A 72,089-nucleotide genomic window follows, 5' to 3' on the forward strand; every position below is an offset into this window, starting at 1 on the left:
CCCTTGCTTCTATAGCCAACAAAAGTGTTGTGTCCCCCTTGTAAAATGGGGGATGGGGTAGCTGTACACTTCTGATTTGGCATTACAGGCATAATGGCTAAAAGAGACTTTCAGCTGCTCTAGTACGTACAGTCCTCAGTGGCATGCCATTCTGCAGTGACGCCTGTGAGGACCAACCCCCATGCACACTGTGACACACACATGCTCCACCCAGCAGTCCTCTCTGAGTGACGGCCTCGCTGCTGCATGCCCCTTGACCTTCTGAGGATGGTATATATATAGTCACCCAGGTTATCACAGTTCTTCTGGCAGCCAACATGAAGGTCTTAGTTTTGATCTGGTGTTTCATCTCTCTACTGGCCCTATCCACAACAGGTAAAAAGTTTAACATTTTAAGTTTTGTTGTTGGGTTATTCCTAAATATGTTAGATTGTTCAAACATTGTATAATTTCAGCTGACATCTCAGAAAAGACCAAGAGATGTTTCAGTTCAGATGTTCCTTTTTTGATGTAACAGTTTTTGGTTTTTATGACTTCTGAATGCATGCAAATTGACCAAACGTACTGGTTCAGTGCCTAATCGATAGTTTAACTTAAATATATTTATCAAGCTGTTAAGACACATTTATCATTCTTGAATTCAAAATAATGATAACAGACCAGTCTTGTGATGAGGATTATAATAATACAGTGTTATTTTTGCAATGTGACAGTGCTTAGCCAGTTGTTAGCCCTCAGTGATCAGGTAGACTAGAATAAAATGTCTTTTAAAAAAAGCTGGGGTTTATATATACATATAGTTTTTAGGCAATCAACATTTTCTGTTCAATTTTATTTTATGGCTACAGATCCTTTTTGAAAGCAGTAGGTAGGGCTGAAATCTCTCACCCTGAAAGAGTGTATTGTGGTATGGTAGTGGCTTAAGTGCCTGCATTGTATGTCAGCTGCCTTGAGGCATGGCACCAGCTGATGGAAAGGCCTAGAGCTTGGCAAGCTGGAAGTCTAGAAACCGTAGTTGATCCGTCTGACAGATTGGCCTATTTGTGTTCCTTGTACTTTTCTCCATCACAGAACAATTAAAAAATGTGTGACCAGGTTTTTAATTGTGTAAGTTGTCTTATGGTTTTATAGCTAATAGTTCTGGCATTACTTTGAAGGCTTTCAGTTAAATACTTTTGTTATTTTAATTAAATACTCTTTTGATGTAAGATAAAGTACCAACTTAACCTCCGACAATTCTGAAGAGTTTGTCCGATTGGCCCAATTCAAAGTGGTAAATATTTCCTTCACACCAAATTGTAACACCTTTTTTTTTAGCTAAGCTACACATGGGCTTTTTTTGGTTGGTTCTGACAGGAGCCTTTACCCTTGTTCTGTCCTTGGGTTCCTCGCGCCCAGGCTCCCATCAGGTATCTAAGATTGGAAATTGTCCTGTAACTGGATACCGTCCACTATAGATCTCTGTCCTCTCACCCCATTTCCCCTCCCAATCCCTTTACCTCTCTTCTCCCTCCCTTACCCTTTTTCCCTACCTCCCACTCCCCAATTTACACACAACACAGCTGCTGTCACCCTGCACTGTCACAATCACAATTTATTCCCAGCAGCTGCCCATATAGGGCTTTATTTCAACACCTGTGCTTATAGATAACCTTATAAAATATAAGTTAATAATCATTATTTTTCTGGTGTCATATCCTGGTTTATATTATTGTTGTACTTCAATGAAACTTAACTGAGATACAGTATAAGACTACGATAAATCATACCATAAGATGTACAGATGGGAAACATAAGCTACCTGTTTGGTTATATATTTTTGTGTTAGGAGCCATTTCCTCCATATGAAAATAGTTTACTATGGCTACCATATTTCTACAAACCTAGAGACTGGCAACATCACATCTTTGTACTTTATACACTTAATTCTTTAAAGAGTTAAATTATTTAGAAGAGGAAAAAAATGAAACCCTGTAGTACTGTGAACACTTACAGCAGGTGCGAGAAAAAACTATTAAAAAAGAATGTGAGCAGATCATATCATACTTGTATTATTTGGTTTGCATCTGTCCTAATAAAATGTTATCATCTCTCATCTCATCTGATGGGACTAGTCAGGGTCACAGGATTCCACTCCATTTTCATTCTACCAAAGCTAAAGACACCAGTGACTGAAGAAAACCTGAAAGGAATGTAAGAAAGTAGGCCTCCAGTGAACTTCACATGATAACATTACTCTGGGTTGTTCTTTTGGTCCTATCTAATTTAAACGTGTTCCTTGTCTACTTATCACAAAAGAGTTGCTTTTCTGTGTGGTCTGCATTTACATTGTTGAGTCCTTGTCCTAGAGAACAACTTTGTATTAAGTACCCTTGACTCAGGGAAGATTTCAGTATCCCATCTACAAAATTATAATATAGTGAGTGGTTTAGTAAAACGGCTCACACCATCTTTTGGTATTGAATGCATGAAGTGCACAGGCTACACAGGGATAGCCCAGAAGATCATGCCCAGATTGCCAGAAATCATATATGTAAAAAGAGACAAGCTTTCATACTTTAAGGTCATCTTGCCAATTCCTACCCACTAGCTAACTCTCTCTCATCACATGACAGCTACCAGGTGGGGTGGGCCGAACACATGCTTCCTCTGAGACACATGAAGCCAACTGCTTTTCATGCAGAGTCACAGGGCAGCATAACACACTCAGGGGAAAGCACTATCTGCCTTCATCTGCATAAAGAGCTGACAGATGCCCACAACTGACTAGTGTCACTCTGATTGCCAGGGGAAAGACTCACCCAGAGAGGCCAATTTTGCACCCTTGGCTCCTGACCACAGATGGCTGGATTCAAACTCACGATCTCAAGATGATAGGGCAAATGCTTTTTTGTGCACCACTCAGGAGCTGAAATAGCATTAATTCTATCTAACCTCATTTCCTATTCCCAGTTTATACTAAGCCTGAAATCCTTTGGTGGAATTTCAACCTAGCTATGATTCTGGGAAGCTGATTTAAATTCACGTCACCTTGGCCACTTTCCTCTGTCTCTGACTTTGGTGCTGAACTTTTAAGGCTTAAGACCTAAGAGAAGGGGGTCAAATCCACCATACAAATTCAGAAGATCTGTTCTTTCTTAGTTTTATTTTTATGCTACAGACCGTTAACCCAGCATATTGAACATATATCAGTAGATTTAACTCCATCCTATTCACTTATTCTGTTTTCATAAATGTGGAAGCATATATACTGAAGGACGTATTGAGTGAATCTAGTTTGGTGTAAATGCATTGATGAGATTATGGATATCTGTAAGAGCTTGTTGATCTCCGGTCTACAAAAATCAGACCATTGGAAAAAAGACAGCAAATCTCCAGGCCCACTCATTTCATGGCTTGACCTATTGTATAGTTATTTCCATCTTGGAAGAAAGCAGCGCTTGAAATCTCTGCACCTGTTACTATCCACACCAACAATAGACATACACTACATCTTCCTCATATGTGGGCCTTCCCCAAAGTTGTTAGCACGCAACTGTCTAGAATGTCTTTGTGTGCTGTAGCATTAAGATTTCCCTTCATTGGAACAAAAGAGCTCAAACCTGTTTCAACATGGTAATGCCCTTATGCACAAAGCAAGGTGCATAAAGACATGGTTTGCCAAGGTTGATGTTGAAGAACTTGAGTGGCCCGTGCCCTAACCTCAACCCCACTGAACACCTTTGGGATGAATTGGAATGCTGACTGCACACCAAGCCTTCTCACTTGACATCAGTACATGACCTTGCTAATGCTCTTAGTTTGGAAAATGGCCATTTTCCAAAATCTAGTGGAAAGCCCAGAAGAGTGGAGGCTGTTATAATAGCAGAGGGGGATGAACTCTGGTTTTGGAATAGGCACATATTGGTATGATGATCAGGTGTCCACATATTTTTGGCCATATAATGTATATTCACCACCAGTGCCCATTCTATTTGTCTTACAATTAACTAATATGAATAAGAGTGTGGTGTCCATAAGCACTTTACAGGGGTTTACAGGGAAGATAAATTTAGTTATTGGAGGTTCAGCAGGAGTACTGAGTAATCTGAAGAATTATGTCAATATGGCATTGGTAATATTACTTAGCAACCCCTGGAAACGTCAATATATGTTCACAATGGTGCAGTGGTATCACTTTGTGTTCTCTGTCAGTGCATCCTTTTGCAAGGTGAGTGGGGTATTCCCATGTGCTTGTTTATTTGCTGAGTACCTGTAGCAAGGTTGTCAGCCAGTGACCCCAAAACTGTAGCCTATAAAATATCCCCACTATGTCACACTCATCCTATTATCATTCTTTTCAACCTACATGACCCAAGTGGCCTGTCGGTCCTCCACTATTTGGACATGGTAAGCCATTACAAGAGTTTCTCAACCGAGGATAAAAATGACTCAAAATTCTGACATTGTTCTCCATTGAGAATAAGAATCACTCAAGGTGCTTATACTGTTTTTTTTTAATTGCGGATAAGAATCACTCAAGCTCAATCACTCAATCAAGGTTTAGAAATGCTCAAGGGTCTGATGTTGCTCTATACTAAGGGTGAGAATCACTCAACCTCACCACAGAGCACGTGGGCTGATGGTTCAATCTGTGAACTCTGGTGGAAAATGGACCTCCATGCACTGTTTCTCAAATGTCTGTGATTGACACTCCTCTTAGTGATGCTCAAGAGGTAGCCATAGCATGTGTTGAATGTCATTAATGGAAGAAGGCACCTGCATTCAAGTATACTTACTCAATCAGTCAGTATATGCAACCTATCTTTAGACAGAGGAGCCCCTTTATGGTGTTCCCCAAAGCACACAAACAGCTGGTCAGTAACCTGCCAGCTGGCAATCACTTCTACATAGAACTTGAGAGCCCTCACTGGGCACAGGGCTGGGCACATTCTCATGTGCAAGAGCTGGTTGATAGGTTTGTTAGTATACTTCAGCATCGGTATCTTTGTCAGAACTGCTTGTTGGGCCACAGCGCGACATGTTTGAATGCTGATCCACAATGTAGACAAGCCATGTTGACCAATAATGCATCTAATTTGCCGTCTCATCTTGCTATAACTGAACCACCTCCTTGTAAATATGCCAATCCCTGAGCACAGGCTTGCTGTGAGACAGCACATATGCTGTCTGATTGCATCTGCCTGATAGGTACACAGCTGTTAAAGACACAAGGATTGTATCCACCCACTTCCAGAGTGCCCACCTTAACACTGTTTGTGATTTTGTGCCCCCTTGATGGGTGGCATAAAAAAAGCACTAAGGTGTTGTTGGACCATATGAGTATGTACAACCCACCTTAGAGGTTCTGAAAAATGCTGCAACACTATCCATATAGCTTTCATTTCAGAGACTTTGATTTGCTGATGGTGAGCTGTGTTTTTGCACCTTCCTTTCACTTTCATGTTTTTCCACACAACCTGGTTTGCTGGGAGGCATCTGTCATTTTAATGTCCTTTTTGCAAGAAGAACACCTAAGGACAAGAAAAAAGAGTTGTGCTGAAACAATACCTCAGGGAGTACAAATGCCCTTGACACTACTACTGACACTTGCCTTTGCGATATGGCTGACAGTGAACACTGAACGGATTGAGGAGCAGCATTCCAAGTTTCACTACTGGGGTTATACTGTCAGATGTAGAAAGTCTGCATATGGGTAGTGTGTGGCCACTCACAATTTCTTGACTGCATCTATAATCAAGACAGCTCTGTCTTCTATAAAAAAGACTCCTAAGTCATGCCAGTAGAGCTTTGCCTAGATAGGGGAGTATACACAGATCCTGGCACTGCAGGGGCTCTAGGGCAATACATTTTGTCAATATTTTGTATGCTAAACAAAGTCAAGGGGAAAGAGTATACACTGGTATGTCACTACATTTATGTGGAAGCAGATGAATCACCTGCGTGCCTTTTAGGAAGACATTTAGATGTCTTGGTTCCAGAATGGGGTGGATTCCACCTCCTTTTCTGGAATCAGAAAATATCCCATCGAGGCACTCTATTAGTACTACACTTCCACAGTCAGTATAACCCGTTGGCTTTGGTCTCAAACCTCTGTTTGTCAGTGATTGAAACTGTAAATGATGGCGTGTGGACAGTGTGCTTGGTGTGTTCAACCACTGCATTGGTCTTGCTCCAATGCTTTGAAGAGGGGAAACCTGCTCTGGTCACAAACCATTTGAGATCATGTCCATCTTCCAACTTCATTGGGGCCTTATAAAATGAAAAGACTAAGATGACAGTCCAACAATTCAGACCTTTTTGACTTGCTACACACTGACAGTTGCTACTTGCTGACATGAACAGTAAGCCACTTTTCTGTTTTAACAACACTGTGAAAGAATGCTTCAACCATGGTGAGAGTGGTCAGATACTAGAATTACTGTCACCCAATGAGCAGATTTAACAAAAACATGATTGAGCGATATACTCAACATCTTTAAATCAACTCCTTGACAAGATGAGAATGGGAAAGCAGATAAGCATGATGTAGCACATGGGATTACAGTCTTTGCTATTGGTCCTCAGCAAGAAAAGAAACATGTGGAGTACCCCACTAGCTGTGAAGAAAACTGCCCTAGCAGTCTTTATTAGAAGGAAGTAGAAATTATTTTGTGAGACCAGTATCCCCAACAACATGAGCAAAAATAACTTTAGCTTTTGGTGAATTCTGTGGGTTAAGAGAAAGCATAAGACAGCCATCCCTAATCCTGTAAACAGCAATTGAATATACACTCACCACTGACTTTAATAGGAACACCTGTACACCTGCTCATTTATCCAGTTATCCAATCAGCCAATCATCTGGCAGCAGCACAATGCAAAAACAAGCAGATACAGGTCAAGAGCTTCAGTTAATGTTCACCTCAAACATCAGAATAGGAAAATGTGATCTCTGTGACTTCAACCGTGGCAGGTTGTTGGTGCCAGATGGGCTGTTTGAGTATTTCAGAAACTGCTGATCTCCTGGGATTTTCACACACAACAGTCCCTGGAGCTGACACAGAATGATGCAAAAAACAAAAAACACTGAGTTAGTATCAGTTCTGTGGGTGGAAACCCCTTGTTGAGAGGTCAGAGGAAAATGACCAGATTCGAGCTGCCAGGAAGGATATAGTCACTCATATGACCAATGTTTACAACCATGTTGAGCAGAAAAGCATTTCAGCATGCCCAATCATTAAACTTTGAGGTGGATGGGCTACAACAGCAGAAGACCACATCAGGTTCCACTCCTGTGCACAGGCTCACACGAACTGGACAGTTGAAGTTAAAAAAAATTTACCTGGTCTTTTCCCAGTCTTCAGCTATCCAGTTTCGGTGTGTCCCTGCCCATGATAGCCCCAGATACTTGTTCTTGGCTGACAGGAGTGGAAACCGATGTGGTCTTCTGCTGTTGTAGCTCATCCACCTCAAGGTTTGTTGTGTTGTATGTTCTGAGATGCTGACTTCCTGTCATTCTCCTCTGATCTCTCTCATCAACAAGGTGTTTTAGCCTGGAGACCCACTGCATACAGAAACTCTAGAGACTGTTGTATGTGAAAATCCAAGGAGATCAGCAGTTTTTTAAATATTCAAACCAGCCCATTTGGCACCAACAAACATGCCATTGCATTTAAATAATAAACAACAGCAAAGAATGCATCAAACTCCACTGCAATACACAGTGATTCACGTTACAAATTACATTTTCAGCTTCAATGCTTCTTTGCTACATTGCTAATTATGAAAATAAATAAATCAGTGCAATAAATGTGCAAAATAATAAATCTGTGTATCGTATCATATACTATTTAAGGATGTGCAAATTCTTAAAATGCTCTCAGGTGACAGCAGACTTGGCTCAAATTGTTAATTCTGGAACTAAGCCGCACAGCACGGAAGCTCATGTCTGCAACAGAGCCCTCCTTATAGCCCTGACTAGTCCCCACAGTGGTGACTAGTGAAGATACTGCAACCTCTACTACAATATACTGTATGAATATTAATTGACTTCCCTTGAATCTGTGTGGTTTTGTGGAAGAATTAGTTCTTAAAATTCTTCTTTTTATAGTTATCCTCCATCATTGTTATCCTCCATCTTTCCTTCCCAGTAGACTGAAATTATGATGAATTGTCGAGTTGGATTGACGTAATAGTCGCAAAAATTCTGATCTGTCTGTTCATAGGTCACATTACTACATATCGGATTTCAGTACCACATATGAAATCGGAATTGAAAACGTCAGATTCAATGTGTTTTTTCTGTTCACACGGCCTTTCAAGTAACAAATCTGTGTCACATTTGGGCCACATTTGCCTGCTGTGTGAACATAGCCATTGTTGGTGCATTGGTGTGTATTTATCCAATACATCAAGCACTACAGCTGCTCTATGATGCATTCCAACATGATTGAGCTGCTGCCACAGCCGTGTTTTTCCAAAGCTTGGGTTGCTATGCAACAAGCTCATTGAATGTCTGCAGTCCCAGCAATAGATGCCTTCTGTTTCCTTTGGCGTGTGCAAGAAATCCCTAATCTCTATTTTTTGTGATAGTGGGCTTATGTAACCATAATAAAGTCCAATGAAACTGATGCAAGCCTTCCCCTAGCAACAAATAGCACTGGTGGGTGATTCTTTAGTGCACTTGGCTGTAATGCTTTACACTTTATTGGCCCCAGCCATTTTTGAGATCTGTTATCATTACACTGTTAAGGCACTAGTTACTTACAACTGTTTACAGATAATAAACTAAGTTTTTATTTTTTTTTGTTCTGTTGGTTGATAAAAGCATCTGTAAAGCCTTATGACACCAGGCAGCTAATCCTCTGCCTAGTCCATTTTTGTCCATGCTCCTGCATGGGTGAAAAAGGCAATCCAAAAAAAAAATCAAACAGAAAATTGGCAGCTTTCCAGTGGCTCGGTTCAGTTCAGCTCAGCTCAGTTCCACTGTCCCTCACACACACGATCACACACAAACATTGGCCCCGCTCACTGAGAGAGAGTGGAAGAGAAAGAAAAATAACACGTTAAATAAGTATGTACAAATGAGAGACAGGTGTGCCATGTTAATTTGCTCACTCCCCCACACTCCCGCTGCAGACTCCTGGAAAACCACAATACTGACTGCACTGCCTTACGCAGGTGATGGAGGAGAGGAAGTCAGCCACTACCGTCTGCACCCTCGGCCTGTAAACTACAGACAAGTTAAAGGGCTGTAATGCCAGATACCGACAAATGATCTGCACACTGGCATCCTTCATGCGGTGGAGCCACTGCAGGGGGGCAGGGTCTGAACAGGGGCGCCCCAATAAGTAGTATCGATATGTGAGGACTGCCCATTCAATGGCTAAACACTCCTTTACCAAAGTGCTGTAATTTGACTCCCACATGGAAATTTTCTGATGTACAGCACTGGGCAGTCCTTTTCTCCACCACTTGGGACAGAACGACCCCCAGCCCTCTGTCTGACATGTCAGGCTGCAACATAAAAAGGGTAAAACAGCTAGGGGCATGAAGGAAAGGGGCCCCACAGAAAGCTGCTTTAGCCCTCACAAAGGCCTGCTGGTACTGCTCCGACAACTGGACCAGATCTGGTGCCCCCTTTGTAATGAGATCAGTCAGCGGGCTGGTGAGGTCTAGATAATTAGGCTTAAACCTGCAAAAATATCCTGCCAGCCCCAGGAACTGTCTTACCTCCTTTTTGGTCTTGGGTCTCGGGTAGGCAGCAATCACAGCAGTCTTACTTTGGGGATACACCTGCTCATGACCCAAGTGGAAGCCCAGATAACGTACCTCCACCCATCCAATTGCACACTTCGCCAGGTTCACCATTAGACCAGCCTGGCTCAAAGACTTTAGGACCACCCTCACATGCTGCACATGATGCTCCCAGCCATTATTAAAGACTATTATATCGTCTAAATATGCAGCGACATATGCACTTTGGGGCAGAAACACCCAATCCATCAGTCTCTAAAATGTGGCTGGTGCCCCGAAAAGCCCAAACAGAAGTGTGACGTATTGGTGTGACCAGGCAGGGGGAGAAGACACGCCCAAAAATTCAGATTGCAATTTGGCAACCAGTGCCCTATGAGATGGTGAGAGATGGTTTCCAACCAGGAGTGGAAGCTGTCTTTGGACAATCCGGTCCCAACTCATCTCTCTCTGCCACTGGCTTTTTCCAGAGCAACAGGAACTGCCTCCTTCCATTTGTTTAAGAGGTTAAAGTGTTATATCATCCCTGCACTTCCCCTGTCTTTGTGCACAACCTTGGAAATTGGAAAACCCTATGGAGGCCTGGGGAACCTCCTGGACTGCAAATAATAGGGCTTTCAACCATTTGTCTCAATTTCGGCTATCTTGGTGCACAAAATTACGAATCATGGCCTTAAGTGTATGATTAAACCACTCCACTAACTCATCCAATTGCAGATGATAAATGCTAGTGCAGATCGCTTTAATCCCCAATAATGTGTAGAGTTCACATAGTGTATGTGACATAAATGATGTACCTTGGTCAGTCAGGATCTCTTTCAGGATCCCAATTCAGGATATTAGTCAAAACAGTGCCTCTGCTACACTCTTTGCTGAGATCATCCTCAGAGGCACAGATTCAGGACATCATGTTGCAAAGTCCACCAAACTAATATGAAGTGATTTCCTCATGCTGACTGGTCTAATGGCCCAATGAGATCCATGTCAATTTTGTCAAAATGGATCTCAGTAAGTGGGAGAGGGCACAATGGCATGTTTGGGATGGCCGGCAGATTCACCAGCTAACATTTGTGGCAAGAAACACCCTACTGATGAAACTCACTGCGAATGCCTGGCCAATAAAAAGAAGGCATTAGCCAGACTAGTGTTTTCTCTAACCGTCAATCACTGCCACCTGACTGAACATACTAGGGGGCTCGAGGTGAAGGGGCACTGTGTCTAGCCCCCGCCTGTTCATGGTCACCTGAATTATTGCCAGGACCCATCCAGTTTTATGTCAGCGGCGACCTACTGAAACCCTGGCCCAGGGCCATTTCTTGTTATATGCGATACTAGCTGTCACTTAGAGCCCCTGGCGGCCCGACAAATTTTCTGCTCATATCTAGGGCCAAAAAATGCTAAAAGGAAAAAGCAGAAGAGGAGAGATGGACCCAAAACAATTAGTTAACTGGTTTTAGTCAATTTGTCTGCTTTCTTCACTTGTTGATGTAATTTAAAAGGGATAAAGTTAGTGACTAACTACAGTTAACTATCTAGTATCTACAGTAAGAATTGTTAGGGTAATGAACATTAAATTGCTAGCTAATTACTATTAGCTATAACAACAGCAGCCTGTTGACTTTAAAGATAATTACCACTCAGGTGGTCAATCACCTACAGTTCTTTTCAGAATTCTAGCAACTCAATCATAGCCAATGAAGAAATGATTTTCCTTATTTCAAAACTATGCTAAGTAGCCTGTTGGCCATTGTCAGGAATGAGGCTAGTGTTGGATGCAAACACAGGTTTTATTGATGAACACAAAACAGCAAAGAGCAAATCCAAAAACTTTCAAAAACATACAAAAAAAGTCAGGCGACTGGCAAACAGACTGAACCGAAGGGCAAAATGAGTAATGAAAGTACACAAAAATGAACAATACAAATTAGCAAAACAGCGATAGAGGTCAATACAGACCTGTATAGCAATGAGAAACTGAAGGCTTAGAGTCACTGCTAGTGTTAAGCAAGAAGCTAGACATTCCACTCAGTGTGATCTCTGTGACTTTCATCATGGCATGGATGCTGGGACCAGAAGGGCTGGTTTGAGTATTTGATTAACTGTTGATCTGGGAATTTCATACAACATACAACAGTCTCTAGAGTTTACACAAAATGGTGCAAAAAAACAAGAAACATTGAGTGACAGTTCTCTGGATGGAAACCCCTTGTTGATAGGAGAGGTCAGAGAAAAATGGCCAGATTGGTTCAAACTGCCAGGAAGGATATAGTAACTCAATCACTCTTTACAACTGTGGTGAGCAGAAAAGCATCTCAGCATGCATAGATACAACAGGAGAAGACTACATTGGGTTCTACTCTTGTCAGCCAAGAACAGGAATCTGAGGCCATCATGGACACAGAGTCACCCAAACTGGACAGTTAAAGATTAGAAAAAAAAATCACCTGGTCTTTTTCCAGTCTTCAACTGTCCAGTTTCTTTGAGTCTGTGCACAAATAGCCTCAGATTCTTGTTCTTGGCTGAAGGAGTGGAACCCGATGTAGTATTTTGCTGTTACAGAAGCGGGAGCTGAATGGTTAAGGCTCTGGGTTACTGATCAGAAGGTTGGGGGTTCAAACCCCACCACTATTAAGCTGCTGCTGTTGGGACCTTGAGCATGGCCCTTAACCACATCTGCTCCAGGGGTGCTGCATCATGGCTGACCCTGTGCTCTGCTTCCTAGCAAGGTGGGATCTGTGTAAAACTATGTTTCATTGGCTCTGCACAATGACAATAAAGTTGACTCTTATCTTATATCCCATCCACCTCAAGATTTGATGTGTTATGCATTCTGAGATGTTTTCTGCTCACCATGGTTGTAAAGAGTGCTTATTTGAGTTACTATAGACTTTGTCGGCTCAGACCAGTCTGGTCGTTCTCCTTTGATCTCTCTAATCAACAAGGTATTTCAGCCTGCAGACCCACTGCACACAGGATGTTTTGTTTTTTGCACCATTCTGTGTAAACTCTAGAGACTGTTGTGTGTTAAAATCCCAGGAGATCAGCAGTTTCTGAAATACTCAAACCAGCCCATCTGGAACCAGCAACCATGCTACATTTAAAGTCACTGAGATCACATTTTTTCTCATTCTGATGTTTGATGTGAGCTGCATTCATGCATGTCGGCAATCCCTACCAGCACTCTTGAGGGAAAGGCTTGTATGGGAGGGGAGCTGCCAAACTCTGGGAAGCTGCAGGCAGTGGCAGTCTCGTCTTCTTTGGCACAGTGTCCCTGAGTTAGTGCACGTGGACATGCTCGATGAAATTCTCTGGTTGGGCAGGGTTCAGTTGCAGCCAGCATTTGCAAGAGTCCAGAAGTTGCTGGGCATATGTGAACAGATGATCTCCCTCCTCTAACGGCATGGACCTGCTTGAACACAGCCTTCCTCATGGCATTGTAGTCAAGCTGGCACTCAGTTGGCACACTATGGGCAGTCAGCTGGGTTTCCCCCATCAGGAGGGCCTGAATGCACTGCCCTCACTCTCTTCTCAGCCATCTATATGTCAAGACGGTACACTCAAACATCTCCAGGTACACCTCAGCATCATCCTGGGGTGTCATCTTGGCGAGAGAGAAGGGTGCTGAAGGGGATGCCCATGGGAGAGGAGGAGAGGGAGGAGGTTAGCAGGCTTTGAATGGCAGCTTCTGTATGGCAGCTTGGCCGGCAGCTTGCTCGTCCACCACTCTGGTCAGAATCTCCTGCTGCTGCAGACTCACGAGAGACTGATGCTGTCATGCATCTGTGATAGCGACTGGACCACCTGGGCAAAAGGACTGGAATCCATTTCTGTGTGACAATGTTCTCTGAGTGGCTTTCTCCTGGTTTTTGGCACCAGTGTGACACTATGCTGCTCAAGGATACAGTGGACTCAGGGTGAGATGACTGGGGAGTGTTTATTTTGTTTTGTCCGTGCCCCTACCACAAGCCAAACCACAAAAAAAAAAAAAAAAAAAAAAAAAAAAAAAAAAAAAAACAGAAAATCAGCAACTTTCCAGTGGCTCTGTTCAGTTCAGTTCAGCTCTGCTGTCACACACTGAAAATCGTCTGCTTTCCAATAGCCTGGTTCAGTTCAGTTCAGCTCAGCTCAGCTCCACTGTCACTTACACACACAACCACACACATCAGCACCGTTCATGGAATGAGAGAGGGAGAGAAAGAGAAACATCATGTTAAATAAGCATTTACAAATGAGAGACAGGTGTGCTACATTAATTTGCACACTGTCCCACAGTCCCGCTGCAGACTCCCTCTAAACCACACCCCCACCACAATCCTAATTGTTTCAATTCTACCTGGCAGCACTAGGTACAATTTTTTTTTCAATTCTCTGGTAATATTAAACACTTACTGCATGTAGGGCAGTACTAAGCTGGTCAGCTAGCAAAGCAAATTTCAAGATGGTTGACAGTGTGTGTTCAATTGTAACAGTGTTGCCTATACAAGTATTTAAGATACTTGAAAAAAAAAGACAAATATAACAAAAAAAAAACAAAAAAAGACAAATATAACAACCCACTTGCTCTGTTATTTGGGTGGTGGACGATAGCAGTGACACTGACACTGCATTGGCATGTAAGTGTGAGTGATGCTGGTATAAGTTAGTGATGTGTCATTTAGCTCTTTTAACTATCTGAGAAACATCTAAACTGTTTATTAGTGTGAATATTGAGAGGTGTGTTTGACTCTCACCTGTGTTTAAGGCAGTATGAGAGGGAGCAGCCACTGCACTGCTGCTTGTTGACGATGCTTGTTGACGATGTATACTCAGTGTATTCAGGGAGGCAATCAGTTTTAAATGGAATTCAATATCCTTAATGAATTATAGCTACAGTACAATATGTACTGTACAATAACATGTACAATAGTACAGTATGCACAATAACATTAATGCAGGGATTGTATTTGTCAATGCACCATTAACAGTCATTTACATTTATTTTATAAAATTCAATGCGAAGTAATGGATTTTTGCCATTTTTTGCCAGTGTAGAGTAAGACGTCATGAAGCATGATGCAACAACAGTTTAGCGGTTGGAAAATGACCACTGGTGACAGGCCAAAATCACTTGTTCCCCCAAGATTTTTTGTCACTAGTACTGTATCTAGAGGCCAATTTAGGATGTGGTCTTTTATTCTTTCTCCTTCCTGGTGATCTCCATAGTTGGTGGTGATGGACATTCCCATGGAGAAGTCCAGCTCTTACCTGTACATACTACCTGTTTTGCTGCTGAATCTGTATGTCAGATTACATCTGTCAGATTTGATGCACCACCTGTGGAGGATCAGAGACAAATCCTCTTTTGTTCACATTGGAAAATATTATGAAAAAATGTGTCTGGATAAATGCTGAGAGGGGCATAGTTGTTTGCACTGAAACAGATGCAAGGAACTTGAATTGGTAATCCCTTTTTACACAGTCCAATACAGATTACTTTCAGCATCCAAATGGATGGATGTGTGTTGTGTTTGCAAGCTGATTTTCAAAGTGGTTTACTGCCCAGTGAATTGTAAGCAGATTGATGCATCATAGGCTTTTTCCTCCACAGATATCACTCATGAAGCATATACCACAGAATGAAATATCTGTTGATATTGCTGCAATAAGCCTTAGAAAAGAACATTGTCTATGGCTGGAGTTTCCACCAGTAAGTGAGGTTAGAGTCTGAAAGCAGGAGCTCCACTTTTTTTTTCTCCACATTTTTGCTGGCAGGAAGATTTATGGATACTTCCACTTTGCGTGGGTCAGGAACTCTATCTATTCGGAGATGGTGTTAACACCTGTATGTCACCTTTTGAGTTTAATGTACTGAATGTTTTCAGCGAATTGTAAGGCAGCACTACAGAAGACATTTTGGAAAATCACATGCAGTGAGGTCCTTAACTTTTAGGAGGGTCAAGGAGTTTAAAGACATCTGGCAAACTGCAATTTTGGGATAAGATCACAATTTTCTGACAGGCTAGAGTTTTTTTCACCAAGGCTAACACTCCCTAATCATGCTCTATGCTAACAAAAACTCAGTGGGGCTCTATGCAGTCCACTCAAGTTCTTCCACACCAACCTTGGCAAACCATGTCCTCATGGACCTCGCTTTGTGCACAGGGGCACTGTCAAGCTGGAATAGTTCCAGTGAAGGGAAATCCTAATGCAAAAACATACAAAGTCATCCTTTATATTTATATGCTTCCAACTTTGTGGCACCAGATAATAACACTAATAATAATAATAAGCTGTAATGGTCCAGTGTCCACTTTTGGCCATATAGTGTACTTGATGCAAGAAGAATTATTTATCATTGTTCAGTCATTGCCAAAACTGTCAAGAAAGCTATAGCCTATGAATTTTAACACAGTAATACATAAATACTATATGTAGGATATTTTATTTATTTTCATCTTTTAACCCGTTTGATTTGGAATTATATTTCCAACATTATCTCTCACGGCCAAAGATCTGCTACATAGATGGTGTAGAGAACCTTATTAAGCCACTGGGAAATTGGTTAAATTAGTTCATCTCTACTTGTGTTGCTTTATTTTATTTTGAAATAAATGTACCATATTGTTGATTTGGCTACTCCTATAGTTTCAGCTATCTCTCTGATAGGTCTCTTTTGTTTTTTCAGTCTAAAGATGGCCTCCTTCACTTGCATCGACACCTCTCTGGACTGCATTTTGAGAGTTCCAATGAATAGCTACCAAATTCAAATTCAGTGCTTGAAATCAACTCCAGACCTTATATCTCCTTAATTTGTCATGAATTAATTAGGAAACAGGCCACACCTGGCCATGAAACTGCTCAATTGTCAAATTACTTTTGAGCCTATGAAAATGGAGAGACTAAGTAAAAAATGACTGTAATTCCTAAATGGTCAATGCAATATTTTTTGTTAAACCCCTTGAATTAAAGCTGAAAGTCTACATTCCAATCTCATCTTGATTGCTTCATTTCAGATCCATTGTGGTGGTGTACAGAGGCAAAATTATGAAAATTGTGTCACTGTTCATGGACCTGACTGTATGTCTTGTATTATAGTATAGTATTTGTGTAGTATTTTCACTATAATTTGTGAAACTATATAAAATGGGATTTAAAAGCACACATAATGTACATATTAATTAAGTTATTGTTTTAGGATAAAGATTGTCTCTATGTACTATGCCTCTATGTATGGAAATGTGACCACTTACCCTCCCAAACAAAGATAGCACCGTCCTCCAAACGTGGAAGTGTGAATTGGGAGGACAGTTACCCCCATATTTAGCCCTGTCCATAATACCAGTGTGAAACTTGATTCCAGACAAATTGTACAGTGAACATAAGCCCTCCATGTTCATAGTCACATACAGACATTCTTAACAGGCTGATGGGTCTTCAATGCTGGATATATTTAGAGCTGGGGGAAGGCAGTGGATCGGCTGCTATTATCTTCATCCACTCTACAGCCCAGTGATTTGGGAGAGAAGCTGTCCCAGAGGCTTTGGGGCTGTTATGAAACTAGGGAGTCCCACTCTTTCACATCCACATCAGTCCACTGAATAGTTCAACCATGGCTACTTTGTCCCACTGATTGGTTTTATTTTTGGGTTTGTGGGGGCTAAATATAAGTTTTGTTCAAAGTCAAGGGAGCAGTATTATGTGTTGTCCAGACCAGGCATTATTAATTTTGCTAAATTAAAAAAACAGTGAATCATGGTGCATACTGAAATTCTTTGACTGATATGCCCTGGGACTTGGTTTATGTGACTGGAAGAAAATGTATAGCTTCCTAGATACAGATCCTCTGTGCTATTCTAATGTATTTGTGTCCTCAGCAGAGGAGGAGGTTTTGGATTCTGTACTGAGAGACAGATCTCACATCGATGAGACGTTAAGATTGGCAGCAGAGGAGAATGCAGGAAACTACGCAGGTGAGTAGAAGGCTCCTGGGTTGCATATTAGTGGCTGCTTTCAACATATAGACGCTTAAACTCTTACTGCAAACTCAGTATGTTGAATGATGGTGCCAGTAGGAATGAAGTTATATTATTAATTAAATAATCCACATTCCTAGATTGGTATACAGAAGGCATGCAGTGCATGACTATTGAGAAAAATGTAAGGCACCACTCCGTTTCACAATTATGAAATACTCAAAAATGAAATAGGTTACTTCCTATTCATGGCCAATCCTCAATCTCTCCTTAATGTAAGTAATTGCTCTGTTTTCTATCTGTTGTCTTTTTTTTATTTCCTCTAGCTGCTTTGCAGAAACTGAGAATGATCTACCACAATTCCATCAGGCCTATGGAACATGCCTACAAATACAATGAGCTCAGACAACATGAAATCTCAGGTACATCACTTGCCTGGTATCTGGCCTCACCTCTGTCCACTGTGTGCAGTCCAATCTAATCAGGCTTCTAGGAAGGTGAATGAAATTAGTGTATTCTCTAAAAAACACCCAAACTACAATGTAATTGCTATATTGAGTTTTCATCCATTTCAATGCCATCCTCCCAATCAGTTTTAACACCTGGCTTTCAAATTCAGTAGGAAGTCTAAGTTTTACATGGCTTTGGAAGAAATTGATGAACATGCTCTTTTAGTTCAGCTAACATAGATGTGAAATTGGTTTTAAAGTGACACATTAAGCTGCATCTTAGTTGATCTCCAAACACTGTGGCTTGTCCACTGATTTTCTTTTCCTACTAACCTTACTAGTGTTAGTAAACAAATGAAATCTTTGTACTAGGATAATGAGATAAAGCTTGCCCCTGCTTGGTTCAGTGTGGTTCCTAACCTGTGAAACTGACCATAATACAGAATAACAATGTAGTAATATTAAAGTTTGAGGAACACTTTTCATTTGCTGAGGAGTTGCTTTGCATAGTCAACAGTCAAGGTTTTCAAATAAATACACTTATCTTATTCCATCTTCCAAATACTGCCAAGCCTGCTAATCAAAGGTTACACACAGGTTGGCTGGGGAGTTCATATGAACCAGCTTGAGAACCGTAAGGATTGAGAACAGAGAACAAAGTTTTATTTTTTTATTATTTTTTTGAGAGGATATCACTGCCTGTGACTAAACTGTTCAAATAATTCCACAGGTAAAACATTTACATACTTGACCATTTTGTTAACCATGAGAGCAACCTACAGAATCTCTCTCCTCTATTGCATCACCTTGAGATAATCCATCTGTGATTCATGATCAATGCATCTGCATTCTCCTTAAATTCATTATATATTCTTCTCCCCCCTGCTCAACAGGAAAGGTTTCCTTCTTTCTTTCTTTCTTTCTTTCTTTCTTTCTTTCTTTCTTTCTATTTCTGCCTCTTTATTTTTTCTTCCCTCACTTTTTCTAACTCTCCTGTTAATCCATGTTAATTGCATTTTCACTGCACTGCACTTGACTCTTCCTATGTTGCTCTCTTTGTCCTCTTGCTCACCTCCCCTACTTCCACTAAACAGCTTATCCAGGACGCACCCTGGGGGATTCAGCCACAGGTGGGTATGATGGGGCGTTCTGCTGCATGGCCCCTGCCTGAGCGTCTGAGCCCAGCTAGAAGCGGCTAATTCATCCTGTATAAATTCTATAGTCATAATCATGACACTTTGCTAGGTCTTCCGGGTACCAAAGTGTGAACACATAGCATTTGGTCATTCATTGTAAGGTGCAAAGATTTGCATCACTGGGTTTCAAGAGTCCTCTCAAACATGTTTCATAAATAGTGTAACTGATGCTGGTTTGAAGAAACTGTCCTTTTCCATGTGTAATTAAATATTTTTGTCATTTGAGTAGTTTAAGTAGGAATTTATGAATGTAGGAATGTAAAACTGCTTGATGTAGGATATGGGGGTTATGCCCTCTCGAGGTTAATGTGATGGTTGCGTTTTTCATGTAGCACACATTCAGTAGACTAAATACTAAAAACCACAAACTAAATAGGGTACCTAAACAGCACTGAAAACAATTTTGTTCTGACATACTATCAAGTAAATTTTAATACTCTTTAGTATACACTAACCTACAGAACAAGTTTACAGGCACTCTGCAGGGCTCAGTGTGCTTCTGAGAGTGATGGTAACTAGCTAACTGATGAGGTTGCGTGTAATTAGCTAGCTAACATTAGCTAGCTAGCTCAAATACAAAATCTTATTAAAATTTTCTATGGTATAATGCTCTGTGTTAATTTGTCTCTGGCTATAGTTCATTTGTGCATGGAGATGTAGGATGTATCAGGGTTGGCATATGACATGTATATTTGAAAAATTTGTGCCTATCTGAACCACAGAGTTCTCACTGTGAATTACTGTTAATTACAAATACAGGATTGTTAGGCCGACTCACACCAGCTCAGGATCATAATTTTTTTCCTCCCCTGACTTAATAATGATTTTTTAAATTATTTTTAACAAAGGTCCTATGCTAATTGACTATTTAAATGACTGACTTGATTTATTAAAACTTATTTAATAAGATGCTAATTCAATGCTTTATTCAATTAATATTTAATTAGTGATTTATTATTCATTTAATAATGTACTCATTTATTAAATAATTTAGACTTATTTCTTAGTAGAAAAGTACAAATAGGCTTGTCTTTTCATGTTCATTGTAGTAAGGGGCTATATATGTATGATATGTAGCCAGTTCTCTAAGGCTTGAAAAGGAGGATCTGAATACTTAACAAGAGACTAGCACCACTGCACACCACAACCACCACATCTTTTCGTCCAGTGCCCATGATCCCTTTCTAAATTCTAGTATTTCTAATTGTAATATTATTATTTATATATTATTTTATTTGAATTGGGCCATATTGAGATTTAAGCATGTGTGTGAGAAATTAATATCAGACAGTTGCGCACATGGAGTAGGGTTTTCCGAAAACAAAGGTATGTCTCAGTGACATGCAATTTGACCAATTTTGTAAAAGATTACCCATTATTCTTGAGTGATATCAACTTGAGCGAGGAGCAGTAAGTCCAGTGCAATTTTCTGACAATCAGCAATCACAATATGTCACAATATGTATAACTGTATAACTCTGGTAATTAAAAAACACTCAAAAATTTTGAATGCCATTCTAGGGTAATATTAAACTTCTAGATATTTAGTTAGATATATACATATGTACTTAATTAATCATTTTTGTTTTGCACATGGGGGAGACACCATCTTAATCAGAGACAATGCTTATCTCAAAGACCAACATTTATGTAGCAAGTTGATTAATGCAATAAAATTAGGAACTCCACCTAAGCCTACTTAAAGTGAGCTGGAAAAACTCCTGTACTGAGAGCTCCACACAAGAAAAATCTGGCAACCTTGGAGGCATGAAATGCATGCATCTCTTGGACTGCCCAGAAACTTAAGCATCTGAGTAAGCAGAGTCTGAATATTGTTAAAAGCAACATACAAATAGAATCATACAACAGTTAGTTCCGGTCCACTAATTTGATTGGTTGAGCGGAGTTCCAAGAGTGCTTACGTTTAGTATAACTGTACTGGGATGTTTCACTGTTTGTATCACTCAGCTCATCTGTGTTCGCCACATAAATTTCCACTTACTAGTTTGAAATTATTCCTATAGTATTGTTAGTGACATCATCATTGGACATGGCAAACGATAACTTTTCAGGAATACAATCTTCCCCCACATAATATTGACGTAACTCTAAATACAGCCAACAACTTTCTTAGGGATGAATACCGTAAGTATTTCTCTTATCTTAATGGGTTCAGTAGTGGATTTATAATTTTGTTTTATGCAGTCGTATTTTATGATACAAAAGGGAATTAATGACAAAATACTATACAATGTGTTGTTGGATATTAAAGTCTAACTATAGCTTGTAACAGAAAAAACGCTTATGTTGTCTGTCTGGCTGTACTGATGCTTTGCTAATGTAGTGTGTTTGGAGTGTTGTATTAGTGGCTAGAGATTAATTCCATCTAAACCTAGCAGGCGAAGAAAGCAGAGGACGTACAAATGTTTACTGCTGTTTCTATACTTTTGATAAATACCACTGCAAATGCATTGAGGCAAGCACTGCATGAGGGTCTGTGTGTTATTTGTGGCCCTGTGTATATTGCCTGATTTGTCTGCATATGAGTTGCCATATCTTTCAGTGTGGGGGTTAGTTGTCAATAAAGACTCAATAAACACCTAGATGGTATATAACTGCAGTATTTCCTCTGACACTATATTTTTTAAAAGAATGACTAGTTAATGACCTTTTAAAATATTTAAAGGATTATAAAAAGTATATGTATTCTTAACACAAGATGAGTGAATTTGAGCTGAAGAGGTCCAGAGGTACATGGACCTCAGGTCTTTTGGATTTTTTAAATCCACCTCTGTCACACTGCAGATGGAGAAATCACCTCCAAACCCATGGTCCTGTTCCTTGGCCCCTGGAGTGTGGGAAAATCCTCTATGATAAACTATTTGCTGGGGCTTCAAGACACTCCTTATCAGTTATACACAGGTAGGTTCCTATCAATATTTGTATGATTATACTAATATTACTAACAGAGGCAAGTCAAGCATTATCCCAGCCATTGTTAGTCATTTATCTTAGCATAATTTCAGTTATATTAGGGAAAAAACTCTAGCACAGCCTGCGCACATGCTGTACTGGTGATGTCATGCCTGCTTCTAGGGTTTTCCCCTTATGGTGAATATGCTGACAGTAAGAATATACCACACCACTTGAATTCAGGTTCTTTATTGTTATGACCTGCTGACGTAGTCAGCTTCGAACATTTTCTTCCAAACCAAATATGACATATACACATAATACACAGACACATAATTCTTAGGTTACATGATGGTTACACAATAATCCTTAATATTGAAAACCTCAGGAATGTCTTCATACTCTGCAAGGGTGTGGACTAGTTCTTGAGCTAATTTATTCTAGAGGTGAAAGAACCCTGTAGCTAGTGACATTATTCGTGACAGTCCAGGAACCAAGCTACTATCTCCTGGGCAGTCTAGACAAAGCTCCTGCTTATCTCTCATTACATTCCATATCTTTTTATTTTTCTACAGGAGCTGAGCCCACTACATCTGAGTTCACTGTGATCATGCACGGTGAAAAAGTCCGGTCTGTAGAGGGCATTGTAATGGCTGCTGACAGCTCTCGCTCCTTCTCTCCCCTGGAGAAATTTGGCCAGAATTTTCTGGAGAAGCTGATTGGCGTTGAGATGCCTCACAAGCTCCTGGAGCGTGTCACATTTGTGGATACACCAGGAATCATTGAGAACCGCAAACAGCAGGAGAGAGGTAAAGTCATAACGAGTAGTCACAAGGCCTTACGATGAAGCAACGGGCAATCAAAGCCTATGTCTTACACCACATAGTTCCCAAAGCACATGATATGACTACAGTGGACCATATATTATGTATAAATATTTTCTTTTAGCATATTTCATAGTTACAAAATAAAATAAAAAAAAAAAAAAAAACAGAGAAATTTTGGCAGCACGGGGGAGTAGCTCCAAGATCTCGGGTTCAATACTGTGCTCAGGTGATTGCCTGTGTGGAGTTTTGCATGATCTCCCCATGTCGGCATGGGTTTTCTCCAGTTTTCTCCCACTTCTCGAAAACATGACGGTAGGTTGATTGGCTAAGATAAATTGCCCATAGATGTCAATGTGTGTGCAATGTGCTCTGCAATCAACTGGCATATCAACTGGTGTATTCCCGCCTCACGCCCAGTGTTTCTGGGGTAGGCCCCGCGACCCTGACAAGGATAAATTTGTTACTGATAGTGAGTAAGGTTGAAAATGAATTAAAACTTTTTTAATGAAGGAAAGTGGAACCCGAAGTCTTGTGAAGTTTTGTAACTTAAATACCAAACAGAGCCTTACAAATTTTTCAAGTTTTTCTAGTGTAACAACTGTAATATGTTTATGTAAGTGTTTTTAAAAATTGTAAGCATTTTAGCAGCTACATACTTTATCAGTTGCTCTTTTTTTTTCAAGAAACCAAAAGTATGAGTCTGCTTCTTTATGTCTTGTGCTGTAAGGATGTAACTAATTTCAATATCACAGGTGAAAAATAAGCCCCTTTAGTGACATTATCCCATGTTGATCAAAAATTGTGACTGGAAGGATTAAGTAAGCCATTCAAGACCAGTTGTATTCTATAGAATTATATTTCTGTATAATTTTAACATTTCCACACAACCTTCTCCACAGGGTATCCCTTTAATGATGTGTGCCAGTGGTTCATTGACCGTGCTGACCTAATCTTTGTGGTATTTGACCCCACCAAGTTGGACGTTGGCCTTGAGCTAGAGATGCTCTTCAGACAACTGAAAGGTCGAGAGTCACAGATACGCATCATCCTCAACAAGGCTGACAGCCTGGCCACTCAGGATCTCATGCGTGTGTATGGTGCCTTGTTCTGGAGCCTTGCACCCCTTATCAATGTGACTGAGCCCCCACGTGTGTACGTCAGCTCCTTCTGGCCTTATGACTATGCTCCTGACACCAGCCGTGAGCTCTTCAAGCGTGAGGAAATTTCTCTCCTGGAAGACTTAAACCAGGTAATTGAGAATCGCCTAGAGAATAAGATTGCCTTTATTCGCCAACATGGCATCCGTGTACGCATCCATGCCCTGCTGGTGGATCGCTATGTGCAAACATTCAAGGAAAAGATGAGCTTCTTCAGTGATCCTGAATTGGTGTTCAAGGAAATTGTGGATGACCCAGATAAGTTCTATATCTTCAAGTCTATCCTGGCCAAGACCAACGTCAGCAAGTTCGACCTGCCCAACCGCGATGCATACCGCGACTTCTTCGGAATCAACCCAGTAAATAGTTTCAAGCAGCTCTCTGCTCAGTGCTCTTATATAGGTGGCTGCCTGCTGGATAAGATTGAAAGGGCAATTACCACTGATTTGCCAGGACTCCTGAGCAGCATCCACTCCAATAAGAACCCTACCCTGTCCTCCTGTGAAGCCACTGGCTGTGGAGAGAAGCCCAAGAATCGCTATCGACGAAACTGAGAGAGGAAAGCAAGGAATGAGTAAACAAAAGAAAAATGGGCAATATTGGTAGCACAGGAGCAGCGGAAACAAAATCCTACTCCTGCCACAGGTCCGTCTCAGACGTTGAGGAGACATGCCATGAGAGAATTATTTTTAGCATAATTTTTTTAATTGGGAAAAAAGAGCCAGGGATGGGGATATTTTGATAAAACCTACTGTTTTGTGAATTACATTAATGAACTGTTATCAGTTCGGAAAGGAAAATTTGTAATCCTGGTGGAAAATTATAGGTGATATACAAATACATATTATATATATATATATATATATATATATATATATATATATATATATATATATATATATATATATGTATATATATATATATGACTGTTACATTCAGTATAAGCTGCATTGACTATGAGTAAGATTGAAAAAAATCACAATCTTGTTGGCAGGTTTGTATGAAATCTACAGTTTTTGTAAAGAAAGTGCCTATAAAAAGAAAATGAGCACACCAGCTCTTGGTAACAACATTCTGTTTTTTCATAGGTGTTGATTTTATTTGTAGACTTGTGACTAGACTGGTATCTTTCTCCTGTCATATTCTATTTTGGGAAAATCACTGTGCTGCATGTTTAGTTACAGAAGACTTTAAAGGGGCACATATTCGTACATTTTTACTTAATCTCTTCAAGCACATTTTCATAGTGAAGTATAACTGCTTATAATTCTATTTCCACATGAATGGAACGTGTCTTCTGAAATTGTCACTTGAATGTCATATTAGTAGGCTTTTTTTTTGTTTCTATACATTTCAGGCATTTTTGGAGAGAAACCTCTTTCTTAAATGCTTAACTGGCTTTAGAATATTATTTGCCCGTGTGTTTTAACTGTGTAGCTGATGTTTATTGGGAAGTGAATAAAAAGTGCAGTACCATGTGAATTTCCAAGTGGCAAAAGAAATAAAAGTGTTTGTGATTGTAAAACTGCCTGTTTATTTGGCATCCCCAGAGACAAAGTGTTTATACCAAAGTCTCACTGGTTCTTCAGTGGATAGCTTTACTTGTATACTGTAGATTTAAAGCAAAAAACTCTGCAATCATACTGCAATCATAACAGACCCAGATAATCATAATGAACATCCTTTCAACAGACTTAGTACTGTATGACTTTATAGCATACAGTTATAGAAGAGTATCAGCTTATAACTGATACTATCAGGTGTCACCCAGAAGAGGATGGGTTAATTTTTAGGCCTGGTTCCTGAAGGTTTCTTCCTCATGTAATCTCAGGGAGTTTTTTTTCTTGCCACTGTCACCTCTGACTTGGTCAAAAGGGACCTAAATCTATATCTGGATTTCTGTAAAGCTCCTTTTATTTATTTTTTTTTTGTTTTATTTTTAAAAAATCTATAATTAAAAAGGGCTATATGAATTAAACGGAAATTAATCTAATTGAATTGAACTGGATTGGATTGAAGTTAATTGAATGAATCTAATCCAAAACTTGCATGTATATTCTATATACTACTGTTAGTCCTGTACTCTTACTGTTAGTCTTGTACTCAAGCAGGAATAGGATGCACTGAAGTGGGTCCTGCTGTGCTATGTGCGATGCTCTGTAACTCCGTAGCTTTTCTGTGTACATGGAATACAAAAATAATGTATTTTTTTTCAGACAATGATTTTGTAATTAAAGTGGTTTTTTTTCAGAAATTATGTTTAAGAACATAATTTTTATATGTATTATTATTATGTTTAAGAACATAATTTCTTATCTTTGAGAAATGTACAGTCGGGTCCATAAGTATTTGGACAGTTACAAAATTTTCATAATTTTGCCTCTGTAAACCACTACAATGGATTTGAAATGAAGCAATCAATATGTGATTGACTTTCAGCTTTAATTCAAGGGGTTTAACAAAAATTACTGCGTTGTCACCCAGATAAGGATGGGTTCCCTTTTGAGTCTGGTTCCTCTCATGGTTTCTTTCTCATATCGTCATACCGTCGCCTCTGGCTTGCTCATTAGGGATAAATTCATACATTTACAATTTATATCCTGAATGTATTTATTTCTGTAAAGCTGCTTTGTGACAATGTCCACTGTTAAAAGCGCTATACAAAAAAATGTATTGAATTGATCTCTCAATATGCTGTGTCGATGCAAGTGAAGGAGGACATCATTAGGCTGAAAAAACTAAACTGACCTATCAGAGAGATAGCAGAAAATTTAGGAGTGGCCAAATCAGTGATTGGTATATTCTTAAAAAGTTTCTTAAGGCAAAGAAATAGAATGTTCTTAAATAGCCGAGTCAGTCACCTCACCTCAACCCAATCGAGGATGCTTTTCACTTACTGAAGACAAAACTGAAGGCAGAAAGACCCAGAAACAAGCAGCAACTGAGTAGTAAGGCCTGGCAAAGCATCTCAGGGAAGGAAACTTAGCATTTGGTGATGTCCATGGGTTCCAGACATCAGGTAGTCATAGACTGCAAAGTATTTGCATCCAAGTATTAAAAATAATCCTTATATTTATAATTATATTAGTTTGTCGAGTTACTTTTGATCCTCTGAAAATGGAGGAACTATGTAAAAAATGTCAAATTAAAAAAATGTCAAATGTCAAATCAATGTCAAATCAAAAATACTGATTGCTTCTTTTCAAATCCATTGTGGTGGTGTACAGAGACAAAATCAGGAAAATTGCGTCTTTGTCCAAATACATATGGACCCAGCTGTATTTAAGCAGAGACTTTTGGAAATTCATTTAAAGGCAGAGGGATGTTAACTGACAGATGAGAAAATGAGAACAATGGAATTAAGCCCATTCTTTTCTCTATTCCTTGTTGTGGTCCTTTTCTCTTTGTTTTGGGAAGTGCTGGGTACAAGAAAGATGACAGGTCAAAAAAAAATGTAAATAATTTCTGAAGCATCCACTGGAAAGGATAACGCTTTCATTTTTAACCAGCAGCTTCTAACAGTCTACAGTAGCCTAATAGTCTGATGATAGATAAAATGTACTGCTACTACTGCCACTACCACTACTATTATTACTACTACTACTACTATTACCACCACTACTAATAATAATAATAAATAGTATTTTTAATTTATAAGTTTCAGAATACCTAAAAACACTGCATAGATACATCACAGAACATACAACCATGTAGCAAAAGTAATAGTAATACAATTTTAATCTTAATTTTAATATATAAACTAAATATATAAACTAATTTTAGTATATAAACTAAAAACTGATGTGGAGTTGTTATGGTTTACAGCACCTACAGTGCTGCACTTGGAGTTTGTTCGAAGAGAAAACCAATGTAAAACAAAATAAAGCCACAGATTTTTGCATGGGGCGCATTAAAGAAGATGATCATTCATTGCTTATTCTTCTCTGTGTTACTGTTGTTCCTGTTGTTTTCAGGTCATCCTGCAACTGTTTTCAAGTGACTGCTGGCTAATGCTTAGTGAAATCTTGTGCACCTGCCCCTCACCTTCACCATGACTGCTACTTGTTGTGTGAAATATCCCCAACCAATTTCAATGTCTTTTATAATGACACCAGGTGCAATTTGCCCAAGAACATTTTTTGAAGCGTTTATATCTAGAATTTGATTTTTTAATTGTAACTTTTATATACTGTATACAGTCCCCTCTGAAAGTACTGGAATGGCAAGGCCAGTTCTTTTGTTTTTGCTATACATTGAAGACATTTGGGTTTGAGATCAAAAGATGAATATGAATAGCAAAAGATGAATTTCAGTTTTTATTTCCTGTTATTTACATCTAGATGGGTTAAACAACTTAGAACATGGCACCTTTTGTTTGAACCCACCCATTTTTGAAGTGATCAAAAATATTGGAACATGTCACTGACAGGTGGTTGTTGTTGCCCAGGTGTGCCCTGTTAGATAGCTCTGAATGTCTACTCCTGGCTTGAGCCCTGGATTTTGTCTGTGAAAACTGTATTTGTTGTTAACAAGATTAACTGAAGATTAACATGAAGACCCAAGATGAGAGACTGTCTATGGGAGAAACGCAAACCATTTTAAAGCTGTACCTAAAGGTGTACTTACAACCAGACATCGAACAGGTCAGCAGAATTATAGAGGCCATACCACAAGATGCAAACCTCTCATCAGCAGTAAGAAACAGAAGGCAACTGGCAAAGAAATACAGAGATGAGCCATGAAAATTCTGGAACTAGAATTAACCTCTACCAAAGTGATGGAAAGGCCAAGGTGTGGAGAAAGAAAGGATCTGCTCATGATACAAAACATATGAGCTCATCGGTCAAGCACGGTGGCAGTAGTGTTATGCCTTGGGCTTGCATGGCTGCTTCTGGAATGGGCTCACTAATCTTTACTGTTGATGTAATTCATAATGGTAGCAGCAGAATGAATTCAGAAGTCTACAGAAAAATTCTGTCTGCAAATTTACAGAGAAATGCATCCGATCTAATTGGATGGCAGCAAGACAGTGACCCAAAACACACTGCCAACGCAACAAAGGACAAAGGACAATGTGGAAGGTTTTAGACTGGCCAAATCAATTACCAGACCTTAACCCAAATGAGCATACATTTCACTTCGCAAAACAAATAACAACTGAAAGAAGCTGTGGTACAAGCCTGGAATGCAACAGTTTGGTGATATCAGTGGGTCGCCTGCTTCACGCAGTTATTGCAAGCAAGGGATATGCAACCAACTATTAAGTATTTACTTTGACTATCTGTTCCGATACTTTTGCTCACCTAAAAATTGGGTGGTCTGCCAAAGGTGCTACGTTCTAAGTTGTTTAACCCATCTAGATGTAATCAGGAAAATTAAAGCTGAAATTCTGATCTATCATCTCATACTCTTCTTTTGATCTCAAACTCAAATGAAACTCAAAAACAAATTGGCCTTGCTGTTCCAATACATTCTGAGGGGATTGTATTTACAATTTATGGAAGTCTCCAGTGCAGACGCTTTTTAAAAGTCAGGGTTTTCCAAAAGATTATTTCCTGTTATTGGTTACATTACATCCTCTGTACACCACCACAGTGGATTTGAAATTATGCAATCAAGATGTGATTGGAGTGTAGACTTTCAGATTTAATTCAAGGGGTTTAACAAAAATATTGCATTAACCGTTTAGGAATTACAGCCATTTTTTTTATAGAGTCCCTCCATTTTCACAGGCTCAAAAGTAATTGGACAAACTAAAATAATCATAAATATTAGGATTATTTTTAATACTTGGATGCTAATCCCTTTCAGGCTATGACTGCCTGAAGTCTGTAAACCATGGACATCACCAAATGCTGAGTTCCCTCCCTTCAGATGCTTTGTAAGGCCTTTACTGTAGTCGCCTTCAGTTGCTGTTTGTGGGTCTTTCTGCCTTCAGATTTGTCTTCATTAAGTGAAAACCATTCTCAATTGGGTTGAGGTGAGGTGACTGACTTGCCATTTACAAACATTCCATTTCTTTCCTTGAGAAGCTCTTGGGTTGCTTTCATGGTACGTTTTAGGTCATTATCTATCTGTACTGTGAAGTGCTGTTTTGCAGCATTTGACTGAATCTGAGTAGAAAGTATAGCTCTATACACTTCAGAATTCATCCTGCTACTTCTATCAACAGTCACATCATCAATAAACAACAGTGACCCAGTTCCATGCCATAACACTGTCTCCACATGTATGAGAAATGATGTGGTATGCTTTGGATCATGAGCCCTTCCTTTCCTTCTCCATACTCTTCTCTTCCCATCATTCTGGTACAGGTTAATCTTGCATCAGAACTGGTTAGGCTTTTTTTTTAGAGTTTTTTTTAGTAAGTCTAATCTCCCCTTTCTGTTATTGAGTGTTAACAATGGTTTGCATGTTGAGGTAAACCATCTGTATTTACATTCATGAAGGTGTCCCTTAATTGTAGACTTTGACAATGATACACCTACCTCTTTGAGAGAGTTTTTGACTTGGCTACATGTTGTGAAGGGGTTTTTCTTCACCAAGGAAAGAATTCTATGATCATCCACTTTGGTTGTCCTCTCTGGCCTTCCAGGCCTTTTGGTGTTGCTGAACTCGTCAGTGTATTCCTTATTTTTAGAAATGTACCAAATTGTTGATTTGGCCACTCCTAAAGTTTCTACTATCTCTCTGATAGGCCTGTTTTTTTTTCAGCCTAATGATTGTCTCCTTCACTTGAATCAACACCTGTTTGGACCGCATATTGAGAGTTACTATGAATAGCTACCAAATGCAAATTCAACACTTGGAATCAACTCCAGGCCTTTTTTTATTGCCTTAATTTGTCATGAAATAAGGAGGAAACAGGCCACACCTGGCCATGAAACAGCTTCTTAGTCCAATTACTCTTGAGCCTGTGAATATGGAAGGTCTATGTAAAAAATGGCTGCAATTCCTAAATAGTTAATGCAATATTTTTGTTAAAACCCTTGAATTAAAGCTGAAAGGCCACATTCCAATCACATCTTGATTGCGTCATTTCAAATCCATTGTGGTGGTGTACAGAGGAAAAATTACGAAAATTGTGTCACTGTCCAAATACTTATGGACCTGACTATACAGTTGTTCCCTCTTTTTTCCTCTCTCTTGAAGTTAGTTAGGCAAAAACCAACAGCTTATTGTGTTACTGAAATTATTATGTCTCTCGAAGATTCATGTCTCATAGATATTTCACAAAAAGAGCAATGTGTTGTTCATTAATACATTAAAACATTTAATTGTTGGCAAATCACTGCAGCGTAAGAGGACATACAAACTCAAACACTACTCAGTTTTATGTTTATTATTATTATTATTATTATTATTATTATTATTATTATTATTATTATTAGTTATTTAAAAAAAAAAAATTATTACATGGGGGCATTGCGGCTCAGTGGTTAGTACGGTTACCTCACACCTCTAGAGTTGGGGGTTCGATTCCCACCGCTGTCCTGTGTGCGTGGAATTTGCATGTTCTCCCCATGCATTGGGGGTTTCCTCCCCAGACTAAAGAAATGCGTTGTAGGCTGATTGGCAGCTATAAATTGTCTGGAGTGAGTGATTGTGTGTGTGATTGTGTCCTGTGGTGGGTTGGCACCCCATCCAGGGTTTCCCCTGCCTTGTGCACCAAGTCCCCTGGGATAGGCTCCAGGCTCCCTATGTAGGATAAGCAGTACAAAAAATGGTATAATGCTAGTATGACAAACATACCATAATAACAATGGTACAGCCATGGCTTTGAAACTGCAATCCAGTGATGGCTTGTCCACAGAGGCAGGTGGGGCAGAGCACCATATATTTCAGCAGTTCAACAAATGTTAATATTCATAAAGTACTCATTCACAAATCAATATATTTTGAATTCTACTGAAATGCTAATTGCCTCTTTTGAGCGACCAATGATTTTAAAAATGTTGCTATTTGACAGATATAAGCAGATGTTCCAATGATTGCGAGATGTAGTGCAGTCATGGGGTAGCATGCTTACTGCCCCATTGAGCTCCACAGTGCTCCATAGAGGTCAAAATTCAAACAGCAACAAGCGGTAATAGGGGACCACTGGGGCAGAAATCGTGCTGCCACATGCTTGGGGGAGGAGCAGAAGACTGGATAGTTACAGGGCTACCAGGTAGTATAAAAATACGCTGCAGCAAGCAGGATCTTGATTATAGCAAATAATGGTAATGTCCATGCATCAGAAATATGTGCTCACCACAGTGACTTTGTCTCCCATGCAAAGGATGAGAAAAAACATGCCTCCCTTTTTCAATTTCAAAAACTTTTTGGGATAGTTTCAGGTCTTTTGTGTGGTTTTTGAGATGTATTTGGGCTGGAAATTTTAACGAAACCTGGCAAACCTGGTTAATTATATTAGCTCTTCTGTGTGCACCTCACACACAGCGACAGTGATGATGGGACACATCTACTGTATCAAATAGAGTTGAACAAAGGTAAATGCATTCAAAACAAGCTGCTAGACTGCATGCTACATGACTGTATGTTGTCAACTCTCAACTGCTTATAATAGGGTTACTCTGCTGCTGCAATCTGCAGAAATGTTTGGAAGCAAACAGCCCTGGGTAAAAGCTTACTTTATACAATTTATTTTAATTTTTTTTCTTTTACAGTATTAACATAATTGCATCTTCTAAATTTTCTGCAACTGTAGTGAAATATATTTACTGTCATCCAATTATTACATTACAAACTAATTTTTAGAAATTTATAGATCTGAGGATCAGTGTAGTATCAAAATTTTTACACTAACAAGTAAGAAAAATATCAAACAACCTGTATCTCCAAATATGAACACAAAATACTCATTCATTACTCATTCATTCATTTTTAGTACCTGCTTTATCCTGCTTAGTGTTGAAGTGGATCCAGTGTGATTTTGGAGAGAATGTAGGGGCAAACTTTTTCCCAGATGTGCACCAAGCAACAGTAAAATAGCAATAGCAAGGCAAAAGTCTAATACGACCACTACTTAATAATAAGCAGCTCTCTTTTTTTTTTTTTTTTTTTTAACCAACTAAAGTGACCTCTATTGGCTCATAAGATTGAGGTTCTTAAATTCACAGGTCAAAGTTCAGCTGTTTGCTTGTCATCCTGCCTTGCAATATAACAGAATAAGATGTTGGACAATGGTCAATGGCCAAACTGTTTGGAAATGGAATGTTCACATCACCATGCAAACCCACAACAATAAAAACATAACTTATGAGAGCTCAAAAGATGTGTGTGGACAATATCCACCCTGGCAGCCTCTTTTCACCCTTCTAATATCTCATAGATTGTACAAACAATTGCTATCCACACAGCACACCACCAAAGAAGCTTCTTTCTGGAAGCCATTCGATTACTGAACTGTTGAACTCTTACACACCACCTTGTACACACCTACTGGCTTGCACCCCAGTAGCATGCACCTTAATTACAAGTACACTTGCACATCTCATTTCACTATTGCAAATTCCTGTCCTTAAAAAATCAGTTGCACTGTTGTCATTGACATTTTGCTGCTGTTATTGTTATTACTGTACCATTTTCACTGCTGTTTTGCTTCTGTTTTTGTTAAATGTTTAGTACATATGTTGTTATTTATTGTTGAATGTTGCTGTTGTTGAATGCATGGCTGCTTGCTGGAAGCTCTCTTGTAGAACATTGTTTTGTTCTATGTTCAAGACCAAGACCAAGACCAAGTCAAATTCCTGTATGTAAATCATACTGACAATTAAAGAGATTCTATTCTTGAGGAGGAAGGGGCTTAATGGACAGCATGGTGGTGCAGTGCGTAACATTGCTGCCTCATAGCTCCAGAGTCCTGGGTTCAATCCTGAGTTTTGATTACTGCCCATACAGAGTTTTGCATGTTCTCCCCATGTTCACATGGGGTATCCAGTTTCCTCCCATTGTCCAAAAACACACAGCTTAGAGGATTAATTACACTAAAATTATTCACTCCAGACAATGTGTGTGCACGTGGTGCCCTGCCTCTCCTGCCTTGCACACAGTGGCTACATTTACATGCACATCAATATTCTGATATGAATTTGGCAATATTCTAGTTAGTATTGAGTCATGTAAACGCCAAAATCTAATTGCCCGATTCTTTCTGCTCGCTGGACCTGCCTGATCCATCCTGATGCCCTCCTTTTGGTTGGAATTCTCATCACTTGGAAGTCACTCACTGCAGCTGAGGATGGCCCCACATGGACAGCCTAAAGATACATGAGATTACTGTGGATGGTACCACTTAAAAACCATGAAGATGGCTTTGGACTGCAATTGCCACAAACAGTTTTGCACTCAAGTCTCCATCAGTGAACAGTGGGTAATTAAAACAAAAAGCCTTCATGTGAAAACTGTAATGAATTCCCTGGTTACACAATTGCACTATTTGACCATGTAGTACACAGTTATAAAGGGATTTATTTATAATCGCTCTATCCATTGTCACCCAGATGAGGATGGTTTCCCTTTTGAGTCCTCTCAAGGTTTCTTCCTCATATCATCTAAGGGAGTTTTTCCTTGCCACCGTCCCCTCTGGCTTGCTCATTAGGGATAAATTCATACACTTAAAATTTACATCTTGAATGTATTTATTTCTGTAAAACTGCTTTGTTACAATGTCCATTGTTAAAAGCGGTATACAAATAAAATTGAATTGAATTGAATAAAAACAATATTCTGATTCCCCAAATTCCCATTCCCACCCCTGGAATATGCCTGTTTTAATCATTTTAATTTGTTGCATGTAAACACCTTATTTAGAAAATCCACTGAAAGGAGATATAGCGCATGCTCAGTCCGCAAGGAATTATGGGTGCTAACAGATGCTTAGCTGTAGGCTAGGTATTTAGGAATGGCAACTCAGGCTTACTAACAACAACCATGTATACAGGAATATTCAGAAACCTGTATGAATCTAAACATCATATCTCAATCCATATTTGATGTGCATGTAAACGTAGCCAGTGCTACTGGGATAGGCTCCTGATCCACCGCAACCCTGACCAGGAAAGTGGTTACTGAAGATGATGAATAAATGAATGACTGGATTAATTAATTGAATGAATGAAGGGATAACCTTCATTTCTAATGGAGGATTAGAAACCTAGTATTTTTCTCATATCCCTTTTTTCACTGAGAAAGTGCCAGTGCTGGTGCTGGAGCTACTTCAGTTGACATTGAACTACCACACCTTCCACATTTCCACCAGTTTAAGAGCTGAACATTACTTAATTAGATAGATATTTAAAAATAACATATATAATATGTATAAAAATAACATATACAGTATAATTAACATATAAAAATAATAATGGTTTTTATCAGCACTTCAGAAATAAAGCTATTATTGGCATTATTCAAAGTCACAAAGAAAAAATATTTCATTACAGACAATGATTACATGCAAGGCAACATTATCAATTTGCCAGTGTATTCTGAACATGTATGAACACTAAGAAGTCTTACACACATTAACGAAAGCTGTCTCAAGAAATTTAGCCATTGGTTTTCACAAAGCAGTCTCTGAAAAGTCTTTAACTGTGGTAGCTCTGGCTACAACTGAAGCTGTTACTTATGTGTGAGCTGCTATAAACTTCAAGGATGATCTGTGTGTGTCTGAGTATGTAAACATCCACATTTTTCCATGGTATTTATGAGCTAGCCACTGGCAAAAGCCACTTTTTCTTGTTACTATCTTGCTGACACCAGAGTCTAAGCAGTCTATCCCAACAAAAGAAGTCTGTGTGTGCTGGGAATTAATTAATGAGCCATCCATGCCATGTCCTATTTTGCGCTGAAGGATTATGAGCATTTTACCTACACTGTGCTGGGGTTTTACAGCATTTCAATGCAAAATAGATAATTAAACAAATGCTTCCTATATTTGTATTTTTCATTAAAATATGCTAATTATGGTGATGTCTCACAGCTCCAGGATCCCCAATTCAATCCTGAGTTCTTGTTACTGTCTGTGTGGAGTTTCACAATGTCGATTTCCTCTGGGTTCTCCAGTTTTCCTCCCACTGTCCAAAAACATGCAGCTAGGTGGATTGGTTATGCTAAAATTGCCCATTGGGGTGAATGAGTGTGTGAATGTTTGTGTGCAGGGTGCCCTGTGATTGACTGTAATTCTCCCACCTTGCACCCAGTGATTCATGATATCAATATCAGTTTTACTGAAGTAGTTTTTCAGGTTAATGAATTTGGATAACAATACAATATGCCTGACCCATGGCAACTTTCATTTATTATTTATTATTCTATCAGCCATCATAAATAGTGTATAAATAGATAGATGTGTCCTCCAAGATGAAAACTGTGATCTTTGAGGAGGACCTCTACTTCTTTTATGGGTGTCAAAAGGTAGAAACACACTTATTTATAACATTTGTTCATTTATATTCAACAGGTACTTTAATCCTGGGTCAGGATTGCAATAGCAATGTTGTTTTTCTTACACTCAGGGCCTTTTCTGACCATTTTGGGGCCCGCTTATATCTCTTGTAGGTATTAGCAGCCCTGCTTGCATCCAAAACCCATATCTGTTTACACCTGGCATTTTGAATCCAATGACCACTTGTGATCAGACTTCATACATCATTTCCATTGGAAGAAGGGTGTCACACTCATTTATTACATCAGTCTTCTGCTGCATTTGCTTTCAGGTAGAAATGTCCCTTGAAGCCTATATAATGTACCTGTACATGCTGTTTCAAAAATTTTGATCGTGTCTGCTAACAAAACTTATAAATGAATGGGAGATGAGTCCTTGGCCAAATGGACATAAGGCATCTCGTTTCACTGGTGTTCCAGAAACCTGGCAAACCTGGTGGTGGCATCACCACCACCTCCCTTAGCATAGAGGTAGAGAACTATACCATTCAGCACAATTTCCAAAGAGTCTCGCAATGTTTACATATTTTCTGCAGTTGATTAGATGGTCTTGGATGCATCAAGGAGCTTTTGTGGTCAGAGTACAAATGTTATGTGGTCATATGTGTCCAGGCCCAGATTAAGACCACACAGGGCCCTGAGGCTATGTTAGCACCAAGGGCCCCCATAAGCAATCATGGTACCCTATGTTATTCAAAACACTAAATTTTAGGCACACACACACAGGTAGATGTATTATTAAAATATAGGCTACAGGACATCAACCAAGTTTGGATGTCTGCTTGAATTTTTATTTTTGCTCCTGGGTAGTAAGTGTTATTTCCTAATTGCTTATACGGTAAATATAGAAAATGGCTATTATTCCCCTTAAACTTAGCTTTTGTGATCAGGACATTTTGAAATTTACCTATTTTCATTCATAAAATGGGCAAAATTATTTCTTTATGTTCACATAAAGTCAGAAAAAACAGGTAAATTTCAAAATCTGTTGTATTTTTCTGTCTTTATGTGAATGAAAAGACACAAATTAACCCGTTATAATAAAAAAAATAGCACTGAAAAGTGTTCAGGAAAATAGATCTGGAATGTTCTGGAAAATGGGTAAATTTCAAAATATGTTAGAAGACATTCCAGATGTCCCAGATGTCCAGGACATTCACAGTGCACAGTGAAGGGGAGGTTGAGGTTGGGGTTTTGCAGGACAGGAGAGCAGTTCAGCACCTGTTTCAGGGTCTCGAAGCCTTTTCAGCCTCCTGACTCCAGCGTACCCGGTCCGGCTGGCCTTTCCTAGTGAGGTTTGAAAGGGAAGAGGCAATCAAGGACAAAATGGGCATAAATGTCCTGTAATATCCGGCCATCCCGAAGAAGGGACATACCTGTTTTTTTGTGGTCGGTGGTGGGTAGTCCCTGACGGCTTCCACCTTTTCTCTTGCGGCATCAGGAGCCCTCTGCCGATGCAATGTCCCAGGTACTGTGCCTCTACTAGGAATAAGGAATTTTAAGGAATAAGGAATTCCTATTTACTAGGAATAAGAGCACAGTAGAAACACGCACACAATCATTATATAGTAGCGATGACTTCATGAATTTTTTCAATGGTAAGATTGAAAATATCAGGCTAGAAATTCAGACTATTAATTTAAAACCGGACAGTTCTGTAACTAACCCTGTAGATGATAATATGATAATATTAGATAAACAACTACAACGCTTTACTCCCCTTGAAGAGACTGAACTAATTTCACTAATTTCATCATCAAAATCATCAACCTGTATGCTAGATCCTTTACCTACTTGTTTCCTCAAACAGATAATTCCTGAAACAATCAAAACTCTTTTAAAGATAATCAATTCTTCCCTTAGCATTGGCTATGTACCTAAATCTTTTAAATTAGCAGTTATCAAGCCCCTGATTAAAAAACCCGACCTTGTCAGCTGTCTAACTATAGACCAATATCAAACCTCCCCTTTATTTCCAAGGTCCTAGAAAAGGTTGTAGCACAGCAGCTATGCTCATACTTACATAGGAATAACATTCAAGAAAAGTATCAGTCAGGATTTAGGCCTCATCATAGCACAGAGACAGCACTGGTAAAAGTTGTAAATGACTTACTACTGGCCTCTGATCAGGGTTGTGTCTCCTTGCTGGTGCTGCTTGACGTTAGTGCAGCTTTTGATACCATTGATCATGCTATTCTCCTCAATAGACTAGAAAATGTAGTAGGCAATAAGGGAACAGCCCTTTCCTGGCTCAGGTCTTATTTGACTGATCGTTATCAGTTTGTAAACGTAAATGGTGACTTCTCTTCTCATACTAAGGTAAAATTTGGTGTCCCGCAAGGCTCTATCTTAGGCCCACTGCTCTTTTCTCTATATATGCTACCTCTGGGTAAAATTATCCGTAAGCATGGTATTAGCTTCCACTGTTACGCTGATGACACACAGTTGTATGTTTCAGCAAAGCCAGATGACAGACACCAGCTTAATAAAGTTGAGGAATGCGTAAAAGACATTAGAAACTGGATGCTTATTAACTTTGTCTTACTTAATTCTGACAAGACAGAAGTACTTGTACTAGGACAACATGCAGCTAGAAGTAAGCTTTCTGATTACATAATAACCCTGGATGACCTTTCTGTTTCATCGTGTGCAGCAGTAAAAGACCTTGGTGTGATTCTTTTGAACTTTTGAAGCTCATGTAGATAATATAACTAGGATTGCTTTCTTTCATCTCAGAAATATTGCTAAAATAAGAAATATATTGTCACTACACGATGCAGAAAAATTAGTTCATGCTTTTGTTACCTCTAGGCTGGATTATTGTAATGCCTTACTGTCTGGATGTTCCAGTAGATGCATAAACAAGCTCCAGTTAGTCCAGAATGCAGCAGCGAGAGTCCTTACTAGAACGAGAAGATATGACCACATCACCCCTATCTTATCCACACTGCATTGGCTCCCAATCAAATTTCATATTGATTATAAAATACTACTCTTGACCTATAAAGCACTAAATGGTCTCGCGCCACAGTACCTGAGCGAACTTTTGGTCTTTTATGATCCGTCACACCTACTCAGATCAAAAGGTGCTATTTGTTGGTACCTCGAATAATGCGGGCTACAGCTGGGGGTAGAGCTTTCTCTTACAAAGCCCCACAGTTATGGAACAGCCTTCCACTTAGTGTTCGGGGCTCAGACACAGTCTCAGTGTTTAAGTCAAGGCTGAAAACATATATGTTTAGTCAAGCCTTTTGTGAATAGTTTTTTTCTTAGATACAGGGGCAGGTCTGGAGGGTTTCACAGGCATAGAGTGTTGTGGTGAACTGGGATGTTTGGATGCTGTCGCCCCCCCACTCTCACACGTTCACTCAGGTTTGTCAACGGTGGAGTGGCCTGCTGCCTTATGTCCCAGGGTGCCCTCATGTCTGTGTTAGCTTCTGGCTCTCCCTTTTAGTTATGCTGTCATAGCTAGTCTTGCTGGAGTCCTTGCTTGCACTCTGCATGCAAAGTACATCATGCTTAACCATTAGAGGACAAAAGCTCACCTAACAATCTACTTCTTTCTCTCGATCTCTCTCTCTCCCTCACTCTCTGTCGAGATACACATGCTACTTCTGAGATGCAAGTGATGCCAGTGATCCTGACCCCTTCTGCTCCTCCTCGCTGCCTGACCCATCCTGATGCCCTACTTCTGGTTGGAGTTCTCATCGGTTGAGATCGCTTGCTGCTGCTGGGGGTGGCCCCATATGGATTGCCTGAAGAACTGTTTGGATTGCTGGGGATGGCACCACCTGGGGGCTGTGGAGATGGCATGGGGATCACATATGGGGAGCTATACTGTAATGGCTTGGGACTGCGATTGCTGTAGTTGCCACAAGCAGCTTCGTACTCAGGACTCCATCAGTGGACAGTGGATAGATTTTAACCAGCCGGACTTCTTGCAAAAACTGTGATGAATTTATTGGTTGCACAATTGCACTATTTGTCCATATAGTACACAATAATAGAAGGGATTTATTTATAATCGCACTATCCGTTGCACCCAGATGAGGATGGGTTCCCTTTTGAGCCTGGTTCCTCTCAAGGTTTCTTCCTCATATCATCTCGGGGAGTTTTTCCTTGCCACCGTTGCCACTGGCTTGCTCATTAGGGATAAATTCACAGTGATAAATTCAAATATTTACAATATATTTTTGTGAATCCATTTATTTCTGTAAAGCTGCTTTGTGACAATGTCCATTGCTAAAAGCGATATACAAATAAAATTGAATTGAATTGCCAGTGGCCACCAGAGGTGGAGAATGTGGTCATGGCTTCCAAGCTCAGGGCCACCTGCCAGTACCCTTTAGTAAGGTCCAGGGTGGATATGAACCGGGCCCTCCTCAGCCGCTCCACCAGATGGTTGACCCTAGGGAAGGGTAGCTGTCGAACTCAGATACCTGGTTGAGCTGCCGGAAGTCGTTGCACAGGCGGATACTTCCGCCGAGCTTGGGCACCATGACTATGGGGCTGGATCAGGGGCTGGTGGACTCTTCGGTGATGCTGTACCGAAGCTTCTGGCTGACTTCCTCCTGGATTGCCTTACGGAGGGCCTCTGGGATGTGGTAGGGCTGCTGTCTGACCACAACTCCCGGTGGGGATTTGATGTTGTGGTGGACCAGATGCGTTAGGCCTGGGGTGGAGGAGAAGATGTCAGCAAACTGGTCCACCAGCTCTGACAACTCCTAGCTTTGCGCCTGGGTGAGCTCCTCTCCTCGGTGGACAATGCATGCTACGAAGGATCTGTGGGGAGACTAGCAAATGCAGACACTGCCGGGGGAGGTTCAATCCATACCTTTAGGAGGTTAATGTGATATAGTGTTTGCAAGCTTACCTGGCTGTTGCAGGTGGTAGTTGACGGGATCTACCCTTTCAAGGACCATGTACGGGCCTTGCCAGCAGGCCAGGAACTTGCAGGAGGCATTGGGAGGTTGGAGGAGGACCTGGTCTCCAGGCTGAAACTCCTGGGGCTGGGCTGGACAATTATAGGCCCTCCTCTGCTCTTGATGGGCAGCCTCCGTGTGCTCCCAGACGATGGGCATCACTCAACTCAACTCAACTCAACTTTTATTTATAAACCACTTTCAAAACCATTAAAATGGACCAAAGTGCTGTCCCTAGATAATACTAAAATTAAAAATACTAATACTAATACTAAAAATAAAAATACTAAAATTCACGAAAACATAAATTAACAATAAGACATAACATCAAGAAAAGCATACAGCCAATCCTTCACAATTCTCCGACCTAATCAAACACCGAAAGCTTGATAAAATAAGTAGGTCTTCAAGTCCTTTTTAAAAATGTCCATTCTTTATGAAGATTTTATGGATAATGGTAACACATTCCAGAGTGCAGGAGCCGCAACAGAAAAAGCGCGGTCTCCACTATGCTTCAACCGAGATCGTGGGACAGTTAGGAGCATAGTTTGAGAGGAACGCAGATGACGTTGAGACTGGTAAGAGATTAACATGTCCTTTGTATACTCAGGAGCCTGATTGTGCAATGCTTTATAGACAAACATTAACACCTTGTATTGTATCCTGTATTTTACAGGTAACCAATGAAGAGATATCAATACAGGCATTATATGATCTCGTTTTCTGGTGTTTGTCAGAATTTTTGCAGCAGCATTTTGGACGTACTGAAGATGAGCAACCAGGGATTCACTTATGCCTAGATAAAGAGCATTACAATAATCCAACCGTGTGGAAATAAAAGCATGCAAAACAGTCTCCAAGTCCTTGTTTGAAAGGATAGGTTTCAGTTTAGACAATTTTCTTAACTGAAAAAAGATGTTTTCACAACGCTGTTAACTTGACGATCAAAGCAGATTTCAGAATCGAAAATTACTCCAAGATTCTTCCCATAACTATTATTGGACAACAGTCCATAACTTTCAATCAGGTCATTTCCAGGTAGTTTGTTCCCAAACATAATAAACTCAGTCTTATCCTCATTTAGTTGTAAAAAATTATTTGCTAGCCATCCCTTTACCTCAGTCAAACACTTATAAAAATTAGCAAAAGATGTACAGCCATCACACTCCAAAGGAAAATACAGTTGTAGATCAGCATGTGGAGCAGGACGTGCATTTGGCCGCGAGGGGAGGCTTTAGGGATGTAACTCCAGTGGTGGAACTCTGCCGCTGCACTGGTTGGGGAAAGACTGCAGCGTAAGAGTATCTCCTTTTTTAAGAATTCATACTGTACAGCTTCGTCAAGGGGAAGTGCATGGTAGGCCAACTGGGCCTCCCCTGAGAGGAAGGGGATGAGAGCATGGGCCCAGTCCTCCTTTGGCCAGCCTTCAAGGTGAGAAGGTAGGCCTCAACGTCGTCGTCGCTGGTGTTTTTGGTGAATAGGCGCTGGGCCTCTTGGCAGTGGTCAGGGAGAGAGACTGCAGTGGTGGGCGGGCTTTTCCTCAGCTCCAGGAGCTCTTGGGTGGCGACCTGGATGCTTTGGGCCAGCTGCCTGCTGCTGTAGGCTGGTCTGAAGAAACTGGTGCAGCACTTTGTCCATTGTGGTATCGGGGTCTGTGTTCACACTCGCACTCTCCACCACTGTAGCCCCGCAAGGTTGCAAGAGGGCTGAACACAGACACCAGGAGGCAGGGCTGAGGGAAATGTGCTCTTTATTTCAAGTGGGGGTGAAGGGAAAAGGCTGGTGTGAAGGGGAACGTGGCTGATGAAGAGAGGTGAGGTTGCGGTCATCCCGAGGCTGGGTGTGGCGAACTGGCAGCAGCAGCAATGCAGTGGGACCCAGGCGGCACGGTGGTCCTGCAGGAGGGTAGAGAGCTGCTGCTGCAATCATTGGCTGCCAGCTGAGTCGAGTTGTTCCGCCCCACCTTGCACCCATGTGCTCGCATGCTGTCCAAAACACTTGTGGTGCTGCCCGTTCAGCACCATGGCGGCAGCTGTGTGAGGAGTGCTGTGTGTCTTTTATGCGTGGGCTGCCGACCCACCATCACATAGTGTTAAAATATGTTTTATACCAGTTAGATTTTTTTTATACAGAAAGATACCATATTGCATTTTACAAATTAATTATACTTTACAGATAAGAATATGTACAAAAACTGTAAAATTATGTTAGTACGAAGGATTTAAATAAACAGGTGATATGACTGTTTGGAATTGAATAGGCCTATATTTAACAATATATCAGGAGGTTAGTAGTAAAACTATAATAGTAGTAGGTCACTCATAAAAGAATTCATGAGTAAGTGTAGCTAATAGCCAATGTATTTTTAAAAAATTTGAGTGTTACATTGTGTGTAAAATTTGAGTGTTACAATGTTCCTTAAAACCTGCACCTTCCTATTTATGTTCACTGTACAAAATAAAATATGCTTGGCATAGCTAAGTGCAGGTGATTGCAGTGAACACGGTCACCTGAGTCACCCAGGCAACAGATTTACAGTTTAGGTCCATAAATATTAGGACTAGAAAAGTTATTTTGCCTGCCTGTCACAGCATAGAAAGAAAAATCAGTATTATGATTTTCTAATGTGTAGATTTTCAAGTGTCAGTTTTAATTTGAGGGTATTTACACATAAGGTGATGGAACTGCAGAAATATTATCTTTGTCTTCCAAATGAACAGTTAGCTGGTCATCTGTTCCGTGGCTGTTCAACAGTTCTTCAACTGTTCAACTGACCAGTAGAGTTCAATATGGAGATAAATCTGTGCCAAAACTGAACAAACAAATGCACCGTTTTGCAAACAAACACAATCAGCTGTGACAGCTGTGCTCTGAGTTGAATTTGGCACTTAAATTATATTTAAAGCTTTCAGATTGTTTTTAATTGCACACTTGCGTAATTCAAAGCCAGCTACAAATTACTAAACAAATCTTAAATAACTTGATTACAGCATGTTTTTGTGGACAGAATGGAAATATGAGAACATTTCACTGCATTGAAGGTCTCTTGTCAACTCAACTATAAACCAGAAACTCAAAGGGTCGGTGGTCTTCCAATTTTTTTGCCAAAAATAATTATTTGGGACTGCATAGCAATGCCATATGCAAGTTAAGAAATTGTTACAGAAATAATACAAAAATGTAATATTAAATTCAACCCTTTCAAAAAGTAGACAAAAAAGCTGACTGATTCGAAGTTAAACCCTGGTATTGGCTCTGACCCTGAACACCCGTTTTGAAATATAGCAAATGGCGATAGAAAGGAAATGTTTTCATTACTGAGAATGTTCTCTGCACCAACAACCAGTGTTCGAACTGAGGGGGGCAAGGAACGCGATTTCATCCGAGCACTTTGCCCCCCGCCCCCAACCTGCAAAATACTCCCACACAATACCCCCCATCACCCTTCCCCCCAAATATAAAATGCAATTTTTTATTGGAAAACTCCCTCGCTTCAACGTTTTCAGCCATTTCACTTCTGCCTTTTTTTTTTTTTGCTCTGATCGGTCACAGTTACAACTTTCCATCAGTTAGTGTGTAATTTATTGGTGATGCAGCAGGGTCAGCATTTTGTAAACCTCAAAAAGGGTAAATTATTAATACACTGAGAAGGAAACTCATCTGTTCGCTGTTAGACTAGTGTAAACTGACCGAAGGCACCATATGTGCTGTTTTGGGAGAGGAAGTTGCTCAGCTGCAGTTGTGAGAAAATCTGTGTCGACACATTTGTCACAAAATCAAGCTGAGAAAACAGAGGGGTATGCATTTGTACACACTGGATTTTGTAATTGTTTTTAGATTTGTAGAATGAATTGTATTTATTTTTGAAATAAGATGTAGGCTCATATTTTTATATTTGTGAACCATGGTACATTTATTTGTTACACCTCTGCGTTTTCTCTCAAATTGTGCTTTGTATTTGCAAATCGCTTTCTGTTTGAGAGTCGAGTTTCCTTTGCAAAGCAAATTTATCTTCATAAAAAGTTAATTTCTGTAAAAACCTTCTGTAAGACCCTTGATCAGATAAATAAACACAGCTACTTTAAGAGATGTGCCAGGCATTTGAAAAACTTTAAAACATCTGCGTAACTTTATCCGAAAGACATCAGATGTTTCAGGCATATCTTTAAGCTGGGCCAGGATTCAGTCAGCTTCTGTAAGTCAAATCTAAGTGTCTAATCCAAATACAAATTTAAGTGTAAATCCTCACTCACATTATATACTCAAAGTAGACGGTCCACTTATCTTTATATATATACAGTGTTACTTGACTAAATGTCTAATTACTTTTGTTTTCTTTCATTTATAATCTTGAAAACTGGTGTATGGTGTGTTCTTCCTTGATTCCGGAAAAGACTGACTTGAAGCAAACCTTTCTATGCACAGCCATCACTGAGGTCTTGCCTGACCTTCCAGAGGTGACAAAAGATATTCTAGAAGAGACTTTACAATTTCTTGGGGTGGAGACATATAATGATTTTCAGCTTATTGAGGAAGCCGATTTGCTGTCAACATTGAGGCCAATTCAAGCCTGAAAAGTCCTTGCTACTTGGAAGCTGAGATGTAAGTCAAGTATTGCAGTACAGGATGCAACCAGTGCCCAAAGTAGCCTGCATAATAGAGCAATCACTCTTTTATGTGTAGATTATGTGTATGGTTTTGCCAAAAAGACATAATAGAGGGAGAAGTGGTTGGGCCAGGGTATCACACTCTAGTCAAGCAATTGCAATATAGGATAGAGAACGTGAAGCGATCTTGGAAGAGTGGCCGTTTTGGTTGGACAAACTTGGCATGGCAGTCCATTTCAAGGAACTCACCGGAATTGGGCTTAAAGAAACTTTCACACGAAATGTGGATCTGATGGGGAAATGGCTCCTGAACTACATAAATACTATTCCTACAGGCTGTAACAAAGTTTAAAGTGATGAGGGGAGAGCTGAGTGGTTGCTCTTAAGACAGGAAAGAGATGCTGCTTCTGTTCACTTGACTCCCTCCATTGTTGTGTGTGTGGTAAGTCAACATTTTTTTTTTACCTTTCTTTGTCTTTCTTTCATTTCCCTTTTTAATTTCTCTATTCTTTCTTCCTTTTCTTTCTCTCATTTTCTCTGTCTATTTGGACACATATTCATGTTGCACAATGATTTTTGTTACTGTAAACTCTTAAGGTTAGTCAGAGTGGCCGTAAAAAAAGGCCTTACATTTCTCTCCTCTGTTTTTCTTCTATTTCCCAGGGTGTTTCTCCATCAACCCAGAGAAGGGCACTAAAGTGGAGAAGACAAGCATATCCCGTCTTCGCATGAACCCTAGAATGCTTACCTTGATTCAGGAACTTTCACTTCATGAGTAGTGTGATATTTGAATATGGATTAAACTCATTAAGATTTATGGGGTGTGATTATGTGCTCCACTCACAGCTTGAAGGTTTGTATCATTTCATTATTTGCTCAGTTCTTCAAGCTTAAGAAGCAAGTAAAAGTTTCAGACAAAATTGTTAGTTTGTATGCAAATGTTACTGAGTTTTATTGCTCTTGTATTTCCTTGAGTGCTTGCCTATATCTCAATTTCAAGAGCTTGTTTGAAGATATTGGTACATTTGTTCTATTTATTCTAATAAGGAAATGCAGTAGTCCTTAAAGGGTGTTAAAATTCTTATATTTATTTGTAAAAAATAGCTCCTTATTTGTCCTTAAGACATTTTTAAAGCCTTTTCCCTCTTTCCTGCCCTCTCTTTCTCTATTTTTCTTTCTTTCACTCTTTCTTTCTCTCATCTTTTTCCCCCTCTCTTTCTCTCCATCCTTCCTCTTTCATTTCCAATAAGATGATCACTAATCTATCACATGCTCTGTATTCTAATTTTTGTAAAGGACATATTACGAATATGTATGTTGAGAAATGACATGTTTTTGTTCACTGTTTTGAGGTTAATAAATTCTTGGAAAGTCAAGTTCTTTCAGTACACTCATATACATATATCTTTGCTTTTCCATTTTTAAAAGCTTAATCTGTATACACTGGGTTACATTGTTCACATTTCTGGTAAAAGTCAAACATGTATAAGAAGACAGTGCAGTTTAAATGAAATTGTCTAAGATAGGAGTGTTCAATCTGCCTATAATGGATAGAAACAGTTTCCATTTTTCACTGAGCAATAATCCTAACAAAAGATGAGGAATTCTTTTAGGCAGTTTTACAGTTTATATTTGAGACTGATATTAGATATGAGTAATAGAACTGGATTTTATGCCTTTAATTTGTAATGAATAAATTTTACAGAAAGTTCACTGTGAAACTCTTGTCATTAATACTGCAAAAGACACTACATCATAAACAACATTTGAGTAAAATTTGCAGAAAAATTCAGTTAAAAGATAGTCTTATGATAAGGCTTTTACAGTTATGTTGTTTGTTATTTTTCAGTGAAATTGAATGGGATTCAGCATAGAATAGATTCAATGAAAGAATTAGATTAATAGCAACGTGGTCATGCTATTTTTTTTGTAAATTACAACAGTTATAAACTGTAAAATTTACAGGTTGTTTACACTTTTACTGTATTTTTACAACCATGGCTGCCAGTTTTTGGGGGGGTTTTTTTGTAAAAACATTTTTTTTAAGTACAGTTTAGGGTAAAATTGGTTGACAATAGCTTGTGCACTGAATGATTAAAAGAACAAATTCATGCCATCGCCACTCCTACTGCTGTGTGGCATCCACTTGAGCATGTCACACTTCTCAACTGACCATAGTGCATGATCTTAAAAGCCCCAAGGGCGGGACATTTTTGCTACCTCTAACTGACTAATTCTAATTTGTCTTACTCTAACTCTCTTCACAGTCACTAGATGTCTCCCCATCCCTTTATAATACCCATTTGCCTTTTATGTTATCTAAAGCAAACAAGGCTGCTGAGACCGCACCAGATCAAGCTGACGTAGGAGATGTCTCATCTTCCCTCCTTATCGATACTTGACGCACATACCTCCTGCAGGTGTACTGTGAGTTATGTCCGTTAATCCAGCATGGCTTTTAGTTCTCATCTTAAGCAGTCTAAATTTATTAGGCAAACTTACTGGTGCCTGCCTAGGCAATGGAATGTGTTTGTTCCACTTTCCTTCTGAAAGTGATGTACACGCTCTGTTCCAAGTCCTAGGAATTAAGGCCATTTGATAACAATGAACTTCTTTTTCTTATGTTACATTGCACATCTCCGAGACACACTGGGCCTTGCAGTTCACACCTGTACTTTGTGCTGTCTACTTACAAACAGACTTGACTGTTCAGTGGAACAAGCCGGCTTCTTGCTAGTTCGGGCATACAGGGAGAAACAGAACAGTAAGAAATCATGTGGAGGACTTGCTGTCCAAATGATGTAACCCAGGGCATGTTACTACAAAGGCAACAATTTGCATGACTGATGTTAAGCTGCTGGCTGTCGGGTTGAGGCCATACTATCTGCCCCAGGAGTTTTCAGCTGCCATTGTTGTTATTGTTTACATTCCCCCGCTGGCAGTGGTGGCGCATGACTGTGATGTCTTTCATTCCACATCACAGACCTGCAGACACGGCCACTCCTAATAATACGTGGAGATTTTAATCATGTTAAAATCTAAAAGACAATGACCAACTTTACACAGTATATAACCTGCAACACTAGAAGAGATAAGACCTTGGACTTGCTGTATGCCAATGTTAAGGCGTGCAGCATCAGCACCCTTAACCCCCCCTCAGCAAATCAGACCACTGTCTGATACAGCTTACTCCTACATACAAGCCTGTTTTTAGGAGTCAGCCTGTCACCACCAGGACTGTGAAGCTGTGGAAGGCAGGGGAGGCCCTGATGGAGTGTTACAGGACAACTGACTGGAAGCTGTATCAGGAAGATCATGGGGATGACATCAAGGGTCGCATTTAGTGTGTAACTGACCACATCAGGTTCTGTGAGGATAGTGTTGTCGCCACCAAGCAGGTCTGCTACTTCCCCAACGACAAGCCTTGGATCAACAGAGACATCAAAGCCCTGCTGAACAGGACGAAGAGAGCCTTCATGGCAGGGGACACTGAAGATGCCAAGAAGGGAATACAGAAGGAGTTGAGGAGGGAGCTGAGGAGGTATAAAGACTGCTATAAGAACATGATTGAGGGGAATCTGCAAGTGAACAATCCGAGAGAGAGAGGTGTGATGGGGTGTGAGGAGCATTACTGGCATGAAAAGATCAGAAGGAACAGTTGAGGGTCACACCAACAATTTAAACCAGTTTTTCAACAGGTTTGACTCCCTTCCCCTCCTCAAATGTCCCCATTCACACCTCCAAGATGGCTGTCCCCTTTCACACCTTGGATACCACCTCCTCCTCAGGCCTCCCTGTGGCACCAAAATATTGGGGCACGACAGCCACAACCCACAACTTCTCACACACAAGAAGACAGAGAGTGACATCACTACATCTCCCACACCCAGGAAGACAGCATCACCACCACCACCCCCTCACCATATCCCCACCCCCACCATATCCCCAACCACCCCAGTCAATTGCGATCATGACCAGCCAGGTGAGATGGCAGCTCACTAAGACCCGGATTAACAAGGCCAGAGGACCTGACATCAACCCAATGGTGCTTAAAGTGTGTGTGAAGCAGCTGGCAGGAGAGTTTTGGCATCTTTTTGACTTCTCCATGAGGCTGAAGAAGGTGCCTAAGATCTGGAAGACAACCTGCATAGTCCCTGTGCCCAAGAAAGGATGTCCCAGCACTCTCAACAGCTTCAGACCTGTGGCCTTAACTTCACATGTAATGAATACCCTTGAGAGGCTGGTTCTGCAGCACCTCAGACCCCTGATACGCGACTGCCTGGACCCGCTGCAGTTTGTGTACCAGGCTGACATCAGTGTGGACGATGGCATCATCTACGTGCTTCACAGAGCTTATACACATGTGAAGAGGCTACAAATCACTGTGAGGATCATGTTCTTTGACTTCTCAAATGCTTTAACATGGTCCAGCCACTCCAGCTGGCTGAGAAGCTCTCCGTGATGCGGGTGGACAAGGATCTTATGGCCTGCATTACAGACTACCTCACTGATAGGCCGCAGTATGTCAGGCTGCAAGGCTGCAAGATGTGGTTACTAGCAATACTGGTGCACCCCAGGGAACTGTACTGTCACCACTCTTGTTCACCGTCTACACCTCTGACTTCTACTTCGTATTGCAAACATGCCACTTACAGAAGTTCTTAGATTACTCATACATTGTAGGCTGTATCACGAATGATAAGGAGGAGTACAGAGACCTTATCGAAATCTTCATAGGATGGTGCTACAACAATGCCCTTCAGCTCAACATTGGGAAAACCAAGGAGCTGGTGGTGGACTTCCAGCACAGCAAGACACCATAAGGGGGGAGGGAGTGGAGATAGTGGACACCTACAAGTTCCTAGGGGTGCAACCCAACAAATTGGATTGGTCAGACAACACTGAGGCTCTCTAAAGGACAGAGCAGGATGTTCTTTCTGAGGAGGATCAGGTCCTTTACTTTGTGCACTTGGCTTCTATGGATGTTTTGCCAGTCTGTGGTGGGCAGTGTTATCTTTGCCTTGCTATGCTGGGGAGGTGGCATTGGGACTTGGGTGCCAACAAAGTGAGCAAGCTGGTGAGGAAGGCCAGCTCTGGGGTGGGGATGGAACTGGACAGTGCGGAAGCAGTGACTGAGAGGAAAAGGTTGAGAGGGAAGCTGAAAGCTATTTCAGGTTGAGAGGGAAGCTGAAAGCTATCATGGACAATCCTTCTCATCCTCTCTGTGCTGGACTGAGGAGGCTCAGGAGCACGTTCAGCCACAGATTCACCCAGCCACGTGTCTCAAAATGTCTGGGGGGTTCTTTTGTGCCATCACCCATTTTTTAAAAACTTTTGTTATGCTTGGCGTGGCTTCCTGCTTTCTGCAATACACGCAGGCAAACAAGTCAGTTTACAGATCTGAAAGAAACTTGTAGCAGCGGCATTGTACAGTTCCTCTTATTATCCTTCTGGATAGGTTTCTTTGTAGCCTTTGTAGCCGTAGTATATGTTCACTATACTGCGAATAGCCTACTGATACAGGCATTTACCAGGTAGCAGGAGTGCAAAGCCATAATCTGAATGAGGAAATTGTACAGATACAGTGATAGAAGAGCAGCTGAAAGGTGGACACAAAATTGTGATGCAAAACTAAACAGACACTTTATGTCAGAGGAGCGGCTTCATAAAGCATTAATTTTATGAGTCTGTCTGCTGTCTAATGTGGAGAAGAGTGTGAGTAAACTTGAAGATGCAATGAGTCTTGATGTTATGCACAATATTTGGAATACTTTTCTACCAGTCAATGGTCTATGGCACAAGTAATCAGTCCGGAGTAATACAATAAAATGTGTATGTATTTGGAAATCATTACGATTGTGGAATCTTGCCTGAAATTAAACAGAAAGTATCCAGGGCAAAGGTGCTGAACTTATGGATGGATCTGACCACCACAGAAATTTAACATTTTATTTGCTATAGCTGGTTTAAAGAACATAAAATGATCAATAAATGTATTTGTAAAGTTTTTGTTTGTTTGTGTGTCTGTTTGTTGGTTTCTTTCTTTCTTTCTGGACATTAAGATCTTGTGACCCGCCCAGACTGAATTATTGAAAGGTCAGAGCTCTTTTAAACGCAATAGCCTACTGTTACTTTCAAAGATGCTTCTCCAGTCCTTGAAGGATGAGAGTAAAGGGTTTATTAACACAAACAATTTGCTTTTCATATTGCAGTAATATCTCTGCTCAGCAGGTGGCGAGTAGTCTCCAGAATTAGTCATCAGATTGTACAATGCTGTAATTGTTTCCATGGATTAATGGTAGAAGGTTTATTCAAATATACAATACTGTTTGTCATAAATGAACAATGCAAACAAACAAAAAGCAATTTGGGGAACTGTCATTATAGTGACAATGTTTATGAAAAAACATGTATTGAAATTTATGTCAGTGAATTACTGGTAAAAGGAATGTCAAGGTTGTGTAATTTTCCAGAATTTCCCTTTAAAGAATTTACACTTGTCTTTTTGTCTATCTGGAAGACCCAACTAACATATAGTTAAAACTGTCAGCATGGCTTCTCCACTATGCCAGCATCTGTTGGTCAACAGTGAGGTGAGCTGTGACTTCAGCTGGGATGGCCCTGTGTCCCTGTAACTCTGTAGTACCAAACAGCCCAAACAGCAGCACTGTTCTGGGGGTCTGGGCTCCAGCAAAATGTGCAACATCGTGGCGGGTTCCAAGCACTGCAAGTACAGCATTTCCTTCACCTGTAGTTTAGGTGAATCTGGCATCCATAAGCCAGCTGTCAAAAATGTATGGGCTCAGAAGAAGATGCTTTCAGACTTAAAAGATTTGTATTTTCTCACATTTGGGGATAGAGATAATGCAGCAAAATTTAGTGTCATGGAGAACCACACTAAACATTGATCCCCATGGAAGCCCTTGGGCCTTATGCTTGTCCCCTATAGTCACTTAGCATGGAAGTGCTTGTTACTGTATAGTGTCGTCCATGTTCGTCTATATGCCTCAGTACTCCTGAACTTGTTGTACTCTGTGTTGTTGGAAGCACTTGGCTGGATGCACTTAATTCTGGACGGTGGATGGAATCATCCCAGTGAGGAACATAAGGCTGACTGGGAGACCCTTCAGTGGCTGGCTCCAGCCAAAGCTCGTCTACACTTTTGTCATTGGCATCCATCACTTCATCATGTCTGAGGTGAGTTCTCGCAGCACCTTTCTCAAGGTAGATCAGGCTCTCAGGCATGGGAAGGACCTTGAAGTGGCCAAAGCACTCAAAGAGCAAATGATCCACTCTGTGATGCCTTGCAGTGAGAACTCACTCAAGCACTATTCTGTGGGTGTATATATATATATATATATATATATATATATATATATATATATATATATATATATGTATATATAAATACACACATTCACACACTATACACTTCAGGGCAAAAAAATGGGCCATGTCCAAAATGGAAAAATATTAAGCTTTTATTTGTCTTAACAACAAATCATTGGTCAGGAAATTAGCAAGAATTAAACAAATAGATAAAAGAACTTAGTATGGGATAGCTTTTCCCTTTGACTCTTTTAAATGTTTACGTCTTGTGGCCCTTGATGGGCTGCATCAGGTGTGGCAGATAACCAAATAATGACTTTTAAGAAAAAAAAAACATGCCAGAAGATATTTTCTGAAAATTTTGTACACTTAGACATGTTACTTTGAATTTTACATCAAGCATTTTAATTATCATGATTTTATACATAAGTGAATTTTCCTGTTTCTAGCTTTTCCCTCAAACAGTTCACTACAGCAAAAGTAAATGAGCAAATGGTGGCACATGAGGTCTCAGGAGTGCATTTGTTTAATTCTTGCTAATTTTCTGACCAAAGATTTGTTGTTAAGACCATTAATAGCTTAATATTTGCGTATATTGTGTATATGTGTATATACAGTCAGGTCCACAAGCATTTGGACAGTGACACAATTTTCATATTTTCGCCTTTGTACACCACAGTGGATTTGAAATGAAGCAATCAAGATGTGATTGGAGTGTAGACGTTCAGCATAATTCAAGGGATTTAACAAAAATATTGCATTAACCATTTAGGAATTACAGCCATTTTTTTTTTTTAAAGTCCCTCCTGAGTTTTGTCCCTTGGGATGCTTTGCCAGGCCTTTACTCCAGCTGCCTTCAGTTGTTTGTGCGTCTTTCTGCCTTCGGTTTTGTCTTCATTAAGTGAAAAGCATGCTCGGTTGAGTTGAGGTTGGCTATTTAAGAACATTCCATTTCTTTGCCTTGAGAAGCTCTTGGGTTGCTTTCGTGGTATGTTTTGGGTCATTATCCATCTGTACTGTGAAGCGCTGTCCTATCAGTTTTTGCAGAATTTGAATCTCCGCAGAAAATATAGCTCTATACACTTCAGAATTCATCCTGCTACTTATATCAGCAGTCTATGTTTGAGAGATGATGTGGTATGCTTTGGATCATGAGCCCTTCCTTTCCTTCTCCATACTCTTCTCTTCCCATCATTGTGGTATAAGTTAATCTTGCATCAGAACTGGTCAGGCTTTTTTTTTTGGACTTTTTGTTTTTAATCTGGCCTTTCTGTTCTTGCGTGTTACAGTGGTTTGCATCTTCAGGTAAACCGTCTGTTCATAAAGGTGTCTCTTGATTGTAGATTTGACAATGGTGCACCTACCTCCTCCAGAGTGTTCTTGTCTTAGCTAGATGTTGTGAAGGGGTTTTTCTTCACCAAGGAAAGAATTCTGCGATCATCCACTTTGGTTGTCTTTCATGGCACTTTCCAGGCTTTTTGGTGTTGCTGAGCTCTCCAGTGCATTTTTTTTCTTTTTACTCCTAAAGTTTCTGCTATCTATCTGATAGGTCTGTTTTGTTTTTTCAAAAGTTTTGCCTAATGATGGGCTCTTTCACTTGCATCGACATCTCTTTGGACCGCATATTGACAGTTCCCATGAACAGCTACCAAATGCAAATTCAATGCTTGGAATTAACTCCAAGACCTTTTGTCTCCTTAATTTGTGATAAAATAACGAGAAAATGGGCCACACCTTACAATAAAACTGCTTATCAGTTAATTGTCCAATTACTTTTGTGCCTGTGAATCTGCTTCAGGTGGTTGTGTCCTTAGGTACTATAATGGAGAATACTTCCTGTCTCACAAGTAGGTTCAAGGATAAGCAACGAAATCAAAACTTCTCAGAATTAGCAAGAAACTTTATTACAAAGGAATACCTAAGCAATAAAGGAGGTCAGTCTCGAGAGTGAATACTGAAGAGCTGACCATAGTGTATTCTTAAAAGTCCCAAGGGAGAGACATATTTGCCTCCTCTAATTGGCTAATTCTAATTTGTCTTACTCACTCTTAACTCTCTTTATTGTCACTAGATGTCTCCCATCCCTAGACAAAAATAAAATGGATTATATGCAGTATAAAATAGGTAATATGTAAATATAAAATGTATTTTCTGATTATTTTCCACAGTTCCCCCCTTTGATCAATCTATTGATCACGATAATTTCCCTAATGAGTAATAATCAGAATACTAATAAAGGGATGATTCATAACAACATGATTTGTAATCAGCTGCTATATAGAATGAGTACCATAGACTACATTACATGAGTAACGATCATTATCCATCTTCACTCAAGCTGGACTACTTTATCATAATTAGACAGAAATACTTTTTCTTCTGGGGATAGTATCAATGTTAAGTTTTACATTTGTTACAGTGGGCCTAATTAAGGGGTTCCCCATAGTTAGGCAATTCCCTTCTCCGGTTTTCCCTTGCCTGATATTGGTTCAGGTGAGTTACAATCTCAAGGAGATGGGTACGGTAACCAGCAGGTTATTACAACAGATTGATACCCAGGATTTTGTTTGGCCAGTTGAACTATGGGATCCCAGCTTTAGTCTCCCTGAATAAGTCATATGACAATAATTCTGCTCTCTCTTCCATCCAAATAGGAATGCTTTTAGGAGAGAAATGCACTGGCTTGGTGGTCATCTTATGATTCTTATCATGTTATCATCATGTAATCATCTTAAGATCCCTATCTTATTTTCAGGGTTCGTACAGAGTCTTCAGAGTTTGGAAAATGCTTGAGTTTAATTGGGATGAGTTCAAGGTTTGAAATGTGCTTGGATTTTAAATATGTCCTTGAAAATGCTTGATTTTTCCAGAACGTCAGATGTAATTAAAAATGTAAATAAAACTCCCAGTTTAAAAATAAAAAATATATGGCATGTATCATTTGATTTATTGGCACCTCAGGCGTGTATCCATCTCCATTACACTACTAGGTTGCTACTTCTTATGTTTCCACCCATTTCAGCAACTTATATTGTACTTTTATTTTTGCACTATTGTCACTGGATTCACTTTCTAATAGAACTGTGTACTGGTCGGCACTGCACTGCCCATTGTCTCTCAGTAGTCATTGTACTGTCTTGTGCTGTCTGCACATGTTTGCACTTGTGCACTTTATGTATAAATTTATGTAGTCCCTTGTAGTTCTGTGTTGTTCTGTGTTTGTCCTTTGTAGAACCTTGGTCCTGGAGAAACATTGTTTCATTTCACTATGTACTAACTGGCTGTATATGGTTGAAATAACAATAAGCTCAACTTGTCTTGACTTGATTAACATGCCTCGCTGTCATTTTAACGATAACTGGTGGGAAGATGATAAATACAAACTGTGATTGCATCAAGGATCAACAGACAGAAAGGCATACTGTTCCATATGCAAGAAAGACATTGATGTGTGCGCTACTGGACATTCAGCCCTCACCAGCCACAGAATTCAAATCTGTGGAGTAGTAAATTAGCTCAGGGCTCATTGGTTATTTTGCTGCACTGTAGAGCTCTATTGTAGCTAAGTCACTCTCGTATATGTGTGATAGAGATAGCAGCATTCAGTTTCAGAATATTAGTTCTTTCAAAGCTAAGATATGTGATTAATTAATGTTAATTGGGTTCACTGCTTAGAGCTTTTCTAGACGGTTCTTTTTACTGCCGTTTGGTGGTTAAATGATGAAGTACACATGCAAAGTAGAGTCCAGTTGCAGTAGCAAGGGACCATGCCATGTAATGCAGAAAAAAGAAATATTTAATTAATACGTACATGTAAAAAAAAATACTTATATTAATTCATATGCCTAAATGAATTACTTTGTGTTAGGTGAAATGTAGAATCTTATACGTTGTAATACATTAGAGTATCATATTAACTAATCATTTAGTGTAGAGTGAAAAGTAAAAAAAAATTCTGGATTGTACAGAAAACATTTTATTAATGAAGGTCAGACTGTGTTACTGTATTGGAGTCATAAACTCAAACTGTGCTGGAGTTTGCAGTTTTTATTTTAACCAAATACTGCTTTTCATTTACACTAATCTATAAATGTCATGGATAATATGTTTATGGCTAACTTATTTAAGGAACAGAATTTATTATTATTATTATTATTATTATTATTATTATTATTATTATTATTAATAACAAATATTTATAAATAACAAATATTTAATTGACAGGCCTTCAGAATTTTGCAATAACATCCTCTCTTAGATATATTTGATGTTAGACTATAAAAGATCATTTGTTGTGTGTTATATTCAAATTTTTTTCAAGGCAAGAAGCATCAAGACTTTTCAAAACGTAGGATTGGTCCTTCCTTGGGGTCTTTTTTCCAGCAGCCATGTATTACACCCATCAGTGAAGCTATGCGGATTGCAAACAACCTATCCAACCTCATCAATTACCTCAACTACAGCCAGCAATCGATTGCAAATGACCATAAACACCAAAAAACCTTTTATTAGTACAAACCCAGCACTGATGGCAGAGATTTGTTGGACAACAAAAATGATAACATCCCATTATTCATATAAGTCTTGTAATACCACTGGAGCTGTTTTCAAGACCATGTTTCCTGACAGTGATATTGCAAAGCAGTTTTCTTGTGGGGAGAAGAAAGCAGCATATCTCTGCACATTTTGGATTGTGCCCCATTTTTTTTATCATTGATGAAGGAAAGAGCCAAGAAAGAATCTATGTACATGCTTCTGTTTGATGAGAGCTTAAACCATGAAATGAAGAAAAACCAGCTTGATGTTCATGTGAGATTTTGGTAGGATAGCAATATAACAACAAGGTATTTAACTTCTTTTTCCATGGGTTATCACACTGCAGAGCAGGTGTTTGAGAAGATTGAAAATGTCTGTTCAGAAATTGTTTTCCACAACCTCATGCAGCTCTCAGTGGATGGCTCTAATGTAAACTGGAAGCTTTTCTCACTTCTGCAAAAAAAAACAAACAAACAAATAAAAACAAAAAAACAAAGTCAAACAGGAAAGAAAATAGTGGATGTTGGAAGTTGTGGATTACACATCCTGCACAACTCCTTCAGAGCTCTGCAGCTACTGACTGGGAGCTGGGAAATGAGTGGTTATTTGAGGTTGTGCCAGCATACAAAGAAGACTAAACAGAGGTAACTGGGTCATCATATTTTCCTCCTTAATTTCTGCAGACATCAGTGGCTTGAAAATGTGAAGATGGCAAATCATGCAAGTCCTGCCCTTTCTAAAGACCAACATAAATGTAAAAACAAGGAAAAGTACCAAAGCCAACCAGCAAGTCTTTGAAGACTGTTGAGAAGATTGTTGGAGATGAGCTCTTCCCAGCTAAACTATACTTATCATGGTGAGCAAACTGGCTTCTTTCCTGGAAAATTACCAAACTGATAAACACATGCTCCCATTTATGAATGAGGACCTTGCCAGTTTGTTGAGGGGGCTTTTAGAGATGTTTGTAAAGCCAGCTGTCATGAAGAATGCCACCACCACATTGAGGCTGCTACAGATGCAATATGATGATGCTGAAAGCCATGATGATGTCCCAAAAATAAAAGTTGGATTCATAACAGAGAGAGCCCTGGGTGACCACAGAAAGAATCACCCAAATGGTCAGAAGCTGAGGTTGGAGTTTAGACAGTCTCCACGCTGTCTGAAAATGCTCCAATCTGTTACCCTTTGGTCAGATATCTGTCCGTTCTCAACCCAAGAGTTCTCATCAGGAGCAAAGAGGCAAGTCTAAAGAAGCTCAATGGTATTCTTCAGATCCTTGTGGAATCTGGTCGGATTCCTGAAGAAAGTTGTGAAGAAGTTCTTAAGGAGTTTAGTCAGTTCTATGACCACAGTCTGGAGTCTGATTCTTTTAGGGACTTCAAATCAGAGAGCAACAGGTTGGATGAATTCTACCATGAGCAGTTATCCTTAAAGGCGGAGTGGTGCCACCTGTGGGAAAGAGTGAAACAGTTCCCTCTCCCATGGTCAAGACTCTGTAGAAAGAGGTTTTTCAGTCAACAAATAAATGATGGTGGAGAACCTGCAAGAGCCCTCATTGGTGGCACAACGTGTCATCCTTGACCAGGTAAAAAATTTTGAAGGAGTGTTAAACATCACCTACACCAAAGAGCTTCTCCTGTCATCAGCTTCAGTAAGGCAGAAGTATAACTTCTATCTCAAAGAACAGAAAATGAGACAGAAGGATTAGAAAAGACTTGAAAAAAGAAAAGGACTGATGGAGGAGATAGCAGAACTAAAAGCAAAGAAAAAGAGGATAACCGAGGATATTCAGGTTCTCTACATCTCTGCTGATCATAGTGCAGAGAAGGCAGAGAAACCTGGAAACTCAACTTGATTTTAAAATGGAATGGACTTCGAAGAGCTGCTAAAGAAAAAGAGCAGGCTCCAGAAAGTGTGGAGTGTCAAATAGATGAGAAGCTAAAGGAGTTGAAAATGTTTCCATGAACTGTAGTCTAGGGTTGTACCAACTTGCAGGACTGTTTTAGGTTTGAGCAGTCAAATGTGCATTCTTTTTCTCTGTTCATGTTTGTTTAATTGTTTTAAAAATGTTTACAATAACATTACAAAGTGGTGTTTTGTTGTTTTGTGTAGTATGACAAGGAAAAATCACTGTACTCTACATTTTTGTACAGAATGAATTTAATTTCAGTGCAAATCAGTAAAGAGTCAGATAAAATGTTTTTGTGTTTATTTATTGGTATATTTTCAAATCATACTCTGGAAATTGGGTTGGCATTTTGTCCCAACTCCCTACAAAAAAACTCACCTAACCTACGGTTGGCAAAAAATGTACAAAAATACAACCAAAATTAAATAAGTATGCAAAATATGAACTAAGTGACTTAATATAAATACAACTTGATGTATGATAATATGTATATTGAGGATTCCAGTCTTGTACCTTGATACTTTGAGTTTTACTAAAGGGGCACTGTTTAAACTCACCAAGGGTGGCTTTCGTCAGTTTAAGTAATATTGCATCAGCAAATTCAACACTAGTGCTTGAAAAATGGATTTAGGGATCTTGAAAGTGCTGGAAAAGTGTTAAATTTCACTCTTAAAAATCTGTACTGTAAGATTTACATTTTACATTTATTGCATTTGGCAGATGCCTTTATTCAGAGCAATTTACAGAAGTCAGAAAACACATCCTCATGCTAGTTCACTAGGTCAGGGAATAAGAGTACCATCAGTCTAAAAACCCTGATGGGGAGGTTAGTACAGTATGAAAAAAGACAAAACAAGGGGTAGGATTAGGGATCTTTTAAAAATAATTTTTAAAATAATAATTAAAAGTGGTAATTTAAGTACTTGGTGAAGAGGTAGGACTTTAGTCTTCTTTTGTAGACAGCCAGTGAGTCAGCTATTCAGACAGCCAGGGGAAGTTCATTTTACCATCTAGGTGCCGGGACAGAGAAGAGTCTTGATGCATGTCTTCCTTGTACTCTGAGGGAAGGTAGGTCCAACCGAGCAGTGCTAGAGCATTGGTGGGAGCATGTTCCAGAGCGGTGTGTGATAAGTGCTTTAAGGTAGGTGGCCGTTGGTCTGCTTTTGGCTTTGTAGGCAAGTATCAGCATTTTAAAACTGATGTGGGCAGCTGAACAAGCAACTCAGTGGCCTCTGTGGATAAAGATGGCCAGATCCACCTAACGTTCTAGAGGAGGAACTGGCATAAGCAAGTCAGTTTAGCTATGTGGGGCGAGAAGGATAGTTGGTTGTCCATGATTACCCCAAGGATCTGAAAGTTGTCCAGGGAGATTACAAGCCCTTGACATGGGATTGGCAAGATATATTTGACACACTCAGCTTCTCATCTTCAGGAGAGCATGGAGCGATCACTCTCCGCTGAACATTGAAAGCTCCTCTGTGGAGATTGTCAAGAGCACCAAATTCCTTGGTGTTCACCTGGTGGAGAACCTCACCTGGTCTCTCACCTGGTCTCTGAGCTCCATAACCAAGAAAGCCCAGCGTCTCTACTTTCTGTGAAGTCTGAGGAAAGCCCATCTACCACCCCTCATCCTCACCGTATTCTACAGAGAGAGCTTTAAGTTTTTTATTCACTCATTTTTTTAAAAAAAATTCCTTTTACCATTCCTTTTTACCTTTTTATTTATTTTTGTTGTAATTGATTGCTGTCACTTGCATTGTTGGGGTTCAGTACTGCTTGAATATGCTCAAGCAAATATTTCAGTAATCACAAAAGTACTTAATCACCAGCCTGGGTACCCCCTCTGACCATACCAGACCGTACCTCAGAGCACTATGAAAGGATTTGAACTGAACAAAAATTAACATAAATCCTCATATTTCCATATATGGTCTTATTTTCTACTTACCTGAGTTACTCTTCATCACCATAGTCTTTATCAACGTCCCCTAATATGTTATTTTCCAAACAGATATCTGGTAGTGAAACTTGTCAAGAGGAGGCTGACAAGTTCTACTTGCTACACACATGTACAAATCTAATGATAGAAATTTTAACAGAGATACTGTAGTTCAGTTAATAGTAAAATAAAAAATAAGATGCTATACTGGTCATGAATCAGTTTACTGAACAAATGGGTATAATTTCAGTCATATGGTAAATATTACTGCTGTGAAAAAACACTGAAATTTTGGGCTATACAAGAATGACACCATCAAGTAAAATTAACATTTAATTAATGTTTTTTGCAGACAGACAACATTTAAATAAACATAAATAAAATAGTCAGAAAACTTTCCGCTAATGAAAAAATATTACTTTATGACACAGCTTCAAATAACATTTTATTTATCTTTCGTTTTAACTAAATTGAAATGTATTTAAAGAAGCACCCAAATGTTCCCTTGCAGCAGATATATTCAAATGCACAACATTTCTGCTTCTTTGCAGCTGGACCAGGATCATATGTCCCCATGACCTCAACATGTTCCCCACTGTCTCGATTAGACTGATCAGAATCACTTGCTGTTTTGCCCCGTGATTTTACAGTGACCATTTGCTGGTAGGTCTCAGTGTCAGCTGCCTTGAGTTCCACAAGGAAGAGGAAATTTGATATTTCGAATTGAGTAAAGTAATAACTGACTGGGTAAGAGAAGGATTTTTAATGTCAGACTTGAATAGAGTATATATGACTGAATGGTAGGAATTTTTAATTCTTTAATTAAATACAGCCTGTCTTATGTAAGCTTATGTGAACATAAAAAAAAATAAAATAAAAACAGCTATTGATCTCTATGTCAATTCTCAGGTCATGGCATTTAAACAGTATCTTTAATAGAGAGCATGAGGTTGGTCAATCTGAGTGCACAGGGCAGTATCAGTTGAGCGTGGTCATTAAAAATGAGTGCAAGATGCTATGAATTGTGTGCACACAAAGCTATTCATGAGTTAAGGTAAAATAAAAGAGCCATGGCCTAAATTAAATACAAGATAGATAGATAGACCTTTATTGTCATTGTAATGCACATGTACAGTACAACGAAATTGGATGGCTATCCTTAGCCGGTGCAAATAGTGCAAAATAGCTTAAAAATACTATTAAAAATAAATAGAATGCAACCAAGCTAAAACACTATAAAACTAAGCTAAAAATATATCAACACTTTATTATACACAGATAATACACATCCACATCCAAAATACACATCCATATTTACAATGCCCCACATTATTGCAGTTATTGCCCTTCAAGTTTAAGTGTTCATGTTTAGTGCCACAATGGCTCTTGTATAAAAACTATTTTTGAGTCTGTTGGTTCTGGATTTTATTGTCCTGAGCCACCTTCCAGAGGATAACAGTTCAAAAAGGTGATGACCAGGACGTGTGATGTCCTTGAGGATGCTGCAAGCTCTTTTGAGGCAGCGTGATCTGTATATGGGATGTGGATCAGCTTTCTTCTTCCTGTAATCAATGATAAGTTCTTTAGTTTTTGAAGTGTTCAGCACCAGATTGTTCTTTGTACACCATGCTGCTAGCCTCTGTACCTCATCTCTGTACACGGTCTCATCTCCTCCAGAGATGAGGCCCACCACAGTTGTATCATCAGCAAACTTTATAATAGCATTACTGGGATGTGTGGTGGTGCAGTCATAGGAATAGAGAGTATAAAGTAGGGGGCTCAGCACACAGCCCTTAGGCGAGCCAGTACTGAGTCTAGGAGCTGTGGAGAGGTAGGGGCTTACTCTGACTCTCTGTGTGCGATTTGACAGGAAGTCACTAATCCAGGAGCAGATGGAGTGTGGCAGTCCTAAGTCCAATAATTTGTCATTTGTAATCTTAATTTTATTAGTATTTCAACAATTTGTGTTTAAAAAAAAGTTGTTTTTCTTTTGTCTGCTCCCGTTAGGAGTCGCTACAGTGGATCATTGGTCCACATATTGATTTGGCACAGTGTTTACACCGGATGCCATTACTGAAACAACCCTTCCCAGTTTTATCTGGGCTTGGGACCAGCACTAGGAGTGGATTGTCAAGGGGGCCTAACCATAAGTCCAGGGACCCTCTGTGGTTAAATAAAAAGTGAAAATTTAAATTGAAAATTCATGTTTGTGAGTTGTTTTTTTTACCACCACCACCTCTGATGGCAGTTTTAATTATTATTGTTATTATTATTATTATGGTTAATTATAACCACAATTTGAGCTTGCTTCAATTATATACTGTATAAGCAAAATCTAAGCAAAAAGTGAACAGAAGTGAGAGAGTACAATTATGAATGCCTTTAGATTTTAGCCGCTTTGTCCGTCCTGACCTCTCCTGTCTGCTTCTTATCCCTTCACTCCATTTTCAATCTCTCTGCTCTGACACTATTCCATTTCATGAAGAAGTGAATAATGACCTTATCTGACTTTTGACTCATAGGTCATTGATCAGTGACCCACTGTGACGCGCACATTCTGGATGATTATGAGTGTGTGTTGTCTCTGCAGGCCTGAAGACCTATACAGAAATATCCCCGAGGGGTTTACAGTTTAATCAATGCTTCTAGAAGCTATAAGAGCTAAAGAAATTAACTTTATCTGGTGGTGTGATAAGACTGGCCATTCTTTTCTACAAGTGAATGTAATTAAATAAATTTTTTAATGTTAAACAGACTTTAGCAGGTAAAACTAAAGGAGGAAGTGATAAATAGTAGTGGTTTATTATATATATTTTTTTGTATTATGTATTTTAAATCACAGCGTTACAAGATATTTTACTTCTAATGTTCTTTGTATACTTTTGTATAAAAATATGTTCAGCTTAAGGTTATGCTGAAAAATTTTCAGTGATTTTTTTTAATCATCAATATTAAACTGAAGATTTTGATTGCCAAAGGGGCAGAAAAAATATTTTGGGTATAAATATAAATCAGTGTTGTATAGAAATATCTATTTCACTTAAAAGAGTAAAAGATATATAAAAATGGCTCATCATAAAATGTTTTGAGAGAAGTTGATGTGATGTCTTTAAATCCATTTTATATCTCTCTATAAGGGTTTTGAATTTGTTCTCTTGTTCTCTTTTATACTCAGGTGCCTCAATATCCACTGTTTCTCTCTGCTTTTCCTCCTTATTTGTTCTTTCTGTTTGTCTTTCTCTCCAGACTGCTTGTCCCTCATAGTCCAGTCACTTCACAAAGCTGGACTTTATGAAAGAGTGCCATTATTGGGGGAAAAAGCCATATAAAATCCCATTTGGAGTTCACCAAAAGGCAAGTTGGAGACTCTATACACCCCCACAGACACATTTCTGAAACCAAAACTAACATCCTTTAAATAAGTTTGAACTTGATATTAAAAATCAAACTGCATAATATTACTTAATAGCAGTAAAATCAATCAGACATTTGTATTTATTTTTTTCATCCTTTTTTCCTAACATTTTTATTGACAACATATGGTCACAACCAACATTTGTTAGAGGCCCCCTGGTACTGCAGGGCTCAAAGAAGCCCCTTAATTTGCTTAATTAGGTAGAGTCATTCCTGACCAAAGTACTAGTCTTATTACCAAATGATGCTGTCACTAGTACCACAATATTTTTTTGCTTTTTACAACCTGTCTCTCCTCCAGGTGTCTCCAAGCTGCAACTCCACAGCCATGAACGGTTTTCTAAACGCTCACCAAAAGAGGGTGCTGACTAACAGCCAGACCTTGCTGAGTGAAATACTGCAGGAGAAGGAGAAGAAGTGGGGAGGAGGACTAGGTGGAGGTGGCACTGGCACCATAGACCATACTGCCCTCATTCCTCTGCGCTCCAAGAACTTCAGAGAGAGGAGTGAGTGCACTTTGTAGATGTGATAAAGGAGGACAGGTAGCTATGTTTGCTGAGATTTTTTTAAGTCTGACATAGCGAATCACAGATCACTTAATTGTAGGTTGGCTAATATTGTGCATCATAAGCATGCAGTAACAGTCACTCAAACAGCTGAGGAACTGCTAGAAATGTAAAGGTTGGTTTTAGTGCTTGTACCTGGAGACCATAAGGTTCCGTTCCTCTCATTGTCTGAAAGAGATGATTAAGTTTTCCATGACTGTCATTACACAGTGATGCTTGTCTCTGTAACAATTCAGTGTGTTTGATAAGCAGGACGCAGGTTCATAGACTCAGTGTGTTTATTAGGGCAAATACAAGAATCATAGTCAATGTCCATAGCAGGGGTTAAACACAAGCAAACATCACACAAGAATAATCCATGGCAGAAAACGTAAAGGAACAGTTTGACATGTGACTGGTAGACACTGGACACTCCTTCTAAGTTAAATAACAACATGTTTGTAGATGCATATGGACAAATTAACTGACACTTTTTGTAGAACTGAGATCTCGCTTTTTATTCACTCATACAATCGCTCTTCCTCTCCCAGTGTTCCGCCCATAATCCCCATAATATAAATGTTTTTATTTGTTTGTTTGCTTGTATGTTTTTTGTTTGTTTATTAGGTTTGGATTATGCAGAGTATCAGCCATACAAGTCTGTGTGAATTAGTTGTTATTATAGAAAAAATAATGTATTAAAACTAACACATTAATCTAAACCTGTGTTTTGAATTACAGCCGGCTCTACTGTTAGAGCTTCGGTTATGTATGACACCTTCTGACTAATCAGATGTAAGAATTCAACATCATTTTACTGCATGTGAAAAAAAGCAATTTAAAATTTAGCTGCAAGCGGCAATCTGTGGGGTCGAAGCATTATTAGCAAACATCACCCCCACTGTCCAGTCCTTGCCAATATACATAGAACAATAAAGAGACCATCCATGAACATACTTATGAAGCTTTGTAACAATAGCTAATTGTGTGAAATGCCTGCTGAAAACTCATTGGCTGAAGGCGGTCATGTTTTTGAAGTAATTCAGTGATGATTAAAATTCCAGTTACAGATAAGCATATTGATGTAGCACACCAAATTTCAGTACAACAGGACTTTCGATTTCTGCACTGATACTGTTTAGAAATTTCAGCATGTTTTTGATAATTATTAAGTTTCACACACCGGAGAATTTTTGACACCAACTATGTGTCAAAAATAATAAAATAATTAAAATAAAATTCAATTCAATTTTATTTGTATAGCGCTTTTAACAATGGACATTGTCACAAAGCAGCTTTACAGAACTAAATACATTCAAATTAAATCAAAATAAATTGTAAATAATGAGCAAGCCACAGGTGATGGTAGCAAGGAAAACCTCCCTGAGACGACATGATGAAAAAACCTTGAGAGGAACCACATTCAAAAGGGAACCCATCCTCATCTGGGTGACAACGGATAGTGCAATTATAAATAAATCCCTTCAATAAATGTGTACTATGTGGACAAAGAGTGCAACTGTGCAACCAGTAAATTCATCACAGTTTTCACAAGAAGCCCAGTTTGTTAAACCTATCCAGTGTCCACTGATGGAGTCCTGAGTACAAAGCTGCTTGTGGCAACCACAGCCCCAAAGCCACCACAGCAATCTCAGTCCCAAGCCATCCCAGTACAACTCCCCATATGAGATCCCCAAGCCATCTCCATGGCCCCCAAGTGGCACCATCCCCAGTAATCCCAATGATCTTCACCATGATTCCTGGATTAGAGAGTTGGTACTTACTGTGTCAACCATGGCCTGGGTATACCTGGAACTTATGAGGAGTGGCAGGGAAATGGAAGTGGGGCAGAAATTTTGCTGGGGCTGCAGCACCGTGCCATACTGGTTGTGTGCTTTTGCTGGAGCTTGTTTCTTTGCACGAGTCCTTTCCACTTTCACTTGAGCCCAGTAGGATTTTGCTTGGCTGAGGTCATGCCCTGTCAAAGTTCCAATTTAGACATTCATAAAACATAATTCATCCACAGTTTTTACCTTACCTCTCAGACTGGCCAATCTTGGGTTGCTGCAATCTCAGTATTTCCTGAACTATGTCCTTCTCCAACATACTCTTTTTCCACCAAATGCACAATGCCCTGTATTGAAATGCGAAGTCTCTTATGCATTCATGTGCTCCTTGTTTTCTCTCTAAAACCCATCTTTCTGATAAAAAGAACACAAGAGTGATGATTTAAATTGTGCCCATGTCTTAACATTTCCTTTCTCTGCTAGCCAATAGTCTTTAGCTGTATGCAGCATGGTCTTGCTCATCCCTACTCTGCAGAAACAAGGGAATTCAATGTGAATAGTTTTAACTTTAATGCTAGTCACATTCTGAATACGACTCACTGGCTGGGACCAGATGCTAAATTACCGTCTAAGGCCTGAATTCTGTATGCAGCATTATTCTCATAGAATTCACATGGTGGTGGTGGTAGGGGCAGCTGCTCTTCCTCTTCTGCATCTGCTTCCTGTGATGCCTCATCATCAATGTACAATTGGCTAAATGTTTGTAAGCTCACTAAACTCTGCATTCTACATGTTGTGTAACAAAGGGGCCTGCAGTAAAATCTAAGGCTCATTATACAGAGACTTTGAACTACAGTTCCAAGCTTGTGGGTTATATATGGTGATGTCATCTGTACAGAGTTAGAATGGCTAGATAGGAACCTAATGTTCAGTTCTTTGTACACTAACCATTAGTAAATTTTACATTTATGGCATTTTCACAGATGCCCTTATACAGAATGACTTACATTTATCTCATTTATGTTTTTCAAGTTTGGTTTAAATCTATGTCACCAATCATGAATTATTTGAGCAATCCAGCTCTGCCTCCTTAGAATTTATTGATATATGGCAGCCATATTGTTTACAAATCTCAACATGTTTTTGAGCATTATTGAGGGTCACACTTTGTTGAGTAGTTTGGCACCATAAATGTTAAGATAGGCCAAGAATCCTATGACTAGTTCACAAAAGTAGGTTTCAGGCTTTTTTGTTTCGGAGAATCCAAGGAATAAGAAGTAAAAAGAATTTGCACTGTAGGACTTATGGTATCCGAGTTATGAGCCAAAATGTAAAACACTTCATTATAGCACCACTATTAGGCTGATTGGGCTCATCTCTCTTGCCTGAGTAGCAGGAAGGAATACCATGTACTAAAAAAGTTTCTTTTCTGTAACAAACCTGAGGGTGGTGGATGCAAGTGCAGATGTTCTTTATTAAATAAACAACTAATAAACAACAAAAAGGCAGGAAAATAATCAAAAACTAGGAAAACCTATAACAAAAGGCTAGGCGAGGCAAGGGAAGGGAAGGCTAGGAAAACTCAACATAAACAACATCAACACAGTAGCCAGAGGGGGGAGCTAAGACCACTGCAAGACAAGGGGGGGAGCGATATCCTCCACAAAGCAATGAGAGCTCCAATCTGGGCTTGTGTCCCCTCCCCCAACCATTTTTTCAGGGACAGCAGTGCAGTGATGTCACTGCAATTGCTGGCCAGTTTTTCAACCTGCTGCTGGTGCTGCCTATGGAGAAGGACTTGCACTGCCAACTCCCGCCATAGATCTGCTGCATCCATATTAAGGCTGAGAATTATGTTTACGGATCCAAGGGTGGTGGATGCAAGTGCAGACAGTCTTTATTAAATAAATAAATAACAAACAACAAAAAGGCAGGAAAAGAACCAAAAACTAGAAAAACTATAACAAAGGACTGGACCAAGGCAAGACAAGACAATGCTAGGCTAGGCTAGGAAAAGCTAGGAAAAAAAATAAATGCAAGCTACTCACAATCCAAACACAAAAACAGTAACAATGCACACAATGCTCAGGGAGACAAATGGCAGAACATATATAGGAGAACTAATTAGGGGAAACACAAAACAGGTGTGCACTTTTTATAAGTGTTACACTTATTAAGTTGTTTACAGAAGAGAACAAGTCCACTGAAAGAGAACACTGCAATTTTATAGTATTAATTGTGAGTTTTATTTGCACGTTTAAAAACTCACCAACATTCAAGCTAGCTAGTTGCAATATTTTGTTTAGCTAACCTTTTTAAACATGCAAATAAAACTCACAAATAATACTAAGTCATTGCAGTGGGACATGTTTTCTGTATAGCCCTACAACTTAATCAGTGTAACAGTTAATAAAAAAGTAAGAATAAAGTATATCAAGTACGGCTTACCTTCCATCTCTACCTGTCTTTCTGCATCCACAGTCCTGAACTGCTTCCGAACCACCTGCAGATATGACTTCACTTGAGGGCAGGGCAATGTGAAACTTGCACTTGAAGTCATTCAGGCCGTTTTGCCTGATGTCTTTATGTCTGAGGCCAAAACCTGACAAAGTTTTTCCTGAGTCCTGAAGCCTTTTAGTCTGAGGCATGATGCTGTTTTGTCATATGGCGGAGAACTTATACTGAGGTCTAAGGATGTCCTCATATGTACACCATACACGTGAGGTCCTCAGTGATATGAACACAAAGGAACTTGGTTGACCCGCTCCACTGGCATCCCATCGATGGTAATGGGGATATGCTCCCTGTCCTGTCTCCTAAAGTCTACTACAAGCTCCTTGGTCTTTTTGATGTTGACCAAGAGGTTGTTTTCCTGGCACCAGTCTGTCAGAATGTGCACCTCTTCTCTGTAGGATGTCTCAATGTTGTTGGTGATCATACCTACCACCATTGTGTTATCCGCAAATGTGATGATGACGTTGGAGCTGACGTTGGCCACACAGTCATATGTGTATAAGGAGTACAGGAGAGCGGTGAGAACACAGCCCTGTGGGGCTCCAATGTTGAGGGTCAGTGGGAAGGAGTTGTTGCTGCCAATTCTGACCACATGGCGTCTACCTGACAGGAAGTCCAGGATCCAGCTGCACAGGGAGTTATTCAGGCCCAGAGCCCAGAGTTTCAAGTCAAGCTTGAAGGGCACAATGGTATTGAATGCTGAGCTGTAGTCCACAAACAGCATTCTCACATATGTTTTCTTTTTGTACAGGTGGGAGAGAGCAGTGTGTCAGGTGAAGGCAATGGCATTATCATCAGTGGAGCAGTTGTCACCAAAAGCAAACTGCGGTGGGTCAAGCGAGGCAGGCAACACGGAGCAGATGTAGTCTCTGAGGGGCCTCTCAAAGCATTTGCTGATGGGAGGTCAGAGCCAGTCATTCAAGCAGGTTACCATAGATTCGTTCAGTATGGGCACAATGGCAGACGTTTTAAAACATGTGGACTACAGACAGGGAGAGGGAGAGGTTGAAAATGTCCATGAAAACTCCAGCTAATTGGCCCGCGCATACTTTGAGGACCAGCCAGGGATGCTGTCTGGGCCTGCAGGCTTGCGGATATTCACCTTGCAGAAGGATCAAGTTACGTCCACTACAGCGACAGAGAGTGTACTAACCTTTGCAGCCTCAGCTGTGGGAGCTCTCTCCAGGGGGGAGGTGTTTGCCTCAAAACAAGCATAAAAAGATTCAACCTTGTCAGGAATAGAGGCAGCGGTGTTCATAGCAGAGTGTTTATTTCCCTTAAAGTCTGTGATGTTGTTAATTCCTTGCCACATGTCTTTTGTGACAGTGGTGTTGAACTGTGCATCTATCTTGTCTCTGTATGGGCGGTTTTTTTTAAGGAGGGCATAGCTGGCTTGTTTATATTCCTCCATAATACTGGAACTACAAGCAGAGGTTCACGTGAATATTAATGTTAATCCACAGTTTCTGATTTGGGTAGCTCCAAATTGTTTTGGTCAGCACTACGTCTTCTATGCACTTCCCAATTAAACACATTACGATATCCGAGTAAACCTTGATCTCGCCATTGGAGGAAGACCAAAACATCTCCCAGTTCATGTAATCAAAACAGTCCTGTAGTACTTATTGGTCCGACCGGCACTGAATCGTTCAGCTTCTGCCTGTAAGAGGGCAGGAGCAGAACGGAAGAGTAATCTGATTTGCCAAAAGGTGGGCAAGGGAGGGATTTGTAGGCATTCCAGAAGGGGGAGTAGCAGTGGTCCAAAACCCGGTCCCCGATATGTTACATGTAATGTGTTGAAAGTATTTTGGAGTTATTGTTCTGAGGTTGGCTTTGTTGAAGTCCCCGGTCACAATGTACGCTGCCTCAGGGTACATGGTTTCCTGCTTGCTTATATTCCCATACAATTCC

General features: G+C 39.7%; 1 protein-coding gene across 3 annotated transcripts; it reads left to right on the forward strand.

Moving 5' to 3' along the window:
- The first annotated feature begins 222 nt into the window (after positions 1-222).
- srl (sarcalumenin) lies at positions 223-25,754 on the forward strand. 3 transcript variants are annotated; one of them, XM_026917225.3, is made up of 7 exons: positions 223-375; positions 17,589-17,684; positions 18,014-18,109; positions 19,231-19,266; positions 22,138-22,254; positions 22,821-23,054; positions 23,972-25,754. In XM_026917225.3, the coding sequence occupies exons 1-7, from the start codon at positions 318-320 to the stop codon at positions 24,781-24,783; spliced, it is 1,449 nt and encodes a 482-aa protein (XP_026773026.1). In that variant the 5' UTR covers positions 223-317; the 3' UTR covers positions 24,784-25,754. The 3 variants fall into 3 exon arrangements, with proteins under 3 accessions (XP_026773026.1, XP_026773027.1, XP_053095088.1); XM_026917226.3 differs by lacking the exon at positions 19,231-19,266; XM_053239113.1 differs by lacking the exons at positions 223-375; positions 17,589-17,684; positions 18,014-18,109; positions 19,231-19,266 and adding an exon at positions 18,160-18,184.
- The last annotated feature ends 46,335 nt before the right edge of the window (positions 25,755-72,089 follow it).

The sequence above is a fragment of the Pangasianodon hypophthalmus genome, chromosome 13 (assembly GCF_027358585.1).
Source record: "Pangasianodon hypophthalmus isolate fPanHyp1 chromosome 13, fPanHyp1.pri, whole genome shotgun sequence".
Classification (NCBI taxonomy): domain Eukaryota; kingdom Metazoa; phylum Chordata; class Actinopteri; order Siluriformes; family Pangasiidae; genus Pangasianodon; species Pangasianodon hypophthalmus.

Excerpts from the sequence above, each read along its gene's own strand:
- srl (XM_026917225.3), top strand. The coding sequence starts at position 318 with ATGAAGGTCTTAGTTTTGATCTGGTGTTTCATCTCTCTACTGGCCCTA. Across the intron at positions 19,267-22,137 it reads CCTGGGGGATTCAGCCACAG|ATGGAGAAATCACCTCCAAA; the intron begins GTGGGTATGATG and ends GTCACACTGCAG. Across the intron at positions 23,055-23,971 it reads CCGCAAACAGCAGGAGAGAG|GGTATCCCTTTAATGATGTG; the intron begins GTAAAGTCATAA and ends CCTTCTCCACAG.